The sequence below is a fragment of the Musca autumnalis genome, unplaced genomic scaffold, assembly GCF_047663935.1.
Source record: "Musca autumnalis isolate F117 unplaced genomic scaffold, ASM4766393v1 scaffold_121, whole genome shotgun sequence".
NCBI lineage: Eukaryota > Metazoa > Arthropoda > Insecta > Diptera > Muscidae > Musca > Musca autumnalis.
The window spans coordinates 9,945-82,033 of record NW_027411669.1 but is presented as its reverse complement, the minus strand read 5'-3'; the positions used below and the strand labels follow the sequence as shown (position 1 = coordinate 82,033).

General features: G+C 35.3%; 1 protein-coding gene across 1 annotated transcript; it reads left to right on the top strand.

Annotated features, from left to right (window-relative positions):
• Positions 1-35,025: 35,025 nt before the first annotated feature.
• On the top strand, positions 35,026-67,333 carry LOC141391814 (uncharacterized; the record flags this gene model as incomplete). The annotated part of the gene is made up of 5 exons (XM_073964509.1): positions 35,026-35,341; positions 61,723-64,160; positions 64,317-64,905; positions 66,259-67,005; positions 67,110-67,333. Coding segments are annotated over exons 1-5 (4,314 nt in total), but the record flags the coding sequence as incomplete, so codon positions are not given.
• Positions 67,334-72,089: the final 4,756 nt, after the last annotated feature.

Sequence of the window (72,089 nt, the reverse complement as noted above, 5' to 3'; positions counted from 1 at the left end):
TACTAATCCCATTTTCCTTCCATAAATTGCTCAACAGAATTGGAGTGGAAAATTAAAGCCGTGATTTTGAACTTTTGTGAAGTAGGAAACAAAGGAAATGTCTTCAACGTTCCTTGCAAAAAACAAAATTAAATGTAAAGATATTTCTAAGGTTTTCCGATTGTATATTCTTTCTTTTGGTCTTACCGAAGTGATATCACTGAATTACATAACATTAACTGTAGTTGTGAGTTATTTGATAAATGATACACCCAAAAATATATGCGATTAATTATATATTCATTGTTTTGAAAACATATAAACTCTGATATATTGTCAAAAAGATAAGGGACATTGGCCAAGAAGTCGTACGTCATTTTAATTAAAATATAGTAATGAACATTATTTCATCAGTAATATAAGTCTAAAATAAGGTTTACGTCTTTGCTAAATAAGAAATTTTCGCTAACATGAAATTTCAAAATTTTGTTCAGGTGGCCCCCCCCCCCCCGAAATGAAATCCTGGGTACGTCCCTGCATTCGCGGAGGACTTGGACATGCTATCGAACGTTACACCCAGTATTTTAGGGTAGTTAGTGGTCGGAATCAGTGCACCATCGACCAATATGTTCAGTGGCAGCCTCATCTCAGCCGTACATGTGGTGAACAGCGTGGCTGTGGATTTAGCGGCGGATATTTTCATATTCCTCAGATCGAAGAACTGCACTAGGTCAGCTATGTAGACATTTAACCTATCACATATGTCATCGACGATAGAACCCGACGCCAAGATTGTACAATCATCCGCATACATGACGATCTCTATGCCGTCTGGAGGGTGTGGAATTTCAGAAAGGTAGAGGTTAAACAGTTCCGGAGATATCACCCTCCTTGGAGAACTCCCTGTTTCACTCTACAGGTTTTGGACTTCTTGTTTTTGAATTTTACAAACGACTAGCGTCCACACATATAGTTGATTACCCAACGTTTCAAACATTGCTGGAGATTAGTTTTCTCAATATCCTCGAACAGCTTGGCATGGTTGACGGTTTCGAAGGCCTTCGATAGGTCAAGAGCCACCATGACTGTTCGGTCGCACGGCCTTTTCTGGTTCAGTCCTCTACTGATATGTGTGGATATGGCGTCTAATGCTGTTGTAGTACTATGCATTTTCCGAAATCCATGTTGATGTTGGGCAACAGGAAAACACCTTCGCATCGTGGGGAGGAGTAGCGCCTCTAGGATCTTTCCTACTGGCGACAGGCGTGAAATCGGCCTGTACGATTCACCTCTGCTGGCATCCTTGCCAGGCTTCAGTAGCGGGACCATCCTGCCAACTTTCCAGGCATCCGGTACAACATGGGTGGCTAACGATAGGTTGAGAACACTTAGTAGATACTCGACTCCAGGTTCATCCAGCTGCTTAAGCATTACCATCGATATTCGGTGCTGGCCCAAAGCTTTGGATGATTTAGCGTTTCGCATGGCATCTGCAACATCGCTCATCGTACATTGTGGTGGCTGGAGGAGTATTCCTATACCGCGTAGCACACTTACTGTCACGTCGTTGAAAGTAACAGCCGTTCTGTCATCCTTCTTTTCCGGACTCGAGAGTGATTTAACCGTTGCCCAACATTTAATTATTCCTCCACCAATGTTGCATTGCTTCAGATGGTCTAGCCAGTTTTTACGCTTATGTTCGCCCACTAGCCTGTTGACTTCAAGAGCAAGTTATCTAACTCTTGGGTCTTCGGGGTTCGTACGACGAAGCCCATCACGTTCATTTGCTAGTCCCGTCGCTTCTGCTGGGAAATTTGGTCTTATTTCGGGTACTCGACCAGCAGGTATGTAGCGAGCGGCTGCTTTAGTGATGATGTCTCGGAAAGTTCTCTCAGCTACCCGAGGATCCGAGGAGGTGGGCAATTGTCTGAAGCGTTAATTGGTAAAATCTCAGCTTTCCCATGGTTCAGGAAAGTACGGCGTTCAGAGGTTATGAAGTCGGGGTGTGTTTACGGAAACGATGATAGGGAGGTGGTCCGAACTAAGGGAAATGACGGATTGCCAGGATACGTCATTTATCAGGCCTGGTGCCACAATGGTGATATCTGGCGAGCTGTGGCAGTTTCCTCTAAACCTCGTAGGAGCGTCTTCATTCACAGCGCAAAACGTGGAGCTATCGATTTGCTCTGCCAGCGCTGTACCCCTCTGGCCATTACCTAGGACGGAGTACCAAAGCTCATGATGGGCATTGAAGTCCCCTAGCACCAGACGGTTATCGCCCTCTAAAAGCAAACTAATATTGGGCATATAACGCCGGACACAGCTATTCATCGGCGGTATGTACACATTAAGCACCTCTACCTCGGCAGTACCACACTTTACTGCTACCCCCATATACTCCATGTATGGGTCTCTAGAGCCAAGCTCAAGCGAGATAGGTCTGTACTGGACAGACTGTTGTGTTAGGAAGGCAAGTCCTCCTCCTCCGCTTCTTGTGCGATCCTTCCGCAAAACGTTGTAACCATCACAACGTAAGCTACAGGTGGCGGTGAGCTTTGTTTCCTGGATCGCGGCGACCATTATGTTTTTCTGACTCATAAAGTCCACAATTTCACTGACCTTATTGCGGAGACCGTTTCAATTGAATTGCAGGAATGATGCATTTCCGGGCCGTTGAACAACAACATGTGGTGTTAGATGCTGCATTTGTTGTTGTTGTTGGGGAGACTGCGGGGGCTTCTCGTATTCCGACGACGACGTAGAAGACGCACTGGGTGATGTGCTGACGCAGCAAGCAGCAACATACCTGTCGCTGTAATCCCGGGTGCTACTAAGGCCAGAGCACCCACGAAAATGCACCCATTCCATACATCCATTACATCTCACCATTGTTGACATGTGGTGGATGCGGATCTGGCAAACGGAACAGATCCATACTGGCCCGAGGTTCATTTCTACCCCGGCACGGACCAGAAGAGCTCGGAGCAGGCATTCCGGGATAAATTGCCGCTCCCATGGTGAAAAAATACATGAACACAAACACATAATTGTTGAAGTGACGGCCCCTGGTCGAAGATTCCTCCGAGTCAATCCGGTGCATAGAACCGGCCGTCGCGGGATTGTGTGTGTGCTACCAAGTGTAGGATGTATGATAAGGTGAGATAAGCCAATGGTAGGATGTAGTTGTCCAAACTCCAGCGACAAATAAGCTATTAATATGAAAACATTAACGTTTGCGTCAGAAAATCAACGCAAATCAACTAATTTGTCTGAAATATATATAGTTCGGCTGACAAGTTGGTGCAGAGTATGCCAAAAGTAGGGTGTATTTGTCCAAAAATACCAAAACTACGGAGACTCAAATAATTTTCCAAAAAGTTTAACAAATATTGCCAAAAACAACATAAAAATTTCGAAAACCAAATATTTTTCACATATATTCTCTGCTCCAATATGCACAATCAATGCCGAATGTAGGGTGAATTTGTCCACAAATTACAAAAACCCTACTACCAATTATTTATATTTAAAAAATTATCGAAACATAATTTTCAAAATTAACCCAGATATGCCCAGCGTCCTATATATAGGACACACAAAATTCTTGGTAATTTGATATGTTATGTTTATCAAAGTACCGTTTATTTTGGTGATATACTCAGTACACATATGTAGCTCTTGGGATATTATGTGATTCCATTATTTTGAGCTACTATTTTTGAGTTTTGAGGTCTAGTTCATCGAAGTTGCCACCTATCGCTTAGTTTTTACAATGATTTGCGTTATGATCGAGTAATTATTGGGTAGTTTTATAACGAAAACATACACGATGTGGAGCCTACTACGAAAAAACGTTAACTAGATGCCGAAAAGGTGTCTTTGGACTATATGTCAAATGTTTTGTGTCCCATAACTTCCAGTTATAAGATAAAACCCTGTGTCCAAAAGTGGCCTCGAAAACCACTTTTTTCAAAAAATTTTTAAAAAACATATAAACATACTGTTATTATTTCACATTTGCTTCTAAAATAATATAAAAATACTTTTAAAATGATCACGATCAAGCAATGGGCATATCTGGGTTAATTATTAAAAATTTACAATGTGCTGTTTTACCCCACTGTGCTAACCCATCAAAGAATATAGCAGAAAGAGGAATCGACAACACAAGTGGCGCTAGCAGAGAAATGGCTATGTGTGAACAGCGAAGCTCCCACTCAAAGACCGACGCTACAAACGATCAAACAAGTGAAAGCTGCAGATCAACAGAACTTTGTAAGGGACGCTTAAAAAGGCGGGAAAGTTGTTGGTAAGTAGTTAATAAATATATGTTCTGAATCAAAGGAAATGCCGACATACTGTAAACAAATATGTAATTTGATACTTTATGTAAACTAACAAACACGTGGGTGGTACACTGAGAAAATATGTATGTATGTATGTGTGACCGTAGGAAATTCTTGGAATTCCGTCTGCCTGTCCGTAATATAAACAAATAACACGTGTTACCATGGGGAACTTTTTGGAATTCCGTCTGTCCGTCCGTCTCCATGATCAACGTGGGTGGTCCCGTTTGTCTGTCCTCGTGACCGTGGGAACTTTTTGGAATTCCGTCTGTCCGTCCGTCTCCATGATCAACGTGGGTGGTCCTGTTTGTCCGTCCGTCCGCTGACCGTGGGAAATTTTTGGAATTCCATTTGTCCGTCTGTCCGTAAGCATGTTCAATCATGTTTAAAATCAACGCTTGTCCGTCAGTTTGCCAGTTCTTTGATCTAATTTCCCAATGTTGTGAAATAAATGAGTCATCATCAGTTGGGTTTAAATAATTATGATTGAAACTATACGCAACAAGAATTTCTTTGAGTGCAAATATCGAAACGACCCAAATGAATTCATTTACATCTTTTCGATTTGTTTATTTCAGAAGTCAAGTTAAGAGTTGAGAAAGACTTGAATATTGGATTGAAAGGATGGTTTGGGATATTAAAACATATTTGGGTGCGTGTGTATGTTTGATTCTTTGCAGTTATGAGGAATGTATTGGCATTATGTTGTAGCACTTTTTTATGCGTAAGAGGTTGAAAAGGGAAAGCATCGAATGCTTTAAGATTAGCTAGAGCATTAACCATATGTTTGTATGAATGTTGCCTATGTTTATATTTGTAACAAAAGTAGGAAGCATTGATCTGCAACCCTTCGATTGAAGCAATGACCATTGTTGAGGCAATGACTTAATATGTATGTTTGTGTGTATATGGCTTGGTCCTTTTGCTTTGAAATGGATCAGCAGTCACAACAGTTAAAGTCAAACGACAAGTGCCTGGGTGGGTACTCTGCGTTTGTATGTATGGTGTTTGATTCTCGATCGATCTTCTCGATTTGTTTATTATTATTTGACGAAGGCGACAAAGCCTTTAATAATGAATTGAAGGGTGGATTGAATTTTTGGCTACTTTAAATTGATCTTGTCAATGGATTTGGATATGAATGCATATATGATTAGGGGCATTAAGGGGAATAGCTGCGAAAAAAAAATCAATGTGTACAAATAAGAAATCGATGACCATTGCTGAGGCATTGCGTTTGAATGTATGTCGTTTAATTTCCTTTAACCCTGCCAGCAATTGGAAGTGAGTTTCGCACTCCCTCGCCTAGGAAGTCACCCCGGAGACACGCCAAGGAAGATCGTTGGTGAATAACACAAACAATAGCAATAGACTTGCAAGGCGATTGTTTACATATATTTAATGATTCAACACATTTGAACAAATATAGAACATTTTCTATCTGATGATTATATGAGGCGGTGGTGCAGTGGTAAGCATACTCGCTTTGCACTCTGAAGGTCCGGGTTCGCTTCCCAAGGCAGGCAAAAAAACATCACATTCTTAAAATGACAAAATTAATGTAGGCGGAAATTGCAAAGAATAATTTCTCTGAAAGAGAAGAAAAAAATTAAAATAAAAAAATTAAATAAAAATAAATAAAAAATGAATTTTTTTAATTTCTAGAACTATCGCGGAAATGATCTTCTAGAGGTGTCGCTGGAGTGACTTCCAAGACGACACGCCGGCGTGGTTAATTTCGTCAATTTGTTTTGATTTAATGTTATGAATCTGGGTTATTGGAACACACAACGTCTGTATTTATTTTGTCGTCTTGAACTTGAAAAAGAATATATTGAAAAAACATATGTAGCTTTTAAAGAAGGGATTACTTTATGAAAAGGCTATATACACTGAACAATCTACGAATTAAGCACACTGAATAATCTACGAATTAAGCAGAGTTTCAATACAGCAACATAATCAGTTCGCTAATAACTGTTGAACACTATACATCCTCTAAGAGAAATAAAACGTCATTCAATGAAAACGTGTACCCATCAGCACCTTCAACGGTTAAAATGAAACGTCAATTTGGTGAAAATGTGTATAATTCAACATCTTCAGCCTTTGATATAAACACCAAATTTAATGACAACTTTTATCCCTCAACATTTTCAGTGGAAAATAAGTTTTGTGAATATTGTAATGCACAGGTGAAGGCGTGGCACAATCACTGCAAGGAAATAAATCATAAAAATAACAGTTTGATGTGATAAATAAAAAACTGAAAGTGATCAATTTGGAAATCGAGTTGTAAGTTACCAATACAAACCTGATAAAGAATGTGTTGATATTGACATTTTTCTAAAGGACGTTAAAGGAAACCTAACGGGTCTCATAAGGAAATATGTCGCCGAATATAATTTATTAAAAGTGCACTTGTCATTAACCGGGGAGTACATCAAAATGACAGGTGAAGATGTAACACATAACAATCTATCCCATACAACAAATGCCCAACAAATAACAATGTCGGACAATATAAATGAAATGTTTGAGGACAATATCGAACTAATAATTATACACAGCACTAGCACAGCTCATTTACATGCTGTGCTGAATCAACACACAGCTGACTTGACAAACGTCAAGATACTAGACAAAGAGAAAAATGAAAATAAACGATATATATTGGAAAGCTTACGTATTCAAGAGAGAATACAAATGTCAATAAACACCAAAGGAGACAAATACACCACCAAACTGCAATACTCGGTTGCAATAGCTTAATTGCAATTATTTATTTATTTATTATTTATACAATGCGTGTTTTGTGAAGTCCCGTTTTTTATAGATATTAATTAAAGTAAGATGAACTAATTGTAAGTAAAAAATGTAATCAAACGTCCACATGAAAATGTATATTCAATGCTGCTTTGTTTTAACAGAAAATTTCAATAAAATTCTCTGAAGAAGTCGGAAATAAACTGACGAAACGTTGGGAAAAACAATGAATTCACATTAGATTTATTCATTACTAAGATCTGACTAAGAAGCAAGTTAAAAATAAAAAATATTGTTATTGGGCCGTACTATATCACACAACAAGAAAGGAATATCCACATTAACCTTTTATTGCGGGAAAAAATGAAAATTGGCACCTAAATCTGGTTAAAAATACCTCAGCGTACGTATACATATAAACAAAGAAACAAAGGAAAATATACTTATAATTTTTTGTATACTTTTGTAGGTTACTAAGGCAACAATTATCTTCATTCACCGGGAACAAATTTATGTAGGAGAGGACGCAGCAGTTAAATTTGTTAAAACTTAGACTTTGAATGTAAACAAATTTATAAAAATTACCTATCTGTTTGTAAGCCAATGATACCCTTAAATGATGTAGAGGAACTTTCATTTCAAAATCAAATATTCTGTCATATTTGTGAAGAAGAGTTAGGTAATGATAGGGTACGTGTCCACTGTCACTGTACATGAATGTCCAAAAAATTTATTATAAAGGTGTGCTATTTTGTTGCCCATTAAGTGTGCTGTTTATTTGGTACACTAGTGCAGCATAGCGCTATGCTTTTAGTACATACACACATATCAACAAGCAAGCGAGAACATAATTTGCATATTTTTCTGTTTCTGCATTCCCATAACCATTGGAATGCAAAACAGGTTTTATGTGAATATGCAAAGCAGAAGAAAGTCATTCGAAGTTTTCTGATCAAACCGAAACAAACGTACAACCCCCCCGTCGTGATCGGAGTGTGTTAAAATAAAAAAAGTATAAATAAAAAAGTTAATGTCATTTTAAATATTGGTACAGTGAAAAGTTAAATTGAATTGTAAATATTTGTACAAAAATACCTACCTGTAATTACTAATACTCACCTGTGAAAAACACAAAAATTCGCAATCCCACGGCAGCGGGTTCTTTCGTACCGGATTGACCCGGAACCATAGTGTTTCGGCCAGCGGCTGCCAACCCAGCATTGAACTTAAGCTTCTACGTAGGTTTAAATTCTGCTACAACAACAGCATTTTGCATATTGAAGTTACCCAAAAAGAACAAAAAGGCATACATAAACCTTCATACTTACCAGCGTAAACGCTCTAAACCTTCTACTTACCTGTTATTTTATTACGAAATACTTACCTTTGAAAAACCATACCTAAAGAAAAAGAAAATAAAATACATACCTTGAAAAAGTGCTATACTTACCTATGTAAACCATTTGTACATACAAAACCTAAACTAAATTGTAAATAAAGAGTTGAAATTGAATTTGAGAATAAGCAAAAAAAAAAAAGATCTTGTCTATTGGTAACAAGTGCAAAAAAGGCAAACTGCTAAACATTTGGTCCATATCGAGCCAGATAGTGAAGTTAAGAAATCTTAACAATTACAACAAAAATAATTTTACACAAAAGACGTGGAATTTTTGTGAATAGTGAAAAAATCCTACAACAACAAAAACACACAGTGGAACAGTGAAATTACAACGTAGAAAAAGCTTAAAACAAAAACAACAAAACAGTGAACAGAGTGAATAATTTTTGGATAAAAAGAACAGTATAATTTGGAAAAAAATATAAAAAGAACAAGTTTACAAATACGGTGAACATTACAAGACAGTGGAACGTATCAGCGGAAAACAGTACAGTGGAACCTAGAACGAAAGAAAAAACAAAAAGTTTTAAAAATATATATTTTTTAAAATTAAACACTAAATCTACAAACTACACAGTGAACACAAAAACAACATATTTAAACAAACTTATTACACTAAATAAAAAATTTCAAAACTACAAGAATAAAAGTGAACATTCAAACACTAAAACATACAATTTCTACAACACACAACAATATCTACAAAAACAAACCAATAAAAACTAAACGAGAATACGGTGACGCGTAACAAACCAACAACAAACAATCAGTTCGAGAGTTGGAGCTGAGGATTTGGAAAGGCGGACAGACGGACAAAAGGTTAAAACCCCCCATGTACTTACCCTGGACCCTTTGAAAGCGGATCAAAGTGAGTACCCATACAGTTTTTTATACAACCAAAAAGCATTGGCGGAGTTATACCTAAAGGAAGAAATTCAAGACCCTGGTGCTTTCTTCGGTTCCATATTAAATAATTTGACACTTTGACACATTTTGTAACTCCACTTTGAGAGACCCTTTGCCAATATACTTACCTTCATTTACATATGGGAATAATTTTTTAAATCAAGACTCTTAAACACCAATACATACAAAATAAGTCCGTCATAAACTTGGGAAAATTTGGAAATTTCTTGATATCTTTTACAAACAAATTGGAAATTTTGGAAAACCTTCTTGGAAAAATTTGGAATTGTTTCAAACACAATTATACAAAGAAACATACATATTAAAATTACGCCATATTTCCTTTGGGAATTTATAGAACTTGAGAAACATTACAAGAAATATTTTATAAAATTGGAAAGTTTAGTGATACGATTGGAGGACAAGCGCTCAAAAATTTGAGGTTAACTAACCTAGAAAACCCGACACTTTAAAATTTCTTCTTATCTCATAAAAATGTATAAACTATCTATATTTTTTAATAATCATACATTTTTACAGCATATTTGAAATTTTTTGGATGAAAAATTTTGATTTTGACACAAAATATTTTCGTCTTTTTTGCAAATAAGCAATATTTTTGAGAAAAATTTTGCATTTAAAATAATTAATTTTTATTTTTAAACCATTTTGAATCAACATTACAACATTCTAAAGAATTTTTCGCTAAAAATGTGGACTTTTTTTGACCGAAAATAATTCACATTTAAAATTGTTTGCTGGGATTTTGCTCTTGCTTGACTAGTTTCTTTACAAAGACATTTTTATATCCACCCAAACCAATTATTGTTGGAAAAAAACAAAAAAAAATCATTATTTACTAATATCCCAGTCCACACGACAACAACACACACAGATTCCAAAAAGACTGTTCCTCCAAATTCTTCAATTCTGTCTGAAAGATAATAATTATTTCAAATTCGAGGACAAGATTTACAATCAAATATTTGGAATGCCGATGGGAAACTCCCTTTCACCTACAATCGCAGATATAGTTTTAGACCACCTACTTGACGAAACCATAGCCGAGCTACAACATAATGACATAAGTATCAAATACATAGCCAAATATGTAGATGATATCTTAGCAATAATTAATAAAGACGATGCGGAGAAAATCTTATATACATTAAACAAATACCACAACAAATTACAGTTCACTACAGAATTAGAAAAGGAGAAAGAAATACCATACCTCGATGTTATATTAAAAAGATGTGATGAAAAAATAACCTTTGACTGGTACACCAAAGATACCTCATCGGGCAGAATAATAAACTACAATGCAACACAACCAAAATCACAGATTCTCAATACAGCGAAAAGTTTAATCTATAGAATACTCAATATCAGCGACACACAATTTCATAATAAAAACACCAAAATAATAACAAATATTCTAAAAACCAACAGTTTTCCCATCAAGATAATACACTCACTAATAGAAGACGTAAAATACAAAATAAAGAAAGAAAATATAATAAAATCTAAGAATACATCTAACAGTATTTCCAATACTATATCCAATACTACTTCCAATACTACATCTAATACTACGTCTAATACATCTGACAATACAGATAATGAAGAAGTAAAAAATTTTTAGGGTGTTCGTTACATACCCGGCTTATTTGACAACAAGCAGCTTCGACAAATAATTAACAACAACAACATAAACTTTGCATACAAACCCAATGTAACCTTGAACACACTATTTACGAACACCAAAACACCAATCGACAAACAACAACAAAACAACGTCGTCTACCAAATTCAGTGCAAAGGAGATATCAAGGAAAAATGTAATACGGCGTTTAGATTATAGTTTTTTGCAGGGTTAACCTTCTTTATGAGGATTTATTTGAAGTATACACAATGGAAATGACATTTGAAACCCAGACCCACTGGGTTAACCCGGTTATATGTAAACGGCCTATAACAAGATATACATTGGGACAACGAAGAGAGCATTAAGTATCAGAATGGGGGAGCACAAAATGGACATAGGAAAACAAAAAGCAACAACAGCATTAGCACAGCACTCACTGAACACCGGCCACTCACCTGACTTTGACAATGTCAAAATATTAGACAAAGAAACAAAGGAGAAAAAGAGAATACTAATTGAAAGCTTAAGAATACAACAAAACATTGACAGAACCATGAACCTAAAAGAAGATACGGACAACATAAGCGCGAGTTATGGAATTGTACTAATGTAATCGAGCTGTAATAATAGTTTTAAGTCGTGTTAATTGTCTTATATGTTTATTCAATATAAAATTAATGTAACGCGTCTAGTAAATTATTATTGTAAGTACAACTATTTACAATTTCTTGGTGTTTTTGTAATATAATGTAATTTGTAATTTTATTATTTTAAATAGACGAATTCCCTTGAAAAAGTCGCCAAATAAGCGACGAAACGTCGGGATGAAAAAGCAATAAAATTTTGTTTTATTTGCTCTGAAATATCAAAGGCCTAATAGCTAAAAATATCAACAAATAAAAAAAATTCTTCTGTGTTTAAAGCGAAATCATTCTCTCAACAATTTATTTATAAAAGCGTCATTAGAATTGTTGTTGATTTAGACAATTATTCAAAAAACAACTGCGAGCAAAAAATCATTGTACTTTTTTTGATAAAATTTGCTGTTTAACAAACAATTTAAAGCCTTTTTACACACAAAATAAAGGATTTTAATACAACCTTGTTATTTCTGCACTTTGCGGTTCTTTGGGAATTTGTTAATTTTCTGGATAACCCACCATACATTTTTCTTCGACTTATTTTTGTAAATTTTTTGCGGATTTTGATTGAAATTTTTCGACCTTTCAAAACTTTTTCTTGCGTTCTTTTAATGAAAATGTTTGGCATCAAATAGTTTTAATTCTCTGTGCTAACATTGGAGAAAACATTTATCGATTTTACTCTACTCTACAAATTATCCAGTTGTCGTGAATTTATTTGGGAATTAATATCAAAATTTTTCTAAGACAAAATTTTCTGACTCTGTTTTTCACCCAATAACAAAAAGGCTTGTCCCCTTGATTGGACTACTTTGTCAATTCTTGCGAATCAACAAATTTGTTCTAAAGTCAGATCTAATTTACAAAGATGAATGGCAAAACTTAATCGTGAACAATTTGTTAATTGTCTTAACGATTTAAAAGATTATGCAGCGATTTTAAGTATAGCAAAGACAGAATATGATATTCATAGATTAGAGGCATCAAGAGTTCAGTTAGATTCGGTTTATGACCATGCAAAAAGGGCGTATGAAGAATGCAGGGATCATGTCCCAAGGGAAGGTGAAAAAGAAATTGACAAAAATAAGCTAAGAACTTATTATCTAGAAGCCATTGACACCTACAAAAATGCTGTAGGAGCGATTAATGGACAAATTCAGTTAGTTAAGCAGAAAGAAGCAGAAGAAAAAGTTAAAAGAGAATCTCAAATGACGCAAAAGCTCAATACTGAGGTAGAATTTACACCTATTTCAAGACTTCCACCATGTGATACAGACACATTCAGTTGAGGTTACAGCGAGTGGCCTACATTCCGAGACCACTTTACAGCGTATATATCAAAAATACGAAACTAAGTAACGTTGAAAAACTCTTCCATTTGACCCAGAAAACGACAGGAGAAGCTAGAGACATAGTCAGTCATGTCCCACTTACAAACGATGGCTTTGAGTTAGCGTGGAAGAATCTTACTGAGCGATATGAAAACAGAAGGATGCAGGTCAACGAGCAAATAAAAATTCTTTTTAATTTACCCCATATAGCGTTTGATTCAAGTAGCACAATTCAAAAACTTCAACGTATCATTAATAGTTGTATTCAGACTCTTGAGACTCTAGATGTTGATGCTAAGGGTTGGGACCCTATCCTTATTTATCTTTGCTCCTCAAAACTATCTCGATATTTCCTAGAAGAATTCGAAAACTCTTTGCACGACAGCAAAACTTTGCCCACGTGGGAGCAGGTGAACAAATATTTGACCCATAAATTCAAGACATTAGAATCTGTAGGAAATATTAAGCCTACAAGTACAAAAAGCACTGAACAAAAAACCGAATTTAGAAAAAATTAAAATTTGCAAACAGTTTATATGCCAATACTTAGTCAAATTGACACAAAATAAGGGGAGTTCGGTGAATAAACAAACTTCGAATTAACAGAAAAGACTCAAAATACACAAAATTGTCCACTTTGTAAGGCAAATCATTTTATAAGAGATTGTTCTCAGTTCATAGAAAGTAGATGACAGAATTCATTTAGTCAAGATCTCACACCTTTGTTATAATTGTCTTTCGTCGAATCGCGGTGTCAAAGAATGTAAAAGTCGGTTTGGTTGTCGTACTTGCAATATGAGACACCATTCCATGTTACATAAGGGAACAGACACTCAACAACAAACCCAAAATTACAACTTAGCAAGAGATGAAGTGCGCCCTAGTACTAGTGCTTCAGCTCTCACAACCACAATACAGTCCACAGAACCACAAAACGTTACAACCTTGACTCTACAAGAGCATAGAGTTTTCGAACATAACCCTAGTGCAACTTTGCTTTTCACTGCTATAGTACAGGTCAAAAATAGAGGACAATCATATGATGCCAGAGCAATTATTTACGCTGGATCACAATCTACTTTCATCTCTGAAAAACTTTGAAACAAATTAAAATTGCCTACCAAGAAAGCCTTCATGTTACAGGACTGAGCCAAATCGTCTCAGAAACTTCTACAAAATGTTGTCTTTTTACTTTGCGTTCTCGTTTACACCTTAGCTTTGAATTAGATGTATGGGCACCAGTTTTGAAGACCCTTCCGTCTAATTTGCCTTCACAAAATATTGAAAAGAGTAAACTTACAGATATTATTGGTCTTAACTTCGCAGATCCGAAATTCCACATAAGTCAACCTATCGATCTTCTCATAGGAATGGAAATAGGACCCTTAATTTTCGAAATAGGGACTCCCATAAAATCTTTTTGCTCATTCTTAGCGCAAAAAAACAGTATTCGGTGGGATAGTAGGCGATCCAATACCCGAAACCTCTAGAAATCCACATAACATTTCATTGTTTAACACCACTTCAATCGAAAAGCTTATTACACGTTTTTGGGAGGTGGAAGAGCAAAACTACAAAACTACCTAGAAACAACAAAACGAAATAAAGATGGGAGATATATGGTTACCCTACCCTTTAAAAATTGTGAGGAGCCCGGCAGTTCTCGTAATATAGCCCTCGCACAGTTTTATAGACTGGAGAAAAAACTTTCAAAGACGCCAGAAATCAAAGACTCATATGACAAAGCGATATTAGAATACTTAGAGCTGGGTCATATGAGAAAACTTTCACGGGAGGAAATAGATCAGACCCCAAATTACTATTTGCCGCACCACGCGGTGATTAAACCAGATCGTTTGACTACTAAACTTAGGGTAGTAGCCAATGCGTGAAGCCCCACGTCAAACAGAAGAAACCCCAACGATAATCTTTTCGCAGGACCCATACTTCAGCAAGATCTTGTTTTGCAGATATTAAAATGGAGGTTCTTCAAATATGTTTACAATGCCGATGTTACACAAATGTATAGTCAGATTCGCTTGGATAGAAATCACACTCGTTTTCAACGAATTCTTTTTAGGAAATCTCTAACTGACCCAGTGGAAGATTATGAGCTTTCGACAGTCACTTTCGGAGCGAACTGCGCTCCATTTTTAGCACTCCGTACTCTCATGACATTAGCAGAAGACATTAAAGATATATACCCTCGAGCTGCTTCAGTTATTTTACAAAACTTAAATGTTGACGACGTCCTAGCGGGAGGTCATTCCATACAAGAAGCGTTAGACTCTCGCAAAGAATTAATTTCTGCCTTTGACTCGGCAGGTTTTCAACTTAGAAAATGGACTTCAAATGAGCTCAAAATAATTAAGGACTTGCCAAGTGATCACCTTTTGCCTCTCAATTGGCTAGATTTTTCTGAAAATGATTCTACCAAGATCCTGGGTTAGGGTGGGGCGATTTGAAAACCACCACGGGCGCCTGTATTTTCTGATTGTTGGGATTGTACTGAGCAAAAAAATCCACTAGACCATATGTCTACGGTGAAAATCGAGCCCCCGGATTTTGACTTGAAGTTTTTTTCAAGGTTTTTTTTGATATTTTGGCATATAGGTAATATCCAAACCACTGAGATTTTCGATCCAACACAAAGACAAAAATTGTAGCCAAGACAGTAATTAAGAACTCTCTAGAACACAGCAAAATCGTTGGAACGCACCTTCAGGCAGTTATGGCCCCGAGAATGTGCAAATTTTTGGAAAATATCGATAAATTACACTGTGCTACAAAATTTGACTCAAAGTCAGTGGGCGGAAATTTCCTTTTGGAGATGAAAGCCCTTGGTGAGTGTACTAAGAACGCAAAAGGAAATTTTCAGGATAGGTCAAGTTTCTGAGATATGGTTTGGCCAAAATATCCTTGAAAAAAATTTCAAGTCAAAATCCGGGGGCTCGATTTTCACCGAAGACATATGGTCTAGTGGACTTTTTTGCTCAGTACAATCCCAAGAATCAGAAACTCCAGGCGCCCACTATCACTTTTTTCCTTCCACACAAATCGCCCCGGCCTACCCTGGGTATCAGATGGAATATTTCGGGGGATAGTTTTTCGGTCCCATCACCTTCTATAGAAAACAGGATTAACTATACAAAACGGGAAGTTCTATCTACGATTGCCAAATTGTTTGACCCATGTGGTTGGTTAGCTCCAGTAATAGTAGTAGCCAAATTAATCATGCAACAAATTTATTTAGAAAAAATAGACTGGAATGACACTCTCAAGCCCATGACAATATTAAATTGGCAAAACTTTGTTAAAAATGCTTTCTCAATTGACATTATCACTACTCCAAGATGGATTAAGTACACTTCAACTAATCAAATTGAGATTCATGGATTCTGCGACGCGTCAGAGCGCGACCCTCTACATTCTGGTAGAAACTACCAATAAAAGTGTTGACACATTTCTCCAGGGTCACACAGATTAAAAAGATTTCTTTGCCACGACTTGAGCTTTGTGGAGCAATACTTCTCTCTAAGTTGGCCTCTACAATAATAACAAATCTTCAGATGTCGAATATTCAATCATATTATTGGACAGACTCCATAATAGTTTTAGCTTGTTTTAAAAAACCACCGTGTCATTGGAGTACTTTTGTATGTAACAGAATTTCAGAAATTATTGAAAATTTTGGTAATGATCGATGGCGTCATGTTGACTCTGAGGCGAAGCCCGCTGATGTAGCAAGTCGCGGATGTTCACCGATCGATTTGAAACCCCATAATTTATGGTTAAAATACCAAAAATCTAGCTGGCCCTCGAATAATATTTCGTTAGATACGAACTTAGTAGAGAAATCAGCTAAGGTTCTCACCTTTACAACCATTACTGATGATGCAGAAAAGAACTTTTAAAGAAAGACCCTTTGGTAAATTTCTCAAAGTTAAACACAGCATATAGAGCATATGCATGTGCTATGCGATACTATAAAAGACACTTACGAGCTTGTCCCGATTACTCCCTTGAAGAGATTCAACAGGCTAAACGTCTAGTTATCATGGTAACCCAAAAATATTATTTTGAAAATGATTACAAGTTATTGCAAAGAAAATCTGAACTTCCATCCAGTAGCGGTCTTGGTTCTTTAAATCCGTATCTTGACTCAAATGGCCTTATTAGAGCAAACAGTCGCCTTGTTCAATCACCTGCCTTAACAGAAAATTAAAGGCATCCCATCTTGTTACCATATATGTCCAAGTTATCGCAACTCCTAGTAGAATTTACACACCAAATAACTATGCATGGGGGAAATCAGCTCATGACTCGGGTCTTACGTTCAGAGTTTTAGATATTCAAACTGAAGGTTCTAGTAAAAAAGACTATTCGTAACTGCAAAATTTGCACCTTGTATAAGAAACACAATCAAAATCAAATCATGGCTTCTCTTCCGCCGGAGAGGACTTCTCTAACACGACCCTTTTACAATACTGCTGTGGACTTTGCCGGCCCTTTCAATATCAAAAACTTAACTGGTATGTCGTGTTTAATAACGAAGGGTTACGTGTGCGTTTTTATTTGTTTCGCCACCAAGGCAATCCACCTCGAAGTAACTAGCGATCTTTCGACGCAATCATTCTTTGCTTCCTTCACTCGATTTATAGGTCGGAGAGGTTGTCCGGCGTGTGTATACTCCGATAACGGCACGAATTTTGTCGGTGCCTCTGAATTACTTAAAAAAGATAGAACAGAATTTATGAAAAATCTCAGATCACAAGCTATTACCCAAAATTCTCATCAAAATTTATAGTCTAAATTTATACCTCCTGGCGCTCCCCACATGGGTGGATTGTGGGAAGCCGGCGTCAAATCATTTAAGACACATCTACGTAAAAGCTTTCCAAATCTTAATTTCACTTTCGAAGAATTCACTACAATATTAATTCGTGTTGAGGCTTGTCTGAATTCAAGACCGTTGAATCCAGCCTAACGAAATAGCTCCCTTAACACCAGCTCAATTTCTCATTGAGGCACCTATGTTAGAACCCGCAGAACCTGATATTTCCTATTCCGACCTTTGACATGTTAATCGCTGGAAGCGACTTAAAATAATTTCACAACATTTTTGCCATAGGTGGAAAAATGAATACTTAACTGCACTTCATAGAAGACACAAATGGAAATACCAGAAAGACAATTTAAAAGAAGGCGATCTTGTGGTCGTAAAAGATGATCGCTTGTCGCCAACTGAGTGGAAGATGGGGCGAATTGTTAAGACATATAAGGGGGTGGACGATAACATTAAAGTGGTAGACACCAAAACTTCGCTTGGCATTTCTAGTCGAACCATAACCAAAGTTGTCAAGCTATTTACCGACTGACTAGTCGGACCCATTTTTCTTAAAAAAAACTTGATACTCCTCTCTCTTTTAATTTCAGATATGTATGCCTACCTCCAAAACAATAACTGGGACGAAGAAGAGGAGGAAAAACCCCCAAACAGGCAACAACAACAAAATCGCCCACAACAACCAGAAGTAGCTCAACAACAGCCAAACCATCGACAACATCAACCACGTCAACAGCAGCAGTGTCAGCCTCAACAACAGCAAACCATCAACAACATCAACCACGTCAACAACAGCAACGTCAGCATCAACAACAGTCACAACCAGAACAGCCACAAAGACGACAACAATCAAGAAGCCGATCGGGTAAACGAGAGGAAAGAAGAGATCGGCCGAGTTTCTGGCAATATGACTGCGGGCTCTGCCAGGACGATCACGCCATCGTGACATGCCCCAGGTTCAGAGAGCAGTCTGCTTTTCAGAGGTACGAAACCTTGAACGGAGAGGGTACTGTCGGAACTGTTTGGCCCGTAGTTATCTGGCACCGGACTGCATTAGTTTGACGAGCTGCAGAAGGTGCGACAACCGACACCACACCTTATTACATGGGGCCCACAGTTAGATAACACCTTACAACCAGCTCCCATTGTGGTGCCTTCATTCTCTTGGGATTTGGTGTTCATCCCCACAGCCCTTGTGCGTCTCTCAACCGACAGTGTAGATTCTTGGAAGACTGTACGAGCACTCATTTGTCAGTCGGCCACAATGTCCAGAATGGCCTATTCAACGTTCCAAAGGCTTGGTCTTAGATCGATAATATATCAGAGTCGCCGATTTGCTACCTTCAAGATTATGTCCAGGAACATAAACGGCACGTGGGCTTTAAAAGTAAACACCCTTATTACCGATGAATTGCCACGCAGAACCTATTCCGACCCTTTGTTAGAAGACCCTACAGGCTACTTTGCACCGCAAGCTCTCGTTGACCCAGTTCCTCGCAATTCACCAGGAGGGCTGTACACCGGCTGGCATTGGAGATGTTAAGGCGTTCAACACAAAATTAGGCTATGTATTTTCAGGCCCAATTAAAAATATACCTACTAATTAAACTCTTTTTATTCACAGATATTACGGCGGGGGAGGCATGTACATGAATGTCCAAAAAATTTATTATAAAGGTGTGCTATTTTATTGTCCATTAGGTGTGCTATTTATCTGGTACACTACTGTAGCATAGCGGTATGTTTTTAGTACATACACACATACCAACAAGCAAGCGAGAACATAATTTGTATATTTTGCCATTTCTGTTTCTGCATTCCCATAACCGTTGGAATGCAAAACAGGTTTTATGTGACGATGCAAAACAGAAGAAAGTCATTCGAAGTTTTCTGATCAAACCGAAACCAACGTACAACCCCCCGTTGTGATCGAAGTGTGTTAAAAGAAAAAAGTTATAAGTAGAAAAGTTAAAGTCATAAGTAGTAGGAGGGGCTGTGTCCTGTATATATTAAAATTAAAAAAACTAATTAAAACTAGGATTGTTTTGGAAAATGAAAGGGGGGACTGTAGGTGGATAATGCAAGTGGGTGGGTGTGGGATTATACGTATGATGTGATGCAAACAAAAAAGAATTGTTGTTAATATTGATCATTTTGTATGAATATGTGATTTGTAGACATCGGATTTTAGCATGTTTTTTATTTCTTCTCCGATTGGACTCAAATTTTGGATCTAGGCGTTTTGAGGGTAAATTTTTCGATATTTGGGGTCATATCAAAAATATGCAAAATATATGCAAAAAATATGCAAAATATATGCAAAAAATATGCTAAATATGCAAGTGTTTTTTTGACAAAAATTGTCAATTAAATTTAGAAAATCATCAAAAAAGCCTTCATGTTACAGGACTGAGCCAAATCGTCTCAGAAACTTCTACAAAATTTTGTCTTTTCACTTTGCGTTCTCGTTTACACCTTAGCTTTGAATGTATGGGCACCAGTTTTGAAGACCCTTCCGTCTAATTTGCCTTCACAAAATATTGAAAAGAGTAAACTTACAGATATTATTGGTCTTAACTTCGCAGATCCGAAATTCCACATAAGTCAACCTATCGATCTTCTCATAGGAATGGAAATAGGACCCTCAATTTTCGAAATAGGGACTCCCATAAAATCTTTTTGCTTATTCTTAGCGCAAAAAAGAGTATTCGGTGGGATAGTAGGCGATCCAATACCCGAAACCACTAGAAATCCACATAACATTTCATTGTTTAACACCACTTCAATCGAAAAGATTATTACACGTTTTTGGGAGGTGAAAGAACAAAACTACAAAACTACCTAGAAACAACAAAACGAAATAAAGATGGGAGATATATGGTTACCCTACCCTTTAAAAATTGTGAGGAGCTCGGCAGTTCTCGTAATATAGCCCTCGCACAGTTTTATAGACTGGAGAAAAAACTTTCAAAGACTCATATGACAAAGCGATATTAGAATACTTAGAGCTGGGTCATATGAGAAAACTTTCACGGGAGGAAATAGATCAGACCCCAAATTACTATTTGCCGCACCACGCGGTGATTAAACCAGATCGTTTGACTACTAAACTTAGGGTAGTAGCCAATGCGTGAAGCCCCACGTCAAACAGAAGAAACCCCAACGATAATCTTTTCGCAGGACCCATACTTCAGCAAGATCTTGTTTTGCAGATATTAAAATGGAGGTTCTTCAAATATGTTTACAATGCCGATGTTACACAAATGTATCGTCAGATTCGCTTGGATAGAAATCACACTCGTTTTCAACGAATTCTTTTTAGGAAATCTCTAACTGACCCAGTGGAAGATTATGAGCTTTCGACAGTCACTTTCGGAGCGAACTGCGCTCCATTTTTAGCACTCCGTACTCTCATGACATTAGCAGAAGACATTAAAGATATATATACCCTCGAGCTGCTTCAGTTATTTTACAAAACTTAAATGTTGACGACGTCCTAGCGGGAGGTCATTCCATACAAGAAGCGTTAGACTCTCGCAAAGAATTAATTTCTGCCTTTGACTCGGCAGGTTTTCAACTTAGAAAATGGACTTCAAATGAGCTCAAAATAATTAAGGACTTGCCAAGTGATCACCTTTTGCCTCTCAATTGGCTAGATTTTTCTGAAAATGATTCTACCAAGATCCTAGGTTAGGGTGGGGCGATTTGAAAACCACCACGGGCGCCTGTATTTTCTGATTGTTGGGATTGTACTGAGCAAAAAAATCCACTAGACCATATGTCTACGGTGAAAATCGAGCCCCCGGATTTTGACTTGAAGTTTTTTTCAAGGTTTTTTTTGATATTTTGGCATATAGGTAATATCCAAACCACTGAGATTTTCGATCCAACACAAAGACAAAAATTGTAGCCAAGACAGTAATTAAGAACTCTCTAGAACACAGCAAAATCGTTGGAACGCACCTTCAGGCTGTTATGGCCCCGAGAATGTGCAAATTTTTGGAAAATATCGATAAATTACACTGTGCTACAAAATTTGACTCAAAGTCAGTGGGCGGAAATTTCCTTTTGGAGATGAAAGCCCTTGGTGAGTGTACTAAGAACGCAAAAGGAAATTTTCAGGATAGGTCAAGTTTCTGAGATATGGTTTGGCCAAAATATCCTTGAAAAAAATTTCAAGTCAAAATCCGGGGGCTCGATTTTCACCGAAGACATATGGTCTAGTGGACTTTTTTGCTCAGTACAATCCCAAGAATCAGAAACTCCAGGCGCCCACTATCACTTTTTTCCTTCCACACAAATCGCCCCGGCCTACCCTGGGTATCAGATGGAATATTTCGGGGGATAGTTTTTCGGTCCCATCACCTTCTATAGAAAACAGGATTAACTATACAAAACGGGAAGTTCTATCTACGATTGCCAAATTGTTTGACCCATGTGGTTGGTTAGCTCCAGTAATAGTAGTAGCCAAATTAATCATGCAACAAATTTATTTAGAAAAAATAGACTGGAATGACACTCTCAAGCCCATGACAATATTAAATTGGCAAAACTTTGTTAAAAATGCTTTCTCAATTGACATTATCACTACTCCAAGATGGATTAAGTACACTTCAACTAATCAAATTGAGATTCATGGATTCTGCGACGCGTCAGAGCGCGACCCTCTACATTCTGGTAGAAACTACCAATAAAAGTGTTGACACATTTCTCCAGGGTCGCACAGATTAAAAAGATTTCTTTGCCACGACTTGAGCTTTGTGGAGCAATACTTCTCTCTAAGTTGGCCTCTACAATAATAACAAATCTTCAGATGTCGAATATTCAATCATATTATTGGACAGACTCCATAATAGTTTTAGCTTGTTTTAAAAAACCACCGTGTCATTGGAGTACTTTTGTATGTAACAGAATTTCAGAAATTATTGAAAATTTTGGTAATGATCGATGGCGTCATGTTGACTCTGAGGCAAAGCCCGCTGATGTAGCAAGTCGCGGATGTTCACCGATCGATTTGAAACCCCATAATTTATGGTTAAAATACCAAAAATCTAGCTGGCCCTCGAATAATATTTCGTTAGATACGAACTTAGGAGAGAAATCAGCTAAGGTTCACACCTTTACAACCATTACTGATGATGCAGAAAAGAACTTTTAAAGAAAGACCCTTTGGTAAATTTCTCAAAGTTAAACACAGCATATAGAGCATATGCATGTGCTATGCGATACTATAAAAGACACTTACGAGCTTGTCCCGATTACTCCCTTGAAGAGATTCAACAGGCTAAACGTCTAGTTATCATGGTAACCCAAAAATATTATTTTGAAAATGATTACAAGTTATTGCAAAGAAAATCTGAACTTCCATCCAGTAGCGGTCTTGTTTCTTTAAATCCGTATCTTGACTCAAATGGCCTTATTAGAGCAAACAGTCGCCTTGTTCAATCACCTGCCTTAACAGAAAATTAAAGGCATCCCATCTTGTTATATGTCCAAGTTATCGCAACTCCTAGTAGAATTTACACACCAAATAACTATGCATGGGGGAAATCAGCTAATGACTCGGGTCTTACGTTCAGAGTTTTAGATATTCAAACTGAAGGTTCTAGTAAAAAAGACTATTCGTAACTGCAAAATTTGCACCTTGTATAAGAAACACAATCAAAATCAAATCATGGCTTCTCTTCCGCCGGAGAGGACTTCTCTAACACGACCCTTTTACAATACTGCTGTTGACTTTGCCGGCCCTCTCAAAATCAAAAACTTCACTGGTATGTCGTGTTTAATAACGAAGGGTTACGTGTGCGTTTTTATTTGTTTCGCCACCAAGGCAATCCACCTCGAAGTAACTAGCGATCTTTCGACGCAGTCATTCTTAGCTTCCTTCACTCGATTTATAGGTCGGAGAGGTTGTCCGGCGTGTGTATACTCCGATAACGGCACGAATTTTGTCGGTGCCTCTGAATTACTTAAAAAAGATAGAACAGAATTTATGAAAAATCTCAGATCACAAGCTATTACCCAAAATTCTCATCAAAATTTATAGTCTAAATTTATACCTCCTGGCGCTCCCCACATGGGTGGATTGTGGGAAGCCGGCGTCAAATCATTTAAGACACATCTACGTAAAAGCTTTCCAAATCTTAATTTTACTTTCGAAGAATTCACTACAATATTAATTCGTGTTGAGGCTTGTCTGAATTCAAGACCGTTGAGTCCAGCCTAACGAAATAGCTCCCTTAACACCAGCTCAATTTCTCATTGAAGCACCTATGTTAGAACCCGCAGAACCTGGTATTTCCGATTCCGACCTTTCACATGTTAATCGCTGGAAGCGACTTAGAATAATTTCACAACATTTTTGCCATAGGTGGAAAAATGAATACTTGATTGCACTTCATAGAAGACACAAATGGAAATACCAGAAAGGCAATTTAAAAGAAGGCGATCTTGTGGTCGTAAAAGATGATCGCTTGTCGCCAATTGAGTGGAAGATGGGGCGAATTGTTAAGACATATAAGGGGGTGGACGATAACATTAAAGTGGTTGACACCAAAACTTCGCTTGGCATTTCTAGTCGAACCATAACCAAAGTTGTCAAGCTATTTTCCGACTGACTAGTCGGACCCATTTTTCTTAAAAAAAACTTGATACTCCTCTCTCTTTTAATTTCAGATATGTATGCCTACCTCCAAAACAATAACTGGGACGAAGAAGAGGAGGAAAAACCCCCAAACAGGCAACAACAACAAAATCGCCCACAACAACCAGTAGTACCTCAACAACAGCCAAACCATCGACAACATCAACCACGTCAACAACAGCAGTGTCAGCCTCAACAACAGCCAAACCATCAACAACATCAACCACGTCAACAACAGCAACGTCAGCATCAACAACAGTCACAACCAGAACAGCCACAAAGACGACAACAATCAAGAAGCCGATCGGGTAAACGAGAGGAAAGAAGAGATCGGCCGAGTTTCTGGCAATATGACTGCGGGCTCTGCCAGGACGATCACGCCATCGTGACATGCCCCAGGTTTAGAGAGCAGTCTGCTTTTCAGAGGTACGAAACCTTGAACGGAGAGGGTACTGTCGGAACTGTTTGGCCCGTAGTTATCTGGCACCGGACTGCACTAGTTTGACGAGCTGCAGAAGGTGCGACCACCGACACCACACCTTATTACATGGGGCCCACAGTTAGATAACACCTTACAACCAGCTCCCATTGTGGTGCCTTCATTCTCTTGGGATTTGGTGTTCATCCCCACAGCCCTTGTGCGTCTCTCAGCCGACAGTGTAGATTCTTGGAAGACTGTACGAGCACTCATTTGTCAGTCGGCCACAATGTCCAGAATGGCCTATTCAACGTTCCAAAGGCTTGGTCTTAGATCGATAATATATCAGAGTCGCCGATTTGCTACCTTCAAGATTATGTCCAGGAACATAAACGGCACGTGGGCTTTAAAAGTAAACGCCCTTATTACCGATGAATTGCCACGCAGAACCTATTCCGACCCTTTGTTAGAAGACCCTACAGGCTACTTTGCACCGCAAGCTCTCGTTGACCCAGTTCCTCGCAATTCACCAGGAGGGCTGTACACCGGCTGGCATTGGAGATGTTAAGGCGTTCAACACAAAATTAGGCTATGTATTTTCAGGCCCAATTAAAAATATACCTACTAATTAAACTCTTTTTATTCACAGATATTACGGCGGGGGAGGCATCTACATGAATGTCCAAAAAATTTATTATAAAGGTGTGCTATTTTATTGTCCATTAGGTGTGCTATTTATCTGGTACACTACTGTAGCATAGCGGTATGCTTTTAGTACATACACACATACCAACAAGCAAGCGAGAACATAATTTGTATATTTTGCCATTTCTGTTTCTGCATTCCCATAACCGTTGGAATGCAAAACAGGTTTTATGTGACGATGCAAAACAGAAGAAAGTCATTCGAAGTTTTCTGATCAAACCGAAACCAACGTACAACCCCCCGTCGTGATCGAAGTGTGTTAAAAGAAAAAAGTTATAAGTAGAAAAGTTAAAGTCATAAGTAGTAGGAGGGGCTGTGTCCTGTATCAATTAAAAAACTAAAAAAACTAATTAGTGTCAGATAAATCAAAAATGAAAGGGGGGACTGTAGGTGGATAATGCAAGTGGGTGGGTGTGAGATTATACGTATGATGTGATGCAAACAAAAAAGAATTGTTGTTAATATTGATCATTGTGTATGAATATGTGATTTGTAGACATCGGATTTTAGCATGTTTTTTATTTCTTATCCGATTGGACTCAAATTTTGGATCTAGGCGTTTTGAGGGTCAATTTTTCGATATTTGGGGTCGTATCAAAAATATGCAAAATATATGCAAAAAATATGCAAAATATATGCAAAAAATATGCTAAATATGCAAGTGTTTTTTGACAAAAATCGTCAATTAAAATTAGAAAATCATAAAAAAAGCATTTTAAATTAAGTTTTTTGACGTTTAAAATAGTTTTTTGCAGCTTATTATGTTATTGAGACTCTGCACATATTCCGCCACAGCAATAAATCTAGACTAACAAGACCTAAATCAGTTTTCAAAATGTGAGAAAATGTCAAATAACAACATAATTTGCATTCTATACAAATGTAAATAGATAATGGAAAAATTTCAAAAACTCAATCAGAAATGTCAAAATCAACATGTCCAAATATGTGATAGTCTAATCGGCCGAAATTGTCTAGCAAAAAAAAAAAAAAAGGAGCTAGAGTTAGTCATCGCTATTTTTCTCTAGATAAAAGCGCAATTTTTTCTAGTTTTTGGAAAAAGGGTTCGTTTTTTAACGCAAATTGGGAAAAAGTACCATTTACGATTCCAGGTTCTGGAATATAACTATAATTAGAAGTATACGTTTTGAATATCCACCTATATTTGTGGTCAAAAAGTTTCTTTGGAAAAATGCTCTAACTGCAGCTTTAATATTGATGACAAGGTTTTAGTTTAATGCACAAAAAATACATAATTTTATATGTATATTGTAAGTATACAACCGCTTAATGCAGAATTGGGAAATGTTCACTCCTCGGCGAAAAGTAATGCATTATTTTTAGATTCACTTTTGCCAGTTTTGTTCATTTATTTATTATTTATTATTGTTGTAAAATAATTTCAGCTTAATCTCGGGTTTTGTTGTTTTCAAATTTTTAAAAACAACAAGTTTTATTTAAGTGGGATATAGTTAAAATTGATGCGAAGAACACCAAATGATTAGTGCAAAATGACATCACTCAGAAAAACCACACAATATGATGTGATGCAAACAAAAAAGAATTGTTGTTAATATTGATCATTGTGTATGACTATGTGATTTGTAGACATCGGATTTTAGCATGTTTTTTATTTCTTATCCGATTGGACTCATATTTTGGATCTAGGCGTTTTGAGGGTCAATTTTTCGATATTTGGGGTCATATCAAAAATATGCAAAATATATGCAAAAAATATGCAAAATATATGCAAAAAATATGCAAAAAATATGCTAAATATGCAAGTGTTTTTTTTTTTTGACAAAAATCGTCAATTAAATTTAGAAAATCATCAAAAAAGCATTTTAAATTAAGTTTTTTGACGTTTAAAATAGTTTTTTGCAGCTTATTATGTTATTGGGACTCTGCAGATATTCCGCCACAGCAATAAATCTAGACTAACAAGACCTAAATCAGTTTTCACAATGTGCGAAAATGTCAAATAACAGCATAATTTGCCTTCTATACATAATGGAAAAATTGCAAAAACTCAATCAGAAATGTCAAAATCAACATGTCCAAATATGTGATAGTCTAATCGGACAAAATTGTCTAGCAAAAAAAAAAAGAGCTAGAGTTAGTCATCGCTATTTTTCTCTAGATAAAAGCGCAATTTTTTCTAGTTTTTGGAAAAAGGGTTCGTTTTTTAGCGCAAAATGGGAAAAAGTACCATTTACGATTCCAGGTTCTGGAATATAACTATAATTAGAAGTATACGTTTTGAATATCCACCTATTAGATTTTAATATATTTTATAGTGTTTAGTCCTATATTTGTGGTCAAAAAGTTTCTTTGGAAAAATGCTCTAACTGCAGCTTTAATATTGATGTTTAGTCCTATATTTGTGGTCAAAAAGTTTCTTTGGAAAAATGCTCTAACTGCAGCTTTAATATTGATGACAAGGTTTTAGTTTAATGCACTAAAAATACATAATTTTATATGTATATTGTAAGTATACAACCGCTTAATGCAGAATTGGGAAATTTTCACTCCTCGGCGAAAAGTAATGCATTATTTTTAGATTTACTTTTGCCAGTTTTGTTCATTTATTTATTATTTATTATTGTTGTAAAATAATTTCAGCTTAATCTCGGGTTTTGTTGTTTTCAAATTTTTAAAAACAACAAGTTTTATTTAAGTGGGATATAGTTAAAATTGATGCGAAGAACACCAAATGATTAGTGCAAAATGACATCACTCAGAAAAACCACACAATAGCGTGGTAGTGGTAAAATAAGTCAAACCCTTGGAATTATCTATAACATGGCAAAACCACTCACATATTTCTGCTAGAAAAGCATTTGGAATGCTAAAAAAATATAGTTTTTTCATTCCTGCTACAGGAAAACAATTTTGATAACACAGTCGAAAAGAAAATATACAATTAATTAACTTATACCTGACCGTGTACTCGATAATTTGAACTAATTATTACAAATGTTTCGAATTTGGACAGTTGTTTAATGGAGGAGTTGCTGTAAAAATTGTTTCAGAAACATTTAGAAAAAATTAGAGGATACAAGGATATAACACCTTTTATAACACATTAGTCTTGTTGTCTAGGATATAAATAAATATATTAAGAAAAATGTTCGCCGCAATATTGTCACTAAAGTTGCCAAAGGAACTATACACCTAAAAGGCAAAGATTTCTTCTTCTTCTTTATTTGCATATTCGATCTCCGAATATAAGCGACCAATACAATTGTATTGTATATATAATTATCTGTTACAAATTTTAAGGTATGTTCATATATTTTCCATTATCTCCATAAAGGCGTCTCTATTTCTGGCTTCACTCAGTAGGGTTGAGATATTTCCAATGCCAGTCCATTTAAGAATATTGTCAATCCATGATATTTCTTTCCGTCCTCTGGATGGCTTCCCTTCTATTGTTCCAGTGATTATGGTTTGGAGCAGTTTGTATTTTGCGTTCCTCATTACATGTCCAAGATATGATGTTTTTCTTCTTTTTATTGTTCCAATGAGTTCCCGTTGACGGTTAACCCTTGAAAGAACCACAGAATTTGGTGTTAGATGTGTCCATGGAATTTTTTATTTCAGCGCTTTTTAGTGTCCATACTTCTGAGCCGTACAGCAGAACCGACCAGACATAAGTTTTAATAAATCGTATTTTTGTTTCCATATTTATGTCATGACTACATAAAATATTTTTGTATTTGAAAAATGCATCTCTTGCCATTTCAATTCTGCATCGTATTTCTTTCGAGTTGTCCCAGTGTTCATTTATTTTGACGCCAAGATATTTAAAGTTCTGTACTTTATCGATATGTGTATTATTTATATATATTTCGGTTGTACTTTGGTTTCTAGACCTGGTTATCACCATATATTTAGTTTTTGATATATTAATCTTTAACCCGTACTTTTCGCTATAGGAATTTAGCCGACTCAAAAGAAATTGTAGTTCTGATACACTACTCGCAATTAAAGTGGTATCATCTGCATATCTGATATTGTTGACGAATTTTCCACCAATATATACGCCTTTACGAGCGTTGGACATTGATTCTTCAAAAATTCTTTCGGTATAGATATTGAATAATAATGGCGACAATATACAACCCTGTCTAACTCCTTTCGATATTGCAATGCATTCTGTCAGTTCTCCATTAATGTCGACTTGTGCTGTTTGGTTCCAATATAATTGCTTGATGCATTGTAATTCTTTTCCTTGGATGCCAATAGATGTGAGGATTTCCACCATTTTGTCATGTTGTACGGTGTCGAAGGCTTTTTCGTAATCCACAAAACATAGGTAAACATCTTTATGTACATTTCTGCATTTCTGTATTAACACTTGAATAGAGAGTAGGGCTTCTCTTGTACCCATGCCTTCTTTAAATCCAAATTGAGATAGTCCCATGGCTTCTTCACATTTTTTATAAATTCTGGAGTGAATGATTCTTAGAAAAATTTTGAGAGCGTGGCTCATTAAACTTATAAGTCTGTAGTCGCTACATTGTCTTGGGTGGCTTTTCTTTGGAATTGTGATGAAAGTTGATTTCAGCCAGTCTTGAGGATATCGGCCTGAGTCATATATGTAATTAAATAGCACTACCAAAAGCTGTAGGTTTTCGTCATCTATTAATTTTAATAATTCGGAGGGAATTTCGTCTGGTCCACAGCTTTTTTTATTACGTAGTAAATTTATTGCACATTCCACCTCAGATTTAGTGATTGGGTTCCCAGTGAGCGATTGTTGGTTAGCTGGAACGTTGACCGATCGGTTATTGTCATTAAATATCTGTCTTATGTATTCACTCCACACTATTTTCTTTTCATTTGTATCAAAGACAGCTTTGTTGTTAACGTATAGTACTTTCGGTATTGACTTAAATCGTACTCCAGCGGCTTCCTTAAGTCTTTTGTGTAAATTGAAGATTTCAAGGAATCTTAATTTTCAAAAAAATGAAATTTCACACTTGTCCGTGTTTTGTTTACATCCTGATGTATACTTTAAAAACGTCATATTTCTAGCTCTAGTTTCGCAATCTGATTGGCGTTTTCTGTAATTTGGGAAATTGAGTCTTGTTGCATGGTAAATTGGTAAGAAGTAAGGAAAGGAACAAATACGGGCAATGCCAATAAAAATGTCCGGATTGTCGTATAGAAAAATCTCACTATTTTTAACACTTAGAGCACGTAGAGTATTATATAACTACCACGAGTTATTTAATCATAGAAAATAATTTATTTTCTTTACTATTCGTTAATCCGGACAATTTGATAATTCGGACACTGCCAAAACCTGTGGTGTAGGGATTATCGAGATTATACTGTATATATGGGTGCAATATCCAAATCTGAATCGATTCTCACCAAAATAAACAGGGATCGCCCTAGGGCCAAAAAATCTCCATTTTTATGCGAATTGGTCTATAAATGTGACCTGTACTTTGTTTTCAAAAAGACCTGACCAGATGAATAAGTGCGAATCATCAAAAGGAACTGTGGGTATATTTCGTTTCCTTTTGCATGTTGCAAACTCATTCACTAAGTCCCGGTCCACACTAGCGTGAATTTCATTAAAAATTTTCATGAAATTAGGTGTTCTTAAATCGAATTCCCCACTACAGCAAATTTATGATTTTACTCCACTATGGACGTCGATCTAGAGACGCATAATTTCATATCAAAATTTCATTGAAATTACTGTAGTGTGGCCCGGGACTAAGACAAAATACCCTTAGGGTATTAAAATATAGTTATCAGTGCAATCATGAATAAAAATTCCGTGCATAATTTGTTACCTTTCGCAAATTTCACAATTTTATCCATATTTATACACAAAAAGGGAATATTTTTGTCGATTCGACTAGAATATGCCATCATGAAGCAAATCTAGTAGCTTTCAACTTTAAACAAATATTGATTTTAAAAGAGTTTCACTTTCTAAAATTCATGATTGCCCTCTATATGTTTTATATGTTATATGTTTTTAGTAAAATATGAAAGATTTTATGTAATTTTCAATATTGTCTTAGTCTTAATTTCTAGCTCATTTGTTATTCTGTCACACAATTTGGCCGAGCAGAAACTATCAACATATTTGGATACGTTAATTTTGACATTTCTGATTGAGTTTTTGAACAAATTTGTACTAGAAAGCAACTTATGTTGTAATAAGAAGGCTGGGTTATAGGAAATTTTCTAAGTCTTTTAGTCCAGATTTATTGCTGTGGCGGAATAATAACACTGCTCAACAAAATTGAAAAAGTTGAATGTTTCAGACGAAGTTGCAGTTGTTTCTAGATAAAATCGGCGAGTTATTTTCAAATCCGGTCCCGGGTTTTTTCCATCAGCTCTTGTTTTTGAGATATAGCTCAAAATCGGTTTTTACGAGTTTTACCCAGACTTTCGTTATTTTCGGATACAAACAAATATTTTTAGTGGGTTTTTCGAAATATATATATTAAGGAGATGTTGTACTCTCGATACAAATCATTTTTGAAATAATTATGGTGAGTATATATCAAAAAATATAGAAAATATACGACGGACCATGTAAAAATTGCATATTTTGAGTACTTTAAGCTGTAATTACGTCATCAGGGGAAGTCATAGGATCTTCATATGGTACTCCGGATATGCTTAGGGTGTTTACTCTATAATCCAGTATTCAAATGTATAATATAAAGTTCATAGCGCCCATGATTCCGCCATAAACTAAAAACCATCATGAAAAATGCCATTGAAAAATAAATGGCTTATGTGGTAATGATATCACTGGTAAATGATTTCCCTTTAGCAGTCTTCATGGCGATTTTTAGGTTATGGCCGAATCATGGGCGCTATGAACTTTATATTATATATTTGAATACTAGACTATATAGTAGACACCCTAAGCATATCCGCATTGCCATATGAAGATCCTATGACTTCCCCCGATGACGTAATTACAGCTTAAAGTACTTAAAATATGCAATTTTTACAAGGTCCGTCGTATATTTTCTATATTTTTTTAATATACTCACCATAACTATTTCAAAAAAGATTTGTATCGAGCGTACAATATTTGCTTAATATATAAATGTTGAAAAACCCACAAAAAATATTTGTTTGTATCCGAAAATAACGAAAGTCTGGGTACAACTCGTAAAAACCGATTTTGAGCTATATCTCAAAAACAAGAGCTGATGGAGAAAAACCGGGACCGGATTTGAAAATAACTCGCCGATTTCATCTAGAAACAACCGCAACTTCGGTTGAAACAAAAGTCGTGTTGACCAGTGTAATTAATAACATAATAATCTGTTAAGAAATCGACGTTTAACGACAATAAACTTAATTTAGAACACTTTTTGATGACTTTCCAAATTTAATTTTCGTCAAAAAAATTAGTTGCATGTTTTGCATATTTTTTACATATTTTGTGCATATGCAAATAAGAAAAAAATAACAAATATGAGCCTGCCATTGCATTCAGTTTTCTTGAAAACGATTTTTAGTCCAATCAGAATTTTCGTATCTTTATTAATAAAAAATATGCAAATATGCAAAATCCGATGTCTAGTGATTTGTATGGGAATTTTTATCGTAGGGATGATCATGGTACGTTGTTGTTGTGGACGCACATTGTGAGGGATGATTGTGTGTCCTAGTCGATCGCACCCAATAACATTTGAATGGATTTTTTTATGTGTTATTGTTATTGAAGATGTGTATATGAATTTTACAATGGGTTATTTTTCTGTAGTATTTTTTGTTTTGGTGGTGACAATTAGGGATTTCAGTGTCGTCAGTAATTGAGTTTGTGGTTTGTAAGACGACATACTTTAGAATTTTTTATAACTGTGGAATTTCCTCAAGTGTTTTTGTTCTTTGGATTGATGGATGTATGGTGGTCTTCGAGTGTAAAGAGTTTTTCTTATTGGCGACAACGGAGAGTGAACCTAACCAATATATTTTGTTTTTGTAAAATATGTTTCTAATAATGAGATGTTCTTCTACATCGTCCATTTTGAGGTTTTGTTTTGGAAGGCAATCTCAACAGCAAATTCACTTTCTGTTGAGACTTCAACTATAAGGTACCATTATTCTTTGAACTCAAAAAAAAAATAATTTTCGTCTTTAAAATGCCTTCGATGAAATTTCAATGTCAATATTGCTTCACACAATTGCGTAGTGCTGTTGCTTATAAAAAGCATATTTGCAAAGAATGGTGCCAGCATTCCCTGGCATTGAAGATGCATTACCTCGTAAAACATCCAGGACAAGCAGCAAACCAACAACAAGAGAGAACTCTTTGGTATTTTTTTTTATGTGTTATTGTTATTGAAGATGTGTATATGAATTTTACAATGGGTTATTTTTCTGTAGTGTTTTTTATTTTTGTAGCGACAATTAGGGATTTCAGTGTCGTCAGTAATTGAGTTTGTGGTTTGTAAGACGACATACTTTAGAATTTTTTATAACTGTGGAATTTCCTCAAGTGTTTTTGTTCTTTGGATTGATGGATGCATGGTGGTCTTCGAGTGTAAAGAGTTTTTCTTATTTGCGACAACGGAGAGTGAACCTAACCAATATATTTTGTTTTTGTAAAATATGTTTCTAATAATGAGATGTTCTTCTACATCGTTCATTTTGAGGTGTTGTTTTGGAAGGCAATCTCAACAGCATATTCACTTTCTGTTGAGACTTCATCTATAAGGTACCATTATTCTTTGATCTAAAAAAAAAAAATAATTTTCGTCTTTAAAATGCCTTCGATGAAATTTCAATGTCAATATTGCCTCACACAATTGCGTAGTGCTGTTGCTTATAAAAAGCATTTGGAATCGCACAAAATATGCAATATTTGCAAAGAATGGTGCCAGCATTCCCTGGCATTGAAGATGCATTACCTAGTAAAACATCCAGGACAAGCAGCAAACCAACAACAAGAGAGAACTTTTTGGTAAAATGAGCAACAACAAAATCAATTAATATGTAGAGAAATCAGCTGAATATTTCAAATATATTGCATCATCAGCAAATGAATTCAATTCAACAGCAAAACCTCTACCCACAGCAGCAAGGTCAAGGTCTTCAACAGCAAAACGAACAACAACAGCAACACAACCTTCAACAACAGCAAAACATGCAGCAGTTTGATCAACAACAGCAACACAGCCTTCAACAACAGCAAAACATGCAGCAGTTTAATCAGCAATATAATCCACATAACAACCAACAGTTGCAAAATCACAATTTTAACAATCAACAGTATAATTCAACCCAAAACCAACATGGATATTTCAATTAACAGGGGAATACATCACAACAGCATCAAAACATACAAAATTTAAACTTGCAACAAGCCAACCAACAGCACAACCTTCAACAACAACAAAACATGCAACAGCTTAACCAACAATGGAATCTACCACAAGAACCGCAGTTGCAAAATCAAAATTTTAATAACCAACAACAATATCAAAACATACAACATTTTAACTTTGAACAAGCTAATCAGCAACAACAACAACTAAGCCTTCAACAACAGCAGAACATACAGCAGTTCAATCAGCAACATGGTCAATATAATAACCAACAATGGAATCTTCCACAACAGCATAATCAGCAATTTAATGAAACACATCACCAACAGCAACCACAGTTACAGAATCAAAATGAACCAGATTTAAAACATTCAAAATTATGTTATACATGTAATGAAAATGTTTTGTTGAAACATTGGAGACTTCATTGTAAATCGGTTTCTCATAAAAATAAAAGCGACCAAATAATTAAAGAAAACCTGCCAACAACCAGTAGCGGGTTCGGAGGTCGTATTGAAAAGTTTCAGTATAAAATAAATAATAATATAATTGATTTCGATGAAGTCGTTTCCAACTCCGGAAAACCCATCATTGTACTAATAAATGGCAGGTTAAGCAAACACAAGCTGCTGAAATTTCAATTAAATCTTGTTGGCGAATACTTTAAGGAATCTGCAGAAACTGCTGAAATCGAACAAATATTCCACAACAGCAAAACAACCCAAATTACATTTTCTGATGATATAGAGGATATACTAAAAAAACATATTGATTATATCAAAAATCAAATGTCAGAGTTCCAAACACGGGGGTCTGGATGGGCTCTATCCCAATTAAAGACGTTGGAAATAAGTATCAACCAATCGTGCCCACTTAAAGGATCACAATATATAGAAACACCATGGGAACTACAAAATAAGAAAGCATGCCTACATATTCAAAATAATGATGAATATTGTTTCAAGTAGTGCATAATTGCTGCGTTTGGAAATCATGATTTGATCAATTCTAACAGAACATCAGCCTACAAAATCAAAAATATTGCGGATTCAATAATTATACTAGCAAATGGTGTAGTACTAAATTTTAGTGGATTGCAATTTCCATTAGAATTGAGATCCATAAGCACGTTCGAAAAAAATAATCCCAATATAAGCGTAAACGTTTTTGGGTTCGAAAATAATTCTGTTGTTGGACCATACCGCACAGCAAAGGCAGTGAAGAGTATTCATATCAATCTGGTGTTGTTGGAGAAAGATAGCAAGGCTCACTACATATTAGTGAATAATATTTCAGGGTAATTAATTAATCTTCAATATCTATATAAATCATAATTATTATTACTTACTTTTTTTTAGATTATTGACTAGTCAACTCACTTCCGAAAAAATTCATGTATATGTCTGCAACAAATGCTTATACTACACCAAAGATTATGAGGTTTACAAGAAACACGATTATAAAAACTGCAGTGGCGTTGTGGCAGAATTTCCTAAACTTGGTAAGGATAAGTTGAAGTATTTAAGCTACCACAAACAGATGGATGTTCCATTTGCATTTTACGCTGACTTTGAATGCGCTTTAGTAAATATAGGGGGAGTGGGTAATAATGTAAATATGCACGTTCCATGTGCTTTTGGTTTAAATATTAAGTGTAGTTTCGATAGCACGTTAGATAAATATATTTCATAAACCGGTGAAGATTCTGCTCAAGTGTTTGTAGAAACATTAGATAGAGAAGGTAGGAGAATTTACAATGAATATCTAAATGTAAATCGCCCAATGACACCACTAACCTTAGATGAAAGAAAATCTTTTTATTCCTCTAGAGATTGTCATATATGTGATAAAAAGTTAGGTGTTGATAGAGTTCGGGATCACTGTCACATAACAGGACAATATAGGGGGGCAGCTCATAATGAGTGCAATATAAATTATAAGGTCTCCAAATTCATTCCTATATTCTTCCATAACTTATCTTCTTATGACTGCCATTTATTCATAAAGATTTTACTGAATACAATTAAAGGTGCTACAAATGTTATACCTCAAAATAAAGAATTGTATACTTCCCTATCACACACAATAACAATGGGTAAAGGTAGATATGATAAGTTGGAATTTAGATTTTTAGATTCTTTTCGTTTTATGGCAGTCAGTTTAGATGCACTAGCTAATTATTGCGACGATGCTGACTTAGTATCTATAAGAAGACATTTTGCAAACGATGTCAAAACGATGTTTATCAATAACTTTGATAAATTAAACGAAACTGCTCTTCCTCCAATAGAATCGTTTTATAGTCAACTAAACAACACAAGTTGTAGCATAGACGATTATGAACACGCACAACAAGTGTGGAAGACGTTTAAATGTAAAACAATACGAGATTACATGGAATTATACTTAAATGGTTGGCCTCATATATTGAGAAATATAATAATGAAACACAACAGGCAACGAACGATTTTCTTAGAAATTTTTTCAAACTGTTGAATAATGCAGTATTTGGTAAACAATGGAGAATGTTGACAAAAGGAAAGACATAAAGTTAGTAACAACTTGGGCAGATAGAGTTACCAACGAACCGGGTGCTAGAACTTTAATTTCAAGACCAAATTTCCATAGTGTGACGGAATTTTGTAATAATTTTTGGGCTATTCAAATGAATAGAGTAAAAGTGATCTATAATAAACCAATATATTTAGGGTTTTGTATACTTGAACTAGCCAAGTGGAAAATGTATGATTTCCACTATGAATACATAAAGAAGAAATTCGGTGAGCGTGTATTTTTAAATTATATGGATACTGACTCCTTTATTTATACAATATATTCAGATGATGTTTACGAAGAAATTAGACTGACATTGATAATTTCTTCTATACATCATCGTATCCAGAAAATAATGTATACAATATACCTCGACGCAACAAAAAGGTTATTGGAATGATGAAGGATGAGAATAGTGGAAAATCATGACAGAATTTGTGGGGTTAGGACCAAAAATGTATTCATATACTGTAGAAGACGGTCAAGAAATAAAGAAGGCTAAAGGTGTCAAAAAATGTGTCATTGGGCCTTATAATATTGATAATTATAGAAACACATTATATAACGAACAAACCACTAGTGATTATATGCTGAATTTTATTGGTGTATTTGTTTCAAATTCCAGCTTAACATCTATTGGTCCGCTTTTAACGACTTCGTTTTGATAGCTAACGTCAATAACTGCGACCGGTGCTTTTTTAAATCTTTCCCACGACAGAATTGGTTGAGGCTCCTTAAAAAAGTAGTTTTGTTGCAACTTTACATACATGTCGTAAAGCACTGCATATCTGCCATCTTCAAATTTTAGGTTTAAATCATCATAGGGGTATGTTTCGGAATTTAAATGAACCTTCACATTTACTAAATTAGAATGGATAAATTTACCATCATTTTCTAGTGCTAATAATACAAAACGAGGTCTTTCTCTATTTGTTGACAATTTAACATTCCAATGACACTTGGTGGAACCAGGATAAGTTGGATTAAAATGACAATCCCAGCTTCGAAACGCAATAGAAAGCGACTTTCCAGTGTTTATTGTTTTCATAATTTTCAATTTTGATGTATCAGACAAATGAACGTGGGGTATTCTCCATGTTAAATTTAATTTCTCCTTTGCATCAGTGGAATAGCATGAATTTTTATCTGTTGAGCTCCGTAGCATAATAAGATCATGCTTACTATGTAAAATTACTTTGTTGTAATCTTCAGCAAAACCCAAAAGCATTTTAAGAGGAACACAAAATTTGAATACTCCCATGCTTAAATCTTCACCATTATTCCAGCCTGCATTTCTCATGATGTTACACTCAGCATTCGTAAGAGAAACAACATTTTTTATAGTACTCGATGCACCTAAATAACGGGTGCGAACGACTTCAATGCCGTTTATTTCATATCGTATTTCATCAAAAAAATAGGCTACACAATTATTATGTAATCGAGCATTAGGTGATATTTCTCCTCCTGGTAATGTTACTGAACCTTCAACATATATATAACTTTCGCTTGGCAATAGGTATAAATCTTGATTTTGGATTGTAATTCTTATTTCATCATTATTTTTGAAAGAACGAATATACGGAACACAGCTATGATAATCCTTTTTAATGATAGTGTCATCTGAGAACGGCTTGTCTTCTACATTAAGCATTTCAGTCATTTTCCTTGAGTCGTAGTTTAATAGATTTTAAAAACTGTTTATTTTTATCCGTGAGTGGTAATGTTTTAGGTTTGATTGCTTTTATGGGAATGTCTATATCTTTCTGTTTATTTATATATTTATTGTAAATAATCATTTTGAAATTGGTTTCAAATGTAATCGAAGCGTAATTTCTTCTCCCCGAAAATTTATTACTCGTTGATTCTAATCAGCGACCCAGACTTTGAGGGAACTTATTTCCTTCACATTCACTGGCAAATAAATTAAGTTGCTAGGTATTTCATCCATTTTATATCCAGGGGATACATTTATTAAAAAATCATGTAAAGTATGTACTGGTGCATTATTCATGTATGCTCCTGTTGTAATATTACATTGAATTTGTATTGCGCTTACTTTTAGAATGTTTACAGGATAATGTGAAAAATGTTTCACGCCAGGTCTTAGAACCCCACCATTGAAACCAAAAAGCGAACATATGGAGCGTTCATTATTGAAATCAATAGTGTCGTGAGATGAAAATATTTCAAGTTGTAGTGTGTTGTTATTAGCCACAATCTCTATAGTTTTGGTGTTGTTTTCGTATTCAATTTTAATGTGATCGACAATATCCTCCGATTCATACGTTCCAATAGGAATTTCTATTACTTGATTGCCGATATGAAATAAGTTATTGTCAAAATCAACATTTAGTATAGAATTATAAGAGTGAAAATCAACTAGTGCACATTCATAGTCGCTTTGTACTTGAAGTGGTGGAAAATAATTTGCAGTCAAAATTGAAGACTTTCCGCATAGAGCCAACGTCATTGACATTATGAATGATTATGTTGAAATGAACAACAAAAATTTGGTTATGCTGTATAAGTTTATTTATTTATTACATATTTGTATCTTAATTATAATTTTTATAACATGTCACTTTTATTTATCCATGAATTATGATTGTTGGAAAACCCCAACCATTTCACATATGCTCTGTGGTTTTTAAAACTTTCTCCACAAGATATGTGTTGGGGAAGCGAGTACGTTTTAATTCTTCCTTATAGAATCCACCCCTGATAGTCTTCAAATATATATGTAAAAGGATTTGTAGCTCGAATTGCTTTTATACGGAATATTTCTGTAGTATAATTAGGTGTATATCCTTTTTCAAACACATGTTTATATTTGCTTATTCGAACGTGATCTCCTCTCCGATATTTGGATGAAGGGGTTGTTTTAGTATGATTATAAACAGTATTAAGAAGCATTTTCTCATTCTTCTTATTTACATCTATGGGTGCCATGTTAATTGTTCGATGGGTTCTTCTATTATATTCATCAACCTGTTTTTTGTACATATAAACCCATTGATATGTTCCATTATAGGAAAATTCTCGAAACATTATAGATTTTAAAGTACGGTTGAATCTTTCAACAATAGATGCTTTCATTACACTAAATGTTGAATAGTGATTAATCGAATATTTATCCATAAGCTTGCTAAAGTCTTTATTAAAAAATTCTTTGCCATCGTCATTTTGTAAGTTCTTAGGAATTCGACCTCCATTCAAAATTTTATTAAATGCTTTGCAAACATCGTTGGCCCTTTTAGTTTTAATTGCTTCGGCCCAAGCATATTTAGAGAAAGTATCAATAACAGTGAGCAAGTACTTGATTCCTTTATTAATTGTTGAATAATTCCCCATTTCAACTAAATCTGCTTGCCACAAATCATAAATGCCTTTTGTTACTACTCTACGGCGAGGAAAATGCTTTCTCGCTTGTGATTGGAGTTCTTTTACAACAGCACGTCTTTCCATTATTCACTTTTTAAGAACACTGTTGAGAATAGTATTTTGAGGCATTGACATAAGTGATCCAACATCTTGTTGGTTCCGAACAGTTCTGAGATCTTTCCTTAATCGAGCTATTTCATTTCGTAGATTTCTAATTTCAGCTGCAACATCTCTTGTTATTATTTCTTTAGCGTGTAAGATTTGTGTTTGTAGGTAAGCTTTGTTGACTGCGTCGTTATTTTCCGATGGCGGCGCCAAGTTTTTAATTTTCCTATTTTTGATATCGATGTTATAATGCTGGTCAATAGAAATCCCCCAAAAGTTTTGGGGCATTTTTTTTAAAAATATTAGAATTGGAATAGTGATCGAATTTATCGACGCTCATTTCATAATTGATTACATTTCATTAAAGTTAATGTATTATATTAGCTTCTCTCAACTCTTCAATAATAGATGCTATCTCGTTGTCTTGGTTTGTGTGTCCAGCATTTTTAGATGCTATTAATAATTTTAAACGATCAACTAATTCGTTGGGATCATCCCAGTATATATAGTTTGGTTTATTGAGATTAACAGTCATTAAATGATGATTATTTTGGTATATTTTGGACCTCTGTTTCCTCTTATATTTCCGTTTGGTTGATTATCTTTACGATGTACACATGTATTCTCTAAAATTTTCTTATATATATCCAGTTCATATGTATCATAGTCTTTTGGATTTTTATGAAATAGGAGTTTATTTAAGCCTGGTGTAAGAGCCCAAGTTTGATTTTGTAGCTCGAATTGCTTTTATACGGAATATTTCTGTAGTATAATTAGGTGTATATCCTTTTTCAAACACATGTTTATATTTGCTTATTCGAACGTGATCTCCTCTCCGATATTTGGATGAAGGGGTTGTTTTAGTATGATTATAAACAGTATTAAGAAGCATTTTCTCATTCTTCTTATTTACATCTATGGGTGCCATGTTAATTGTTCGATGGGTTCTTCTATTATATTCATCAACCTGTTTTTTGTACATATCAACCCATTGATATGTTCCATTATAGGAAAATTCTCGAAACATTATAGATTTTAAAGTACGGTTGAATCTTTCAACAATAGATGCTTTCATTACACTAAATGTTGAATAGTGATTAATCGAATATTTATCCATAAGCTTGCTAAAGTCTTTATTAAAAAATTCTTTGCCATCGTCAGTTTGTAAGTTCTTAGGAATTCGACCTCCATTCAAAATTTTATTAAATGCTTTGCAAACATCGTTGGCACTTTTAGTTTTAATTGCTTCGGCCCAAGCATATTTAGAGAAAGTATCAATAACAGTGAGCAAGTACTTGATTCCTTTATTAATTGTTGAATAATTCCCCATTTCAACTAAATCTGCTTGCCACAAATCATCAATGCCTTTTGTTACTACTCTACGGCGAGGAAAATGCTTTCTCGCTTGTGATTGGAGTTCTTTTACAACAGCACGTCTTTCCATTATTCACTTTTTAAGAACACTGTTGAGAATAGTATTTTGAGGCATTGACATAAGTGATCCAACATCTTGTTGGTTCCGAACAGTTCTGAGATCTTTCCTTAATCGAGCTATTTCATTTCGTAGATTTCTAATTTCAGCTGCAACATCTCTTGTTATTATTTCTTTAGCGTGTAAGATTTGTGTTTGTAGGTAAGCTTTGTTGACTGCGTCGTTATTTTCCGATGGCGGCGCCAAGTTTTTAATTTTCCTATTTTTGATATCGATGTTATAATGCTGGTCAATAGAAATCCCCCAAAAGTTTTGAGGCATTTTTTCTAAAAATATTAGAATTGGAATAGTGACCGAATTTATCGACGCTCATTTCATAATTGATTACATTTCATTAAAGTTAATGTATTATATTAGCTTCTCTCAACTCTTCAATAATAGATGCTATCTCGTTGTCTTGGTTTGTGTGTCCAGCATTTTTAGATGCTATTAATAATTTTAAACGATCAACTAATTCGTTAGGATCATCCCAGTATATATAGTTTGGTTTATTGAGATTAACAGTCATTAAATGATGATTATTTTGGTATATTTTGGACCTCTGTTTCCTCTTATATTTCCGTTTGGTTGATTATCTTTACGATGTACACATGTATTCTCTAAAATTTTCTTATATATATCCAGTTCATATGTATCATAGTCTTTTGGATTTTTATGAAATAGGAGTTTATATAAGCTATTAACTTCGGCTGTCGTGATTATAATCCAAATATTTATCTAGATGGTAATCTAATTAGTTTTGTAAACTGTCATAAAATATTGGGTGTTTTGGTAGACAACAAGCTTTCATTTGAAATGCATGTTGATTCAATTCAAAGAAAAGTGTTTTCCGTGATTCGTAGACTTTACTCGACTAATTTGTTTCTTCCGTCATGGGTTAAAAGACGTATGGCCTATGCTCTTCTGATGCCTCAAGTTAATTATGGATTAGAACTTGTGTCTGGTACGATTAATGCAATTTTTTTAAGATATAAGCGGATAGTTAATTCTATTGTTCGTTTTACCTATGGTATTAGAACTCGTGAACATATCTCTGATTATGTCGTGAGTTTTCTGGGATCTAGTTTTGAGCAATATGTTTCTCTTAGAATTGTGTGTTCTTTTCATAAGATTATTAAGGAGGGTGTGCCTGCTTTTTTAGCTAATATGTTTAGTTTTTCTATGTTTAGGAGGAATACGCAGATAACTATACCCAGGATAAACAATGCTACCTTTGAAAACTCATTTGTCATACGCGTTGCTAGATTGTGGAACTATCTACCTATTGAATTGAAGGTATTTTCTCAATCTAATAATGCTTTTAGGTTAAAACTTTTGCACCATTTTCGGAATCCTAATAATAATCACACATTATGATCTCGTTATCATATCGATTTCCTGTAGTTTGTAGTCTTTACTTACTTTTATGATGCTGGCATTCAATATCTCATAGAGATACTTGCATTTTAGTTAATTGCTATGTTTTTTGACTATGTTTGATTTATGAAGATTGGTTTTGGACATACTACTGTCGACAGTTTTGTAACTTGCTTATTGTTGCTTGTTATGGTCTTCCATTCCTTATGATTTTTGCAGTTTTGGTTGGGGAGCCATTTATTACTGTTTTTATTGAGATTTGCTCTTAATTATTATAAGTTTCTACTTAGGTTGTAAAAATTTTTGTTAATACTATTTATTGGCCTTGGAGGCTTTAGTATTAAAAATGAATTGAACAAATAAAAATAAATAAATAAATAAGCCTGGTGTAAGAGCCCAAGTTTGATTTTGTAGCTCGAATTGCTTTTATACGGAATATTTCTGTAGTATAATAAGGTGTATATCCTTTTTCAAACACATGTTTATATTTGCTTATTCGAACGTGATCTCCTCTCCGATATTTGGATGAAGGGGTTGTTTTAGTATGATTATAAACAGTATTAAGAAGCATTTTCTCATTCTTCTTATTTACATCTATGGGTGCCATGTTAATTGTTCGATGGGTTCTTCTATTATATTCATCAACCTGTTTTTTGTACATATCAACCCATTGATATGTTCCATTATAGGAAAATTCTCGAAACATTATAGATTTTAAAGTACGGTTGAATCTTTCAACAATAGATGCTTTCATTACACTAAATGTTGAATAGTGATTAATCGAATATTTATCCATAAGATTGCTAAAGTCTTTATTAAAAAATTCTTTGCCATCGTCAGTTTGTAAGTTCTTAGGAATTCGACCTCCATTCAAAATTTTATTAAATGCTTTGCAAACATCGTTTGCCCTTTTAGTTTTAATTGCTTCGGCCCAAGCATATTTAGAGAAAGTATCAATAACAGTGAGCAAGTACTTGATTCCTTTATTAATTGTTGAATAATTCCCCATTTCAACTAAATCTGCTTGCCACAAATCATCAATGCCTTTTGTTACTACTCTACGGCGAGGAAAATGCTTTCTCGCTTGTGATTGGAGTTCTTTTACAACAGCACGTCTTTCCATTATTCACTTTTTAAGAACACTGTTGAGAATAGTATTTTGAGGCATTGACATAAGTGATCCAACATCTTGTTGGTTCCGAACAGTTCAGAGATATTTCCTTAATCGAGATATTTCATTTCGTAGATTTCTAATTTCAGCTGCAACATCTCTTGTTATTATTTCTTTAGCGTGTAAGATTTGTGTTTGTAGGTAAGCTTTGTTGACTGCGTCGTTATTTTCCGATGGCGGCGCCAAGTTTTTAATTTTCCTATTTTTGATATCGATGTTATAATGCTGGTCAATAGAAATCCCCCAAAAGTTTTGAGGCATTTTTTCTAAAAATATTAGAATTGGAATAGTGACCGAATTTATCGACGCTCATTTCATAATTGATTACATTTCATTAAAGTTAATGTATTATATTAGCTTCTCTCAACTCTTCAATAATAGATGCTATCTCGTTGCCTTGGTTTGTGTGTCCAGCATTTTTAGATGCTATTAATAATGTTAAACGATCAACTAATTCGTTAGGATCATCCCAGTATATATAGTTTGGTTTATTGAGATTAACAGTCATTAAATGATGATTATTTTGGTATATTTTGGACCTCTGTTTCCTCTTATATTTCCGCTTGGTTGATTATCTTTACGATGTACACATGTATTCTCTAAAATTTTCTTATATATATCCAGTTCATATGTATCATAGTCTTTTGGATTTTTATGAAATAGGAGTTTATATAAGCCTGGTGTAAGAGCCCAAGTTTGATTTTGTAGCTCGAATTGCTTTTATACGGAATATTTCTGTAGTATAATAAGGTGTATATCCTTTTTCAAACACATGTTTATATTTGCTTATTCGAACGTGATCTCCTCTCCGATATTTGGATGAAGGGGTTGTTTTAGTATGATTATAAACAGTATTAAGAAGCATTTTCTCATTCTTCTTATTTACATCTATGGGTGCCACGTTAATTGTTCGATGGGTTCTTCTATTATAGTCATCAACCTGTTTTTTGTACATATCAACCCATTGATATGTTCCATTATAGGAAAATTCTCGAAACATTATAGATTTTAGAGTACGGTTGAATCTTTCAACAATAAATGCTTTCATTACACTAAATGTTGAATAGTGATTAATCGAATATTTATCCATAAGCTTGCTAAAGTCTTTATTAAAAAATTCTTTGCCATCGTCAGTTTGTAAGTTCTTAGGAATTCGACCTCCATTCAAAATTTTATTAAATGCTTTGCAAACATCGTTGGTCCTTTTAGTTTTAATTGCTTCGGCCCAAGCATATTTAGAGAAAGTATCAATAACAGTGAGCAAGTACTTGATTCCTTTATTAATTGTTGAATAATTCCCCATTTCAACTAAATCTGCTTGCCACAAATCATCAATGCCTTTTGTTACTACTCTACGGCGAGGAAAATGCTTTCTCGCTTGTGATTGGAGTTCTTTTACAACAACACGTCTTTCCATTATTCACTTTTTAAGAACACTGTTGAGAATAGTATTTTGAGGCATTGACATAAGTTATCCAACATCTTGTTGGTTCCGAACAGTTCTGAGATCTTTCCTTAATCGAGCTATTTCATTTCGTAGATTTCTAATTTCAGCTGCAACATCTCTTGTTATTATTTCTTTAGCGTGTAAGATTTGTGTTTGTAGGTAAGCTTTGTTGACTGCGTCGTTATTTTCCGATGGCGGCGCCAAGTTTTTAATTTTCCTATTTTTGATATCGATGTTATAATGCTGGTCAATAGAAATCCCCCAAAAGTTTTGAGGCATTTTTTCTAAAAATATTAGAATTGGAATAGTGACCGAGTTTATCGACGCTCATTTCATAATTGATTACATTTCATTAAAGTTAATGTATTATATTAGCTTCTCTCAACTCTTCAATAATAGATGCTATCTCGTTGTCTTGGTTTGTGTGTCCAGCATTTTTAGATGCTATTAATAATTTTAAACGATCAACTAATTCGTTAGGATCATCCCAGTATATATAGTTTGGTTTACTGAGATTAACAGTCATTAAATGATGATTATTTTGGTATATTTTGGACCTCTGTTTCCTCTTATATTTCCGTTTGGTTGATTATCTTTACGATGTACACATGTATTCTCTAAAATTTTCTTATATATATCCAGTTCATATGTATCATAGTCTTTTGGATTTTTATGAAATAGGAGTTTATATAAGCCTGGTGTAAGAGCCCAAGTTTGATTTTGTAGCTCGAATTGCTTTTATACGGAATATTTCTGTAGTATAATAAGGTGTGTATCCTTTTTCAAACACATGTTTATATTTGCTTATTCGAACGTGATCTCCTCTCCGATATTTGGATGAAGGGGTTGTTTTAGTATGATTATAAACAGTATTAAGAAGCATTTTCTCATTCTTCTTATTTACATCTATGGGTGCCATGTTAATTGTTCGATTGGTTCTTCTATTATATTCATCAACCTGTTTTTTGTACATATCAACCCATTGATATGTTCCATTATAGGAAAATTCTCGAAACATTATAGATTTTAAAGTACGGTTGAATCTTTCAACAATAGATGCTTTCATTACACTAAATGTTGAATAGTGATTAATCGAATATTTATCCATAAGCTTGCTAAAGTCTTTATTAAAAAATTCTTTGCCATCGTCAGTTTGTAAGTTCTTAGGAATTCGACCTCCATTCAAAATTTTATTAAATGCTTTGCAAACATCGTTGGCCCTTTTAGTTTTAATTGCTTCGGCCCAAGCATATTTAGAGAAAGTATCAATAACAGTGAGCAAGTACTTGATTCCTTTATTAATTGTTGAATAATTCCCCATTTCAACTAAATCTGCTTGCCACAAATCATCAATGCCTTTTGTTACTACTCTACGGCGAGGAAAATGCTTTCTCGCTTGTGATTGGAGTTCTTTTACAACAACACGTCTTTCCATTATTCACTTTTTAAGAACACTGTTGAGAATAGTATTTTGAGGAATTGACATAAGTTATCCAACATCTTGTTGGTTCCGAACAGTTCTGAGATCTTTCCTTAATCGAGCTATTTCATTTCGTAGATTTCTAATTTCAGCTGCAACATCTCTTGTTATTATTTCTTTAGCGTGTAAGATTTGTGTTTGTAGGTAAGCTTTGTTGACTGCGTCGTTATTTTCCGATGGCGGCGCCAAGTTTTTAATTTTCCTATTTTTGATATCGATGTTATAATGCTGGTCAATAGAAATCCCCCAAAAGTTTTGAGGCATTTTTTCTAAAAATATTAGAATTGGAATAGTGACCGAGTTTATCGACGCTCATTTCATAATTGATTACATTTCATTAAAGTTAATGTATTATATTAGCTTCTCTCAACTCTTCAATAATAGATGCTATATCGTTGTCTTGGTTTGTGTGTCCAGCATTTTTAGATGCTATTAATAATTTTAAACGATCAACTAATTCGTTAGGATCATCCCAGTATATATAGTTTGGTTTATTGAGATTAACAGTCATTAAATGATGATTATTTTGGTATATTTTGGACCTCTGTTTCCTCTTATATTTCCGTTTGGTTGATTATCTTTACGATGTACACATGTATTCTCTAAAATTTTCTTATATATATCATAGTCTTTTGGATTTTTATGAAATAGGAGTTTATATAAGCCTGGTGTAAGAGCCCAAGTTTGATTTCCTATTTTTGTTTTATCATCAACGAAATACATCTTGCTATTACCGAAATTCCAATCACCATTTTCATCTTTCCGAGGACCATATGTTGTATCAAATGAATTTCTTTCAAGTAATGTATGTAAACTTTCAGCTCCGTTCGCATAGACTTTTTCCTTTTCATCTGATTCGTCTTCAGAATAAAACATTTCATCATCGGAATCGCCTTGATCTTTACCCTTGATATTAAACTTGGTTTCTTCTTTTATTTTGCTTTTAGGTTTAAACATTTCTTCTTTTTTTAATTGTATTCATTGTGTTTTTGGTTTCTGTCAAATTTAAATGAGATAATTTATCAACATTATTTAGTGGTTTAATTATAGGTTTAAACGTGTATTCCAACTGTTTCCCCATTTCGTCTTTCCCCTGCTTGATTGATTGAAATTTTCGTTTTAAAATACTTCTTGACCTAATAAGTTCTTTGAGAACGTCCTCATCCATTTTTTGGCATAGATACTCCGATTTTAAACTGATGGTTGTAACCAGTGGTTTTAAACTGGTTGTTTTATACTGGTGGTTTTAAACCAGTGGTTTTATACTGGTGGTTTTAAACCAGTGGTTTAATACTGGCGGTTTTATACTGGTGGTTTTAAACCAGTGGTTTTATACTGGTGGTTTTTAAACCAGTGGTTTTATACCGGTGGTTTTAAACTGACATGTTTTTTCCAAACAGGTGCTTTAAAGTAGACTGCAGGGTATTTGTAATAAACTGGTTGAGTGACTTAACTTGTTTGAGTTGGAGGTGGTTTAACTAATCTGAAGTGTTTAATGAAGGATGTTTATAATAAACCGGTCTGATTTAAACAGTTCTTGAATGTGTGATTAAATCAACGTGTTGAAAAATACTAAATGTGAATAAACACATTAAATCCTTTTCTATATCGGCCCTTTTGAATGCTGTCATCTTTGCTTATAACCAAAAAATCTCAACAAACTTATTGAATGACATATCTCCTCCAACATGCTCATTGAAAATATGTTTCATATTAACATGATCTTGTTTAAATATAATCAGGAAGTTTACATTATCTCTCACAAGATGTTTAGGTATTCTCGTATATGTTTGACATAAATAAAAAAAATCTATATTTCTATGCCTCCCCATGCAAAAATAGGCACGAATATTGTTTTGATTTTCACATGCGACATCATCAGATATCATTATTGAGTTTTCTTTGGCATCATTTGGTTGTATTACATCAGCATTTTCCGAAAATGTATGGAACCCCATTCCTTTTATCGGTGTGACAAGCGCTTCTAAATATTTCTATTTTGGTTGGTGAAGTGATTTTGAATATAAATATATATTTTCGAATTTCAATCCATTAGGACTTTCTGTTAAACCAATCATAATGTTTGTTTTTTCCGCAAGTAGAGGGGCCAACTATCACAGCTCTGATAGAGTTTGGCAACAATTGACCATGCTTGGGTTTTTCTTTATTATTTTGCTTAAAATCAAAGTTTCTCACTTTGATGTTTGTATCTTGATCCATCAAACGCATTTTATATACTGTATATAATTATGAAATATCATGAAAGATATATATTTTCATTCTTTATTTCTAGATATCTTAAGATATAAAATGATTGTTTATTTACAAAATAAGCTCAATCGCATTCGAAACATTCAAGGAAGAGGATTACTAAATAATATTATAAATTCACTTCCTTTTGAGCTTCATTTGCCTGGTTATCAATATTGGGGACCCGGAACAAAGTTGGAAAAAAGATTACAACGAGGTGATAAAGGAATAAATGGTTTAGATGCTGCTTGTAAACTACATGATATTGACTATTCCAAAACAACTGATATAAATCTACGAAATGAAACCGATCAGGAACTAGCTGTAAAGGCTTGGAGTAGAAGGAAAGCAAAAGATTGTATTTGGGGAGAAAAAATTAGTGCGTATTTGGTCACCAACACAATGAAAGCCAAATCTAAATCTGGTATGGGTATACCTAATAAAAAAATATGCAAAAAGAATTTATTTTCTTCGGCGGTGAAAAATGCAACATCAATCTTAAAAAAGAAGAAGCCACATGATATTAATACCGCTATAAAAATTGCCCGAAAATCAATTGGAAAATCATTCAAGGGGAATAAATCCAATGTTGTTATTCCTAGAGTTATAAAAGTACCGAAAATTTGTGGTTTTTTACCAATAATACCAATATTGACCGCTCTAATCGCTGTAGGAGCATTGGCCAATGGTGGATCATCTATAGTGAAAGCAATAAACTCAACAAAAGATGAAAAGAGACAATTTGAAGAAAATATTCGTCATAATAAATCCATTTAAAAGATTGCTATAGGAAAAGGACTCTATCTCAAACCATTTAAAAGAGGAATGGGTATAATATGTAAAAATATATTATCGACAAAAAACTAATTAGTCAGCTACCCAATAGGCCTCTTACCGATTTAGACATTAAAATATTTTAGAGGAGTTTACAGGCGTGATAAACTCCCTAAGAAACCACAAATGGTGGAATGCGGTATCGTAAATCTGGACTCGTACAAAGGCCCTGGTACCCATTGGGTAGCGTATTATAGAAATTATGAGAAAAAGGAATATTTTGATAGTTTTGGGCCCCCTATGGAAATATTGCGATATTTAGGAACGGATATAAGTTACAATTATGCAAGAAAACAAAAATTTAACTCATTTAATTGCGGACATTTATGTTTGGAGTTTCTATTGAAAAATAGACTAAGGATATAATAGATTGTGTAATATTTAAGACAACTGATTATATGTAAATAAAAAATAAATAAAAAAAAACAAATTGTTTCATTCTCTATATATTATTGATTTTTATTTACAAGAGTATATATTAAAAAAGTATAAATGCATGCAAGAATTGTCAGCAAAAATATGAAGAATAATAATAAATGAACCATTGTTAGAGTTCTCAGTAGTGATGATGCTATTGTCCTTGAATTTAAACGTTCCACTCCCTCGGAATGAAATTGCTCCGATATGGTTATATTATGCATTCCACATGTATAAAAACTGGTTTCTGGTAGGAGATTATTCAATTTCTTTGAGTTTAAAGGAATATTATTGGTTGAAATTCCTCGTATAAGAGCACAATTATTAGACCATCGTATATGTTCCGATAGTGGTGAGTCTGTTTCCTTCCAACAACAAATTTCAACCCCGCAAAAGTAGCATGCAACTCTATCTGCATGTCCTGTATAGTAAAATCCAAGCATTGCCATATCCCTTGGTTTAGGATTCGTTAATGGCCAGGAGTCGAATGTCTTCAATCGTTCATCTTGTTTATGAAAACAGTCCTCTAGAAAGTTGAATGATTTTAAATTTTGGCAACTAGAGAACTGCATGTTTATGTTGAAACTTATTCTTCAATACTAATTTTTCTGAAAGTGTGAAATGCCTTTTATAGAAATAAAAAGAATAATTTTTTTATTTATTTTTTTTTGTATAATTTCTTTATTATGGTGTATATGAGGAATAATACAAGTCATTTGGTAAAATGTGTTTCAATTCCAATTTAAATGTGTTGCATTCGCCCGTCTCGTGTAGTGTTTTTTTTTTATAATTGAGAATCCTCCTTAATTCAATTTGGATATAGCTTCATCCCCCAAGGAAAGGAATCTTGTAGGTAGATAGAAAATGTAGCCGTCCAGATTTAAAACTATCTTCATTCCAAATTTTGTTTGTGTTTTATAGGCACCATTGATGTAATATTCCTTACTAGACTCCATTTCCTTCATGGTAACAACTTTCTTAAAGTGTAAGAAATTGAAGGAATTTACTAATTCTGTGTAGGAATTCATCTTATGAGACTTGTTTTTAAACTGCATATTGTTCACAGAATGTTTCATCTATTTATACGATATTGCACGTTTAGCTCTCCCCAATTAGCTCCACCTATTAATAATGTTTACGCATGTTTTAACATATTTCTTTCTTTTTCTTTCTTCTTTATTGATAAAAAAATATATAGGGTAAAGTATTTATTTTCTTTTATTAATATAATTTAAACTAATTCTTATATATTTAAAAAGTTTTTAACATTTTCTTTGTTTTCCTGATCTTCGGAGGTTAAATCTATTACATTATTATCATTATTTTCTATACTACTTATAATCCAATACTCATTTATATTCGGTAAAATTTCCACCTCTAGGATAATAAATAGGCAGAATAAAATTATTTTCATTATTGAGAAATGAGTCACTAAATTCTAAATTATTTAAATCTTGCCCCTCATGCATACCATATTCCCGGAGGCATTCACTTATTAGCTCCTCCCTCGGTATGCTAGCCTCTGATTCCTGGCTCTCTTTTTCTGCCCCTTCTTTGGGGTCTTCTTCATCTTTGGTGTCCTCTTCTTCATCTTTGGTGCCCTCTTCCTTTTCAGAATCTTTGATGTCTTCTTCGACGTCCTCTTCTTGAAAATCTTCTACTTCTATGGAAAGTGCCTCTTCTTCATCTTTGGTGTCCTCTTCCCTTTTAGAATCTTTTGTGTCTTCTTCGACATCCTCTTCTTGAAATCGTCTACTTCTGTAGAAAGTGCCTCTTCTTCATCTTTGGTGTCCTCTTCCTTTTTAGAATCTTTTGTGTCTTCTTCGACATCCTCTTCTTGGAAATCTTCTGCTTCTCCTTCCATGGAAAGTCCCTCATTTATCATCCGACATACTCTTGGATGTATTACACTGTGACACAAAATTAAACTCAAAGTCTGGGGGGTGGAAATTTCTTTTGAATATGAAAGTACTTGATGAGCATACTAAGAACCCAAAAGGAAATTTTCGCCATAGGTCAAGTTTCTGAGATATCGCGCGATGAAGTTTTTGATTTTTTCCCTATAATACTTGGTAAAATAGCTCCATATCGCTATTTGGCGTTGTTGTAGCTTTATTTTAAGTTGACATATCTTCAGTCAAATCGATTGGCGAATATTTTTGTAGAACATTTCATTCTTCTAACTCAATGCCTTTCATGTCCTTTTCGTCCTTTATTTCTTGAACCGTAGTGAAAGTACCACAAGATAAGATTTTTCAGCATCCAAATATTCTACAAAAATGTTGATCAGAAGATTTTAGGTACGGTTCTCTTTGACAGCTAATCGATTCTGTCACCTTTTCATTGTCCTTTTTGACATTTAATCGGTTTTGGTTCAGAAATAAACTATGTTTTGTTTTTCTGTATATTCGGCATTGGTTATTTATTGGTATGTAGACATAACAGTTGGTTATTGCTTATGTAGACATCTGGGGTGCTTCTGAAATATTTACCACAAATAGCTGTTGTAATGGTGAACACGTTAATAACAAATTTTCTTGGAAGATAGATCCGGTTATCTCAATTTTTGATCCGGATATTCCGACATTAAAACGGATTTTTGAACCGGTTTTAAGTAACCGATTAAACTTATATGTATACCGTTAAAAAGCTTATAGAGGTGTCAATCAAATTAAATTAATTCGTTTCTGAAAACTTTGTTAGTTGCAGTTCTAGAACAAAAAAACCGATTTCTTAAACCGTTTTTAAGGAAAAAATATCAAAACGCGCAAATATGGAGATCAAAGGCTGGGGGGGGGGCGAACAATTCTTTTTGGCGATGAAAGTCGATGAAGATAATAATACGAACGAGGAAGGGCAGTTACGCCGTAGGTCAAACTTCTGAGTTATGGCGCGATCAAATTTCGCTTGTTTTTTGTCATGTAGGTATGTATAGTTTGTCAAGAAAGAATTCATTTCGCCATAACTCAGAAGTTTGACCTACGGCGTAACTGTCCTTCCGCGTTCGTATTATTATCTTCATCGACTTTCATCGCCAAAAAGAATTGTTCGCCCCCCAGCCTTTGATCTCCATATTTGCGCGTTTTGATATTTTTCCTTAAAAACGGTTTAAGAAATCGGTTTTTTTGTTCTAGAACTGCAACTAACAAAGTTTTCAGAAACGAATTAATTTAATTTGATTGACAACTCTATAAGCTTTTTAACGGTATACATATAAGTTTAATCGGTTACTTAAAACCGGTTCAAAAATCCGTTTTAATGTCGGATTATCCGGATACAAGAGCTATTTGTGGTAAATATTTCAGAAGCACACCAGATGTCTAAATAAGCAATAACCAACTGTTATGTCTACATACCAATAAATAACCAATGCCGAATATACAGAAAAACAAAACATAGTTTATTTCTGAACCAAAAACCGATTAAATGTCAAAAAGGACAATGAAAATGTGACAGAATCGATTAGCTGTCAAAGAGAACCATAGCTAAAATCTTCTGATCAAAATTTTTGTAGAATATTTGGATGCTGAAAAATCTCATCTTGTGGTACTTTCACTACGGTTCAAGAAACAAAGGACGAAAAGGACATGAAAGGCATTGGGTTAGAAGAATGAAATGTTCTACAAAAACATTCGACAATCGATTTGACTAAAGACATGTCACCTCAAAATGAAGCTACAACAACGCCAAATAGAGATATGGAGCTATTTTACCAAGTATTATAGGGAAAAAATCAAAAAACTCATCGCGAGATATCTCAGAAACTTGACCTATGGCGAAAATTTCCTTTTGGGTTCTTAGTATACTCTTCAAGTGCTTTCATATTCAAAAGAAATTTTCCACCCCCCAAAAATGCTGCTGCACAGTGTTATTAGTCCTTGGCGAGCTAGTTTGTTGTCCAATTCGGCTGCCGCTTCAGGGTTATACCACATATACTCATCATCTAACCAGATTATAGTCTTTGATGATGTAGGACTTCATCGTTGATGACCTTTTAATTCTAAGTGCATTTTTTGAGGAACTTGTTTTTAAAAATTTTGAAGGCATGGTTTTTTAGCTTTGAACGGAATAACTAAACTGAATGATTTTTCGAAAATTTTTCTTCTTCTTACTTTTTTTATAAAGGATACACTGTTAAATGAAGAACAAACCCATGTAGCTATTTAAACAAACAAACATATTGCATCATGCAACATCAATATTGTCGTCAATAAGAAAAATCTTTGCACTTGAAGACCACCATGAATCCATCAATCTAAACAATATATTTGAGGAAATGCTACAGTAAAGAAATATGCAATTCATGTTTTTCATAACAAATCGAATATAACACTTGACTTGATATTAACATTTTTTAATATTTTGACTTTAAAATCCCATACATAATTGCTTCGGACTCTGAAGTCGCTAATTGTCGCCACCAAAACTCAAATAATTAAACTCTCAGTTGTCGCCAATAAGAAAAACTCTTTACACTCGAAGACCACCATGCATCCATCAATCCAAAGAACAAAACACTTGAAGAAATTCCACAGTTATAAAAAATTCTAAAGTATGTCGTCTTACAAACAACCACAAACTCAATTACTGACGACACTGAAATCCCTAATTGTCGCCACCAAAACAAAAAACACTACAGAAAAATAACCCATTGTAAAATGCATATACACATCTTCAATAACAATAACACATAAAAAAAATTCATTCAAATGTTATTGGGTGCGATCGACTAGGACACACAATCATCCCTCACTATGTGCGTCCACAACAACAACGTACCATGATCATCCCTACCATAAAAATTCCCATACAAATCACATATGCATACACAATGATCAATATTAACAACAATTCTTTTTTGTTTGCATCACATCATTAGTATAATCTCACACCACCCACTTGCATTATCCACCTGCAGTCGCCCTTTCATTTTCCAAAACAATCCTAGTTTTAATTAGTTTTTTTTTTTAATTTTAATATATAAAAATAAACACAAAAGGGATAACAATAACAATTCTATATCTTACCCATAGACTTAACCGTAAACATAAACACCTGCAGGGCACATATCAAGAATTAATTACCCTAGTTAAAGGGTTGTTTGATTTATTTGACACTAATTCGTTTTTTTAGTTTTTTAATTGATACAGGACACAACCCCTCCTACAACTGTCATATTAAATATTGGTACAGGGAAAAGTTAAATTGAATAGTAAATATTTGTACAAAAATACTTAACTGTAATTACCAATACTCACCAGTGAAAAACACAAGAACAAAAAGGCATAAAAAGATTTAAGCCTTAAATTAACATAATAACATTCATACTTACCAGTGTAAACGCTTTAAACTTTCTACTTACCTGTTATTTTATAACCAATTATTTACCTTTGAAAAACCATACCTACAGAAAAAGAAAATAAAATACTTACCTTGAAAAAGTGCTATACTTACCTATGTAATCCATTTGTACATACAAAACCTTAACTGTATTGTAAATAAAAAGGTGAAATTGAATTTGAAAATAAGCAAAAAAGATCTTGTCTATTGGTAACAAGTGCAAAAGAGGTAAACTGCTAAACAGTCACATAACAGAAAGTATAGAGGAGCTGCACACAGCCATTGTAATTTAAACTATACTGTACTGGCCTTTATTCCTATTTTCTTTCATAATTTTTCCGGATACGATTGTCATCTTTTTGTCCGAGAGCTTCTGGATAACATTGAGGGACAAACCACCACAAACCGCTAAATAAGGAATTGTACATATATATCGTTGTCGCATAAAATAGACATGGGTGCGGGAAAGACATTAGAATATAGATTTTTGGATTCTTTTAGATTTTTGCCTGATAGTCTAGACACTTTAGCAGGGAATCTTACCGATGATAACTTAGTTGCAGTACGAGCTAATTTTCCTAACCCCTATGAATTCAGCTTAATGAGGAAAAAGGACTCTTTTGCTATGAATATTTAAATGATTTTAACAAGTTGAGTGATACAGAGCTACCTCCCATAGAGGCATTTCATAATAAATTGAATGAAAATGATTGCACTGAAGAGGAATATGAACATGCAAAGAATATTTGGCAAGTATTTAAGTGTCAACATACCTTGAATTGTATCTGTTAACAGATGTCCTACTCTTAACTGACGTGTTTGAAAATTTCCGAAAAACATGTAAAAAATTTCATAAACTGGATCCATGCCAATATTATACGGTTCCTGTCTCTTTTTTTGATGCTATGCTTCGACATACAAAGATTAAATTAGATTTTAGACATGTAAAATTTTATAAAAGGTGGGGTTCGTGGAGGCCTTACACAATGCACTAGAAAATACACAAAAGCCAACAACAAGTATATGAGAGATCTTGATAAAACTCTTCCATCTTCCTTTTTATCATATCTAGATGCAAATAACCTCTATGGTTGGGCAATCTCTTCCTAAAGGTAATTTTAGGTGGCTTCAACAAAATGAAATGAATACTGTCGTACAAGATATTTTAAAATTGAAACTACATTCCCCTACAGGTTACACATTAGAAGTAGATCTTGACTATCCTGATTACCTTCATGATTACCACAATGACTTACCATTTTGCTCTGAAAATAAACAAATTGTAGGGTGTAAACAAAAAAAAGCTTATTGCGGACTTTGAACCAAAACGAAATTATATCAAACATTACATGGTACTAAAACAATGTTTAGAGAATGGCTTAATATTGACAAAAGTTCATAGGGCATTAGCTTTTGATCAGGAACCATGGTTAGCACCCTACATTGATAAAACAACACACCACAGAAAGAATGAAAGCAACAAACACATTTGATAAAAATATGTGCAAGCTATATAACAATTCGGTTTATGGAAAAACAATGGAAAATGTTGAGAAAAGAAAAGATGTAAGGTTGGTAACCACTTTGGAAACATTAAATAAACGTAATAAGGGAGCCCGAGCACTAATAGCAGAGCCGTTCGTTCATAGTATAGCTCAATTTACTGAGACAAGTTGGGCGATACAAATGAATAAATCCTCAATAACATACAACAAACCTATTTACTTGGGTTTTTGTATTTTAGAACTATCTAAATTAAAAATGTATGCATTTCATTACAGTTACATGAAGATTTAATTTGGCGGTCGTATTATTTTGAATTACATGGATACCGATTCCTTTATATATACTATTTTCTCTGAAGACTTTTATAAAGAAATTTTAAACGATATTGGAAAATTTGTTGACACCTCCGATTTAGGAATACGCAGTGAAATCCAATAATCGGTTTACCGATTATACGGTTTTCGTGAAAAGCTTGAAACACGACTTTCGATTATTCGTTAACCGCCGAAAACCGATTATAATTGAATATAATCGACAATTTTCATTTATGCGATCCGTGATTTATATAAATAAAGAAGTACCGCCCATACGCGGTTTTAGCACACCCAATAGTCAACTACGACTAATAGTCGACTAGGAATAATAAAAGACTACGACTATAATTTACCCTGTTCGATATCTTCGCAAGTAAAAAGTATTTGCAAGTTCTTGCAACTACTTCTCATTTCTCTTTTATTGAACAAGTTTGTTTTCGAACAGCATTTTGTAAAAGTTTTTACAAATTTGTGCAAAGTTTTGGGTTATCGAATAGACCTATTGACTACGAATAATAGTTGACTCCGACTTTCGAAAGTCGATTAAGAATAATCGATTGTACGGTTTTTGCACAGTCAATAGTCGACTACGACTTTTAGAAATTTTAGGGCCAATAATCGAATAACCGAAATCAGTTTTACGTATCCCTAGTCTAGAAATAAATGGATATGGCCCTCACACATTTTCGGCCGATTTGAATTATTTTATGCACCAAACGCTCTATATGTGTGCCATTTTGATCAAATTTAAAACTTGTGACGAAATTTGGTCTAGAAATTATTCACAGTGGTGTCGGGTATCATAAAGTCGTCCAATTGAACTTTCCTTACTGGATTACTTTTAACTACCATAAAAATAATAGGTCTGTCTGGTTACTTTCCCAGCAAGGATTGACCAGCAAGAACTTTCTCGGAGAGTAAAGAGTTTTTATTCTCTTTTGCAAGAAAAATTTTAAAAGTAAACAGACACTTTCCCTGCAAAAACTAGCAAGCAATCAGTTGACTTGCCAATACAGAACAATTTGCCCGCCATTAAAGCGAAAACTTTTTATTTTATTGGCGTTTTTTATTGTTGGACTGCAGAATTTTACATCTTTGTGTTTATTTCAGCTTTAGTCCATATTTTGTTGTAATTCAATTGTTTGAATAACAACAAAATATTTTAAAGTGGATATGAAATTGATTAGTTGCGGGCGAAGGGTAGGGAATACTATAGTTTCAGTTGTCACCAAACAACTTCATCAGTTCCCTTTTTCGCCGACTCTGTATCGATAAACAGGTCAATAAAGCCATCTAGCAAATTAAATAAAATGAGAAATTTGCTGTATGGCCCTAAAGCTGTTTACCCTACAATTTGAGTCGAACTAAAGAATTTCACATCCACCACTGTTTTTATGTCGTCTTTGCTTCGCAAAGAATACGAACGCAGGAGTGTTGCTTCAATAAGCGGGGTGTTTAAGCCAGAATGTTGCCTCAGAACATTCCCCGGTCTGTTCAGTCAATTCCTTGATTGAAATCCCTATTGGTCATGAAATTTCCTCTGCCTCTCCGGAGAGCCAATTCGCACTGTTCGGATGTTAGAGAGAAGCTCCCAATTATATTGGAAGTTTTACTGCTAACCCTCTCCGTGGACCTATTCGCCTAGTTCGGATGCAGAGAGAGTATTTCCAGACTGTGGAGGATTGTTCTGACTCTGATCACCTTGCAATTTCTTTTTACTCTTTAATAGGCTCTCACCCAATTAACTAGCGGTCTAAATAAAAGGTATATTATCGTTGCGGAACGAATATTATTATTTATTAATAAACTATTATTTAATATTAGAATAATAACTGCCTTCTGTTTAATTTCTTTTATTTCTCGGTAATTCGGGTTTGTATTTGGGGTTTAATAACCAAACAAACATTTGATCCATTCGAGCCGGATCTAACCAAAAGTTTTCTTTTTTCACCATAAAAGGAAAATTAAACAACACGGATTTACAGCCCTCAACACCACAAGTCATCAGTCATCATATTATCACTAATCTCATCAACAGAACTAAATTATTGTAAACAGGTACGTAATTTCAGATTATTCAGTGAGCTAAATTGCGAGTGTTAATTGTCTCGTTTAATCAAAACATTCAAAAATATATTCGGTTTGATAAAAGTGCTGGTCGTCCGTCCATAACCCTACACGAATATCTTCACAATTTCCTTTCACCACCGGTTGTGTAAAAGTGTTAATATTCTTAACAATTAAATTGCATCGTGTGAAACGGCAAACAATTGGTCGGGTTAGTTTGACTGTAAATTATTTATTTCACATAAAGAACACCAAACTTCTTAATATTTCTTGTTGCCTTTGTATTAGGTGTGCATTCCCATTCGGTTTCTTGTTTTATTTCTTATGCGCGTTGTTTTTGTTTTTCAAATACTCATATTTATCCGTAAGACCGCAAGTAAATAACAATAACAACAATTCGTTTTCCAGTCGCACTCTTAATAAAAGAGAAATAACAAAAACAAAATCTATTTCATTTCGTGTTGTGAGAGTACTCAAACAACATTCACACACACACTAATAGCCCTTATAAGTCCAAAGCCGTGCACCATCTGTTGTATTAATTTTAACGGCGTTAGTCAGCTGTCATTACACTAGAGTCCAGTTAAATGTAACTGCAAATATTCTTCGAGAAATCTTCGTAAGATATTTAATGAAAAACAAGTAGTGTTATTTTAATAAATTCTAGCAATAAATAAATTTATGATATCGAGTACCACATTCGCGCAATAGAACATTCCTTTTTAGCTAATTAATATATTTATAAATTAATATATATTTTTTAATTAATATATATATTATTATTATTATTATTAAATAACATTATTATATAAACCAGATACATCATTTCTACATCTCTCCGTCTAATCGATAAGGTTAAATTAGACATTACTTTGAATTAAAGAGAAGAGTTGATTTGAAAAAGGTCGGTTTGTTAATTTTTCTCGTGCATTACCATCTTTCATAGTTCCATACATACATTTGCATGCGTTTTCTTTAAATTCTTGGGATATTACTTTGTTGAATTCAAGAGAAAAGATAATTATAAATTCATAAAATGCCTGTCACACCCTTAGATTTATTCATAAGGGCTACGGATGCCATGGTTAAATTCGATACTCATTTCTCCGTCATGCGAGACGAAGATATCGACGAATATGATTTGGAGGTTCGACGAGAGGAAATTCTTAAACTCTGGGGAAAAGTACAGGAATTATTCGAAAAATGTCTTGATTATTTGATGTCAGCCGTAGATTCCAAAAAGGAGGATATAGACTCAGTAGACAGTAAATACGATGTATCATATCAGATTTATATGAGATGTTTCTCCTCTATAAACCGGAAACTAGGAAAACTGTCTCAATCTCGCAAACCCCCTGATAGTTCGGTCATTGAGGATTCGGTTGTCTCAAATACTGGTACGGACCAACATAATTTGAGCAGTTCTACCCGCACGTCGCGGGAAATCGGAACACAGGTAAATTCTGAGGTCCCACCGCCTCTGGAAAGGAGCCTAATCGACATTTCTGAAATTTCCGCGCCATTTCCGATGAACGAGGTTCATAATTTAGCACTCCCACCGTGCGACACCGATGTGTTCGAGGGTAATTTCCATTCTTGGCCGACCTTCAGAGATCTGTTTACGGCTGTATACATAAAGAATTCGCGACTAAGTGACATTGAGAAGCTTTGTCATCTGGTCAGGAAAACTAGCGGTGAGGCCCGTGAAATCGTATCCAAATTCCCCCTTACACATCGCAGTTTCGATTTAGCTTGGGACGCATTAAAGAAAATCTATGATAATAAAAGGGTAATTGTGAATAGTCATTTGAAGGTATTGTTCGATCTTCCTACCATCGAACGTGAGAATAGTTCATCTTTAAAGCATCTTCTACGGGGCATAAATGGTTGTTTATCAGCCATGCAAGTATACGATATACCCACCAACGATTGGGATCCAATTTTGACCTATCATTGTATTCAACGGTTACCTCGAACAACTGTCACTCTTTGGGAACAAAACATTAAGAACAAATCGTCTTTGTCCACTTGGGAAGAATTAAACACTTTCCTGTCGGAGAGGATACAAACGTTAGATTGCTTACAAGATATTAAAGGCCCTGAATCGATTCACAAACTAAACTCAAAGCAAGTGAAAACACATTTCACTAAGTCAACGGTTTCGTCAAAAATGATGTGTGTATTATGCCCAAAGTTGCAACATTCATTGCGCGAGTGTCCAAAATTCAAGATTCTCTCCACTGATAAACGGCTTTCTGTTGTCAGGAAATATGGGCAGTGTTGGAACTGTTTATCGACCGGTCACTCGGTTAAAGAATGTAATAGTCCCCATAGGTGTAGTATTTGTAAAGGGACTCATCATACATTGATACATAGACCTAAAGTTTTAGCGCAAAAAACCAATGTCCCTCAAGCTCCACTTGAAACTGCTCAGCCACAATCAACTAGTCAAAGTGTTCAATCTACCTCCACTGGCGCCAATCGCCAAGTATTTCACGTTTCTCAGAATCGGAATATTCTATTAGGCACGGCTATTGTTAACATTCTACATCAAGGAGTCTCGTATCCAGTACGGGCATTAATTGACCCAGCTTCTGAGGCTTCATTCATCACGGAGCGGCTGCTAAATAGGCTGAAATTACCAGTTCGTTCGGCAGTAACCACAGTATCAGGTGTTAATGGTGTCATCTCTGCAACATCCCGTAAAAATTGTTTCCTCTCCATCAGTTCTAGGCTCACCCCTTCACTTATATTAGAAACCAATGCACTTGTGCTACCTCAAATTTCGGAACGTCTGCCTTCTTTCTTGATTAGTCCAGAGCTTGTTTGTCAATTACCCCCTCTTTGTTTCGCCGATGCTCATATGTTCGATCGTAGACATGTTGATTTATTGTTAGGTGCGGACCTTTACCCTCAGATTTTACTGGATGGCACTCAACAAAATGTATTAGGTTCATTGTTGGCTCAGAATACCGTTTTCGGCTGGATTCTGACCGGACCAATGTCCATACCTCCCGTCCACGTTTTCACAACCACTGTAAATTGTTTGGCGGAGGATTCTCTCAATAAAACTCTGCAAAGATTTTGGGAATTGGAGGAAATTCCTAAACGGAAAATCCTCTCTCCCTCCGATCGGTTTTGTGAGGATAATTATCGAACAACGACAAGTCGGAATGGTGAAGGCCGCTATGTAGTTACTCTACCTTTCAAATCAGAATTCCCTAGAACATTGCAACTCGGTACTTCTCGCCAAAATGCCTTCAGGCAATTTTGTCGCAATGAGAATGCTCTTCTTAAGAAACCTATGGTCAAGGCTGTATATGATGATGTAATTCGTGAATATTTGCATCTTAATCATATGCGTCCAGTTCCTCCCCTACCGCAAGACACCAGTAATGTTTGCTATCTTCCGCACCACCCCGTGATTAATCCAGATAAGAAGACAACAAAATTGCGCGTAGTCTTTAATGCCTCCAATCAGACTTCAACAGGTGTAAGTCTTAACGATGTACTCCATGTAGGACCAACACTTCAAGCTGATTTAGTTCTGTTGATATTGAGATGGCGCTTATTTCGGTTTGTGTTTAATTGTGATATAACACAAATGTATCGACAAATTTTAGTTCACCCTGCTCATTGCTCCTTTCAGCGCATATTGTTTAGAGATTCTCCCCAAGATCCTATTCAAGATTATGAATTGCAAACGGTTACTTTCGGTGTTAACTGTGCTCCTTTTTTGGCAATTCGCTCTCTACACCAGTTGGCAGATGATACTGAGTCGGAGTTTCCACTCGCAGCTCACATCTTGCGCAAATGCATGTACGTAGACGATGTCATGGCCGGTGCCCACGACCTTCACACAGCTCGTGCTCAACGCGACCAATTAATATCTGCTTTGTCATCGGCTAAATTTGAATTGAGGAAATGGACCTCGAATAACATGTCGCTTTTATCTAGATTCTCTGCTGATGAATTGGTAGACGCTCAAGTGTTATCCTTCTTTGAGTGTAGTAGTTCTAAACCCCTTGGCATTCGCTGGAATGCTCATTCAGATGTCTTCTTCTTTTGTGTAGATCCGATACAAAAGAAAGTCAGCTATTCTAAGAGAGAAGTTTTGTCCAGTATCGCAAAACTGTTTGATCCCGTAGGCTGGTTGTCGCCCGTCATTGTAGTTGCAAAGATCATAATGCAAAGAGTTTGGTTAGATCACATCGAATGGGATGATCCACTTCCAGAAGGTACGAGATTTGCATGGGAGAAATTCGTGGAACAATATACAGGAGTCAATAAAATTCAAATTCCTCGTTGGGTTCACTATGTTCCTGGGGATCAGGTAGAACTGCATGTGTTTTCCGATGCCTCGGAGAAGGCTTATGCGGGAGTAGTTTACTTACGCACAATATCTAACAATGGATTGGTTAACGTTTTCTTGCTGTCGTCAAAAACTAAAGTGGCGCCTCTTAAATGTATTTCTCTCCCACGCTTAGAGCTATGTGGGGCCGCTCTGGCTTCCGATTTGCTACAGGCGATAATAAGTGAACTTGAAATTCCGATTAGTAAGGTATATTGTTGGACGGATTCGACGATCGTTCTCTCATGGCTTCGTAAACCGCCGTCTACTTGGGTAACCTTTATCGCGAATAGAGTTAGTCGAATACAAGAAAATATCGGCAATGGTCAATGGTTTCACGTCCGCTCAGAGGAAAACCCAGCAGATCTGGGCAGTCGTGGTCTTTCATCTTCTGAACTCTCTACTTCATCTCTTTGGTGGAAAGGGCCTAAGTGGTTGTTAAACGATTCTTCCAGCTGGAAAACATCTACTCTATTGCCTCTCGACACGGACTTAGAACTGCGACATGTTCGCACACATTTTACATTCTTTTCAGAATATGAGGAAGTTTTAAACAGATTTGGGCGTTTGGACAAGGCCTTACGCATTATGTGTTATCTTTTGCGATTCATTAATCGCGTTCACCCCCAGAATCGGTCAAATGATAATTTCTCTAGTAAAACCATCACAACCGAAGAAATAAGAACCGTTAAGCTCCGTCTTACAATTATAGCACAGAAGGCGTATTTTCCAGAAGAATATAAGTGTTTGTCAGACAAAATCCATCTACCTCCTCGAAGTTCTCTTCTCCCATTGAATCCCTATATCGATCAAGAAGGTGTCATGCGTCTTAACGGCAGACTAGCAAAATCTCCCACCCTTTCGTACAGGGAAAAGAATCCTATTATTCTACCTTATCACAGTCGATTCACTCTTCTTCTGGTGGAGTATGTACATCTGATTTCAATTCATGGCGGAAACCTCCTCATGCTGCGTATTTTGCGAATAGAGTATTGGATTCCCAGAATAAAAACGCTTATTCGCAAAGTGATTCGGAATTGTAAAAGTTGTATGCTGGAAAAGAAAAAGTCCTGCCAGCAAATCATGGCTGCCTTACCTCCAGAGCGAACCGTGCTCTCCCGTCCTTTCACCACCACCGGGGTGGACTTTGCAGGACCCTTTGATATCAAATCCTTCACAGGTAGGGCTTGCAAAATCACCAAAGGTTATGTGTGCGTGTTCGTGTGTTTTTCCACCAAAGCCGTACATTTAGAAGCCGCATCCAGTTTATCCACGGATAATTTCTTAGAGGCATTTCAGCGTTTCATTGCTCGTCGAGGTTGTCCCAAAGCGATATTTTCAGATAACGGGACCAACTTTGTTGGTGCCTCCCGTGCTATAGAAAAGGATTATAGAAACTTTATGCGGGATACGAGAGATCGAGTATCCTGTTCGTATGGATATCAAGAACTTTCGTGGAATTTTATACCAGCAGGCGCACCCCATATGGGCGGACTTTGGGAAGCCGCCGTTCGTAGTTTCAAGATACATTTTCGTAAATATGCCAAGAATCTAAAATATACGTTTGAGGAGTTTAGTACGGTTCTAGCTCGCATTGAGGCTTGTTTGAATTCAAGACCCCTAGGTCCGGTAAATGATAACCCACACGACATGGTAGCTCTAACCCCGGGTCATTTCCTTATAGGAGCCCCTCTATTATCTCCTCCTGAACCATTATGTGACGATGGTTCTATTAGTTTAATAAATCGGTATAGGAAAATACAAGCATTAACCCAACAACTCTGCAACAGATGGCGTGAAGAATACTTACACAACCTACAAAAACGTTACAAATGGAAATTTCCCCAACGCGACCTGCAGGTAGACGACTTAGTTGTGGTACGTCACGAACAATTACCTCCAACGTCTTGGCGATTAGGTCGTGTAGTACAAGTCCATCCCGGAGATGATGGACATGTTAGGGTAGTTGACGTTCGAACCGAACAGGGTATAATCAGACGACCAGTCACGAAATTAGTAGCTCTGCCCAACTAAAAATAATACCATTCAACCATTTTTCAATGTTTCTCTGTGTCGCCGTTTAATTTATAGATATGGAAGCGCCTAATGAACTTTTCCCCGAAGTCGTTCTTCCTGACTATGATGATGACATGATGTCGGATGGCGAATTAGAACGCGAGCTTGCCACTGACACTTCTATTCCAGCGTGTATAAATACTCCTCCCGTAGACGTTGACACGCCAAAACCTTCCCAAGCCACCTCGGGACCATTGCCTCGTTCCGTGGCATCTAAATCGCGTCGTCCATTATGCCGCGTATGTTCCAAACCACATCCACTGTACTTGTGCAACGCGTTCAAACGGATGACTCATGAAAAAAGGTTGTATGCAGTACTCTCGAACGGTTACTGTATAAATTGCCTCGGCATTGGTCATAGGAAAGAATCTTGCCCGGTAAAACTTCGATGCCTTCACTGCAAAGAAAATCATCACACTATGTTGCACTCTCGTTCACGCCCAAAGAAAAAACCGGGTGCCCCCTCGCATGCAAACTCTCCGGCTGTGTCTCATTCAGATAACCCGGTCCAAAATCATGTATCGCCTTACGCGATAGTAAGACCTAGTTCGCCACCTAGAATTCCCTCACTACCTGTCCGGAGAGTGATCACATTAGCTCCTACTCTCATCGTTCGTTTTTGTATACCGGGCTCTAGCATTCCAGTTAGAGCGTTATTAGATCCCTGCAGCAGAAGTAACTATATTTCTGAGTCGTTAGTGTCGCAACTAAACTGGCCGGTAACAAACCTCGAGGGATCTCCCACATGTGATATCATGATCATGTCCAATTTTGACTGTACGAAGCGACACTACCTAACAGCGCGGGTCGCGAAACTGTCATATGGGATGACCCCCCCTATGTCACTTCCGGACTCGGTTCGCGAGGCGTTTGTAGGATTGGCACTCGCTGATCCGACCTTTTATCGCGCGGGAGCTATAGCTATGATATTAGGTCCCGAAATATATGCACAAATTATTACCTCACGGGTTCTGGCTCAAACAGGTTTACCTGCTGCCCAGTACACCACCTTTGGATGGATTATTTCCGGCACTGTTCAAACTTAGTTTTAAATTTTAAATTTGTTAACTAATTTATATAGAATAACAAAAAAAAAGCATGGAAAACATATATATTATAATCCGGAAAACAAGTATTATGAATAAAAAGCTCACTGAAACTGAATTTACGTTCTTATCAAATTCAATATTGTCATGGTTAAGATATCTTATTTATTGTACAGTCCATTTATGTTGCAACTTAGTCTGTCGTTGCAAGGTGGCCGGCAATGTTTAAGCCAGAATGTTGCCTCAGAACATTCCCCGGTCTGTTCAGTCAATTCCTTGATTGAAATCCCTATTGGTCATGAAATTTCCTCTGCCTCTCCGGAGAGCCAATTCGCACTGTTCGGATGTTAGAGAGAAGCTCCCAATTATATTGGAAGTTTTACTGCTAACCCTCTCCGTGGACCTATTCGCCTAGTTCGGATGCAGAGAGAGTATTTCCAGACTGTGGAGGATTGTTCTGACTCTGATCACCTTGCAATTTCTTTTTACTCTTTAATAGGCTCTCACCCAATTAACTAGCGGTCTAAATAAAAGGTATATTATCGTTGCGGAACGAATATTATTATTTATTAATAAACTATTATTTAATATTAGAATAATAACTGCCTTCTGTTTAATTTCTTTTATTTCTCGGTAATTCGGGTTTGTATTTGGGGCAACAAGAAAGTTGTTTTTGCATTACGCATTGGTCAACAAGGCCGTGCTGATGCCTATTATTGTTGTTGGCGTTTTTTATTGTTGGACTGCAGAATTTTACATCTTTGTGTTTATTTCAGCTTTAGTCCATATTTTGTTGTTATTCAATTGTTTGAATAACAACAAAATATTTTAAAGTGGATATGAAATTGATTAGTTGCGGGCGAAGGGTAGGGAATACTATAGTTTCAGTTGTCACCAAACAACTTCATCAGTTCCCTTTTTCGCCGACTCTGTATCGATAAACAGGTCAATAAAGCCATTTAGCAAATTAAATAAAATGAGAAATTTGCTGTATGGCCCTAAAGCTGTTTACCCTACAATTTGAGTCGAACTAAAGAATTTCATATCCACCACTGTTTTTATGTCGTCTTTGCTTCGCAAAGAATACGAACATAGGAGTGTTGCTTCAATAAGCGGGGGTAAAAACAACAAGAAAGTTGTTTTTGCATTACGCATTGGTCAACAAGGCCGTGCTGATGCCTATTATTGTTGTTGGCGTTTTTTATTGTTGGACTGCAGAATTTTACATCTTTGTGTTTATTTCAGCTTTAGTCCATAATTTGTTGTAATTCAATTGTTTGAATAACAACAAAATATTTTAAAGTGGATATGAAATTGATTAGTTGCGGGCGAAGGGTAGGGAATACTATAGTTTCAGTTGTCACCAAACAACTTCCTCAGTTCCCTTTTTCGCCGACTCTGTATCGATAAACAGGTCAATAAAGCCATCTAGCAAATTAAATAAAATCAGAAATTTGCTGTACGGCCCTAAAGCTGTTTACCCTACAATTTGAGTCGAACTAAAGAATTTCATATCCACCACTGTTTTTATGTCGTCTTTGCTTCGCAAAGAATACGAACATAGGAGTGTTGCTTCAATAAGCGGGGGTAAAAACAACCAGAAAGTTGTTTTTGCATTACGCATTGGTCAACAAGGCCGTGCTTATGCCTATTTTTGTTGTTGGCGTTTTTTATTGTTGGACTGCAGTATTTTACATCTTTGTGTTTATTTCAGCTTTAGTCCATATTTTGTTGTAATTCAATTGTTTGAATAACAACAAAATATTTTAAAGTGGATATGAAATTGATTAGTTGCGGGCGAAGGGTAGGGAATACTATAGTTTCAGTTGTCACCAAACAACTTCATCAGTTCCCTTTTTCGCCGACTCTGTATCGATAAACAGGTCAATAAAGCCACCTAGCAAATTAAATAAAATGAGAAATTTGCTGTATTCTTTGCGAAGCAAAGACGACATAAAAACAGTGGTGGATATGAAATTCTTTAGTTCGACTCAAATTGTAGGGTAAACAGCTTTAGGGCCATACAGCAAATTTCTCATTTTATTTAATTTGCTAGATGGCTTTATTGACCTGTTTATCGATACAGAGTCGGCGAAAAAGGGAACTGATGAAGTTGTTTGGTGACAACTGAAACTATATTATTCCCTACCCTTCGCCCGCAACTAATCAATTTCATATCCACTTTAAAATATTTTGTTGTTATTCAAGCAATTGAATTACAACAAAATATGGACTAAAGCTGAAATAAACACAAAGATGTAAAATTCTGCAGTCCAACAATAAAAAACGCCAACAACAATAATAGGCATCAGCACGGCCTTGTTGACCAATGTGTAATGCAAAAACAACTTTCTTGTTGTTTTTACACCCGCTTATTGAAGCAACACTCCTATGTTCGTATTCTTTGCGAAGCAAAGACGACATAAAAACAGTGGTGGATATGAAATTCTTTAGTTCGACTCAAATTGTAGGGTAAACAGCTTTAGGGCCATACAGCAAATTTCTCATTTTATTTAATTTGGTAGATGGCTTTATTGACCTGTTTATCGATACAGAGTCGGCGAAAAAGGGAACTGATGAAGTTGTTTGGTGACAACTGAAACTATAGTATTCCCTACCCTTCGCCCGCAACTAATCAATTTCATATCCACTTTAAAATATTTTGTTGTTATTCAAACAATTGAATTACAACAAAATATGGACTAAAGCTGAAATAAACACAAAGATGTAAAATTCTGCAGTCCAACAATAAAAAACGCCAACAACAATAATAGGCATCAGCACGGCCTTGTTGACCAATGCGTAATGCAAAAACAACTTTCTTGTTGTTTTTACCCCCGCTTATTGAAGCAACACTCCTATGTTCGTATTCTTTGCGAAGCAAAGACGACATAAAAACAGTGGTGGATATGAAATTCTTTAGTTCGACTCAAATTGTAGGGTAAACAGCTTTAGGGCCATACAGCAAATTTCTCATTTTATTTAATTTGCTAGATGGCTTTATTGACCTGTTTATCGATACAGAGTCGGCGAAAAAGGGAACTGATGAAGTTGTTTGGTGACAACTGAAACTATAGTATCCCTACCCTTCGCCCGCAACTAATCAATTTCATATCCACTTTAAAATATTTTGTTGTTATTCAAACAATTGAATTACAACAAAATATGGACTAAAGCTGAAATAAACACAAAGATGTAAAATTCTGCAGTCCAATAATAAAAAACGCCAACAACAATAATAGGCATCAGCACGGCCTTGTTGACCAATGCGTACTGCAAAAACAACTTTCTTGTTGTTTTTACCCCCGCTTATTGAAGCAACACTCCTATGTTCGTATTCTTTGCGAAGCAAAGACGACATAAAAACAGTGGTGGGTATGAAATTCTTTAGTTCGACTCAAATTGTAGGGTAAACAGCTTTAGGGCCATACAGTAAATTTCTCATTTTATTTAATTTGCTAGATGGCTTTATTGACCTGTTTATCGATACAGAGTCGGCGAAAAAGGGAACTGATGAAGTTGTTTGGTGACAACTGAAACTATAGTATTCCCTACCCTTCGCCCGCAACTCATCAATTTCATATCCACTTTAAAATATTTTGTTGTTATTCAAACAATTGAATTACAACAAAATATGGACTAAAGCTGAAATAAACACAAAGATGTAAAATTCTGCAGTCCAATAATAAAAAACGCCAACAACAATAATAGGCATCAGCACGGCCTTGTTGACCAATGCGTAATGCAAAAACAACTTTCTTGTTGTTTTTACCCCCGCTTATTGAAGCAACACTCCTATGTTCGTATTCTTTGCGAAGCAAAGACGACATAAAAACAGTGGTGGATATGAAATTCTTTAGTTCGACTCAAATTGTAGGGTAAACAGCTTTAGGGCCATACAGTAAATTTCTCATTTTATTTAATTTGCTAGATGGCTTTATTGACCTGT